Source organism: Silene latifolia, chromosome 2 (genome assembly GCF_048544455.1).
Source record: "Silene latifolia isolate original U9 population chromosome 2, ASM4854445v1, whole genome shotgun sequence".
NCBI lineage: Eukaryota > Viridiplantae > Streptophyta > Magnoliopsida > Caryophyllales > Caryophyllaceae > Silene > Silene latifolia.
This window is the reverse complement of record NC_133527.1, coordinates 171,752,794-171,813,741: the sequence shown is the minus strand read 5'-3', so window position 1 is coordinate 171,813,741 and position 60,948 is coordinate 171,752,794. Positions and strand designations below refer to the sequence as shown.

Sequence of the window (60,948 nt, the reverse complement as noted above, 5' to 3'; positions counted from 1 at the left end):
TGCATAACTGATGTAAATATCACCTTATTTACATCATTTATTAACTAAAAACGATGTTAATAGGTATTTTTTACATCATTTATTAATTCAAACCGATGTTAATAGGCATTTTTTTAATTAAAAAAATATATATATTTTGAGGCGTTTCTTATGGGTAAAACGCCTCAAATGAGAGTTGCCATCAATTAAGAAAAATTACACATCAAAAGCCAATAATTTATAAATAAATACTCCAAACTTATAAATATACACATGTTTTGAACATAAATAATTAGATCTACACTTAAACAATACCTATAGATACAAAATGTCGAAGAAAAAATAGCATAATAGTTTAATACTCCTCGTTAGTTCCTTGTATCCGAGCTCCTTCTAACTAGCAAGATTGCATCCAGTTTTCAACTTGGAAAGGCTCGTAGCTCATCACCAGTATCAATAATGTATCTGTCATGCACAACACATGTATACCTAGTTCAGGACAGGCTACCCATGCCTAAAAAAGCTGAGTAATGTCGAGTTCAGCAGACTCGTGTCCCGAATCTAAGTAAAATAGATAGTATAAGTGTATAAGAGTAGAGTAAGAATGGTACCTGGATGTCCTTGTATTTCATAATCCCTTTAAACCGATCAAGTATGTACAAGTAACCATCATGATCGTAGTACGCTATATCCCCTGTTCAGATATCCTGTCAAAGGGGGAATCTCACGTATAATTAATCACAATTATTATTGGTTAAAGCTCGAATAGTGTAAAATTTTGATAAATTCTCCTAAGACGTGCATAGTTCTACATGAATTCTTATGGCCAATTGAAACATTAGTCAATCACATGTACCATTTTCTTCAAACAATGGAGATGTGATTTTGTACTAGTATAGAAGCCTGTTATACATTCACATGGCCACTTCAAATATACAGAGGTTAAACAATTAAAGAGTACCAAGTCCAAAGCCAGTTAATGAATAAGAAAGTTATCACACAACCTAGCGAATAAAGCTTCTATAAAATACTCCGTATGTGTAACATACTTTGAATAAATATCTAGGAACTCGTCAAATTACTCACTATTGCTCTGTACTCAAATTACTCACCATTGTAACATACTGATAAATATTGACCTTTCGTTTCTTTTCTCAACATCATTCTCGGATTTTCCGATCTCCCTGAAAAAACCTACGGGCTATTAATTTGTCACTTTAACGCCTATAATTAGAAGAAATGTTAAATTCTTAAAACAAATAATCAATGAATTTTTTTATTTTTTAAAAAAAAACTTCAATTACTTTATTCAAGAAAGAGTAATAGACACTAAATAAGTAGCAACACAAAACAAAGTGAATCTAATTCTACCTCAGTGTGTGCTTAAAGACCTTAGATTGATTGGGATATCAGTAAAACCCTATGACAGTTGGATTAATATCATAATCTTTGCAACTTCTGTCATCTCCACATCTACATCCTTACAATGATAAGAACAACAAACGCATAATTGCCAAACTGATGTTTTCACTAGCGAAAACTATCACCCCTTACCTTGTCCTGTATCCAATTGAACAACTATGACATCAAACCAAGAGAGCAAATCAAAGATACAAGATGAGCAACATAGCAACTGTACAGGTAAATACAACTATTTTAAGGGGTAACATCAATATAAACTATTCCATAATTTGTCGCCTTAAACACTGACATAGCTTCACAAAAGATATAATGTCATGTAAAATGCTCACTAGACTTCTACTTAACTAAATAAACCCCTGAAGTAAAGGTGTATAACTTACAGATAAATTGACCATGCAGAGCACTGCAGGAAATAAGACTATCAGATAATATTCCAGATAGGTGAGATAATTCGGATAACAAAGTGGAAAAAAAAAAGTGATTGTGATACTATCACCATTTATCATCTTATTCAGTCTGGCTCAGAATGATTCAAGCATGATTTTACGAAACTGCCACATTCAGTTCAGCACGAGTTTACATGGTTACCTTGTAGTCTTTCCGTCTCAATTTGTAGTTCAACGCGAGTTTCCGTCTCAAAACTCAATTACCCCAAGTGCCACAGAAACTATTAATTAAAAGTATCATTGATGATTTAAATTCAACTGATACTATCAAACACAAACTTCTAATGTCGCAATGCTTATTGATGCCAAAATGTGTAACTTGATGTTGTAACAGATTGATGGAGCAACTTCATACAATGCTTGAGTAGCAATGCATTGGTACTAGCATAACTGCGTAATGAGATTCAATGCTTCCACATCAAGCCTCAGTAATTTGACACGTCAAGCAAGATATGCATATATTGCTAAAGGATAGCTACAACTACAAAGCTACGTATCTTGGCCATTTGTACACTTGATATGATCCTCGTATTGTTTGTAGTGTGTAACAATTCACTAAAAAAAGCAAAATGAAAAAACGGGATAACTGCACCACACCAAGTTTGGATAGTAATAAGTAACAAACTCAAAGAGCATAAGCTGCAAAAACTTACTTGTCAAGGCTCTGAAGGTTAACACTTAATACTATGAATCTGTCTTCATCAATAATTATAATTATTAATAAATATCATTGCAACCCAGTGAAATTCATCAATACAGTCACTAAATAGATTAATCCAAACACATGTGTTATGTGTATCATTTGAACATTTGAGTTCACCACAATCTATGGCTAAAGCTAACGAATAACTAAGTGGACTGTATGTTTAGAAAAACAAGGCGAGTGACTTCACCTGACAGTTTCACACCCAATAAATAAAACATGAGTTTATCGACCATCGGAGCGCCGTCGTCATCCACACTCAAAGCACCATATAAGGAGTCGGCCATCGTCATCCACACTCAGAACCATCACAACAAGCCTGACCTCAACACCATCACCCTATAAAGAACTCCATCGCAACACTTAAGCGACCACCGGAGCGCCGTCGTCGAGAACCATATAGAGATCTGAATGCCAGATCTCCATTCACTCGTTTCCTCTTTAAATTCGACATTTGAGTTATAGATCTACAAAAGTCGAACTTAAATTAGAAAAACCTAACTCCATCAGGGAACTAATCGGGAAGTTCAAGGCCAGAAAAATCCGAAAAGGTACGGTTCTTCGCCAGAAATAGGAAGAATGGAAAGGGGCTACGGTTTTGTGACGCCATCTGTGTGGTTGGCAAAGGGAAGTGATAGGTGGTGCTGGTGGTGCCGTCGATGAGTCGGCTATGTTTCAAGGGAAAAAAAAAAGGCAAATTTAATTATGGATTATGAGAAAGTAAAGGGTCGTGTGAAGAGGAGGAGCTAGGGCAGTTTGTTTATTAAGCTTTTTCGGTTAAGGAGAATATTTTTACATCGGTTATTTAAACTCGATGTTAATAATACTCATTTACATCGTTTATATTAAAACTGATGGTACACATATTTTTGTACATCATTTTTAAAAACAACCGATGTAAGGGAAAAAAACTGGTACACATTTTACATCGGTTTTTGTAAGAATCGATGTTATTTATAAACATTTACATCGTTTTAATTAAAACCGATGTCTTTGTGGCGATGTCAATAGGACTTTTTCTACTAGTGTTCGTTAATATCGTCCTTTCACATAATTATTTTAGGTGGCTCATATGTGGTTGAAGATGAAGAGTAATTTTGGGTTTTAGAAGCTTTCTCAAGTTTATTGCTTGTCTCTTTGCTAGCTTAAGGTAACTATTCCGAGTTACTCGACGAATTAATGTCACATTAGTAGTTAATGTTGTGCTTGTTGTTTGTTAAGTGTTTAGGTGATTGATAATGTTTTACTTTCGTTTTTCACATGATAGAAATTGGAAATAGCATGAGAATAATATTGCAATAAAATTAGTGATTTGGGCCAAAGTAGGCCAAGACTCTGAGCTGGGCCAGATTGACCGAACGAGTTTGGTCAAACTAGGTTTAAACCGGTCAGCCTCGATTTGACCGATGACCCGTCGCGGGACTCGGGTCGAGGGTTTGTCTTTGAGGTGAGATTGGATGTTTTACGTTGATGCCTTAATATTTGTGACTATCATTTCACATGTTGGTTGTTGGATGAATTGGCTGCCTTATACTTCAGTCTTGTTGCCTCTTTGCCATTTTAGCTTGTTCTCATGAATTATGAGATTAACGGTTAATGGAATTTGGATTATTATTGATATTGGAGATATTGTTGGATTGTCACCAATTGGGTATCCTACTTGTCTTGTGTGGTGTGGGCTAAAGTATTCAAGCTGGGACTAGCTGGGACTAGGTCCTAGGTGAGTATTTCGGCCTTCATCATAGATAGGCCATTATAGTCTTTGACGAGTGTATGTTCACTGCTCAATAGCCTTTGTGTTCCTGACTTGGTGGGTTTATATCCAAGTTGGGGCATGACCTCGTTACTTATTTTGAGAGTAAGTGGTCAGCTTAAGTACTAGCCAACCCTTTGGTGGACTCCTTAGGGTACTCATGTGGTTTTATCATGAGTCTTGGGTGCGGTGGTGTGTATCCGCATGTCTAGGTCTCAAGGCAGATTTAGGACTAGGGTTGTGTTGTGTCTTGGCCATGTTTTTATAGAACCTCTGAGCCAGGATACCGGTTCGATTACCTTCCCTACCTCGTGGTATAGACTCGAGTTACAAAGTGACTATTGACCGTGCTAAGAACTTATGCCTGTCTTTGATATATTGTCCTTTCTTGTTTGACGATTCTATGAATGATAGGTCCATTTTATATACATTTTAACCCCCTATTTTACCTCTATTTTACATGTCATTTGCACTAATGTTAGTGTTTGTGAGCTAATTCCGTGTTCTAGTTGTGCTTGTTTGTTTTCCATTGTGTTTTGTAGGAAATTAAGCTTTTAGTAGCTTTTTCCCGTCAAAGTAGCAAGTACAAGAGTTCACGAGGCTAATGAGAGCAAGTCTTGATCATGCAAAGGAGTTTCGGGAAGCATAGGGGCATTTTGGGAAGAAATTGGAAAACCCGAGCAAGAGGAAACCAATCTTAGTTGGTGGATATGTAAAGAAATGAAATCCAAATGAAAGCCCATGATAAGAGTTTGCATTGGATGCCAAAGGATGCTTAAGATACCTTAGACGGACGCATTAAGACATAAGCATCGGATTCCGCATCAACATTAAGTGCAAAGTTAAGACGGAATTAAGAGAAATTTGAGAAATACCACGACCCCGATCGGGGTTGGGTGGCCCCGATCGGGGTTAGCCCCCTGTAGCTTATTTCCGTTACTCCCTTCACTCCTATAAATAGAAGCTTTGGTCGACACTTCTTGGACACCTCTTACACATATTTTTCTATCTAAATTCTCTATAAATCTTAGTAGTTAGTCTAGGTTAGCTTAGTTTAGTTTAGTTTGTTTACATTTCCTTTTAGCAATTACATTACAATTACATTTCAAGTTTAATTCCAAGTTACATTTCAAGTTTGTTCTAGTTTCATTGTTCTTCTATTTCCATTTCCATTTCCATTCAAGGTAATTCTTATTCTATTTTCATTATGTTATTTATCATTTCATGTAGTATTAGTTTAGTTTATACTTCCAACATGTTTGAGTAGTTATATTTGTCTAAGGAGTAAGGGAAACCATGCATGATTAAGTAATATGTAAATGTGAAAATAAGGATAAGTTAATATTGTATAATTGTTTCTATCACATGTTTGCACCATATGTTTAATCTATGTTTAAAGGCCTTATTCATTGATTAAGTTTGTTCATTCGTTCTAAAAGTCGAGAGGCATGGAACCGAATTAGACTAAGCATGTGTAGTAGGACGACCTAGTCATGGACGAGAGTTTCTCTAGGACCCGGTCTATGGTTGACACTAATATCGTAAGGTGGGTGTCTTTAAGCCTAAACATTTATCGTAAAATCAACTTCCTAACTTAACATGAGCATTTACATAATTGGCATGTGTGACCCGACCTCCCTAGACAATTTATTTTTATTGTTGTTTTCATTTTATTTGCATAATCAACCAATCAATCAATCAACCGTTAATCTACCAAGGTAAAATTCAATCCTTAACAACTAAATAATAACTCCCGTCTCCTTTGGGTTCGACCCCTAAGTACTACATTCATTTGTTGTCTAGGGTATAAATATTATCTTTGCATAGGTGTGCGATAGCCTATCAAATTTTGGCGCCGTTGCCGGGGAGGCGGTTTTGTTTGCTAATTAGTTGTTGAATTTTATCTTTTTATTTTGTCTCGAGGAACACTTGTTCCTTGAGATTCATCTCACCGTTTTCTTGTAGTTTTAGTGCCTATTCTTGTAGGTGATAAAGCTATTGGCCTTTCATAATGAGTTACGAATTCATCCCACAACTCCAAGATGAGCCTTTTCCTGACTATCTTGACCGATTCTACTACTTTTGCGATAGTCTCATCTCCTTTGGACATGTCCTTGATGGGGATTACTTGGGTCATTTCGTGCTTGGCGGCATGGATTCCGAGACCCGTGGATTGGCTCTAAAATTGAGTAATGGGAATCTCTACAACATGATTGGGCCGGAACTTTGGAATTTCTTAAATTTCATGGCTTCCGAATGTCGGGAATTAGCACTCCAATTCCATTATTGGCGCATTGAAGAAGAGGTTAAAGTGTTACAGGCTCGTTTGGGAAGAAATTCTCAAGAGAAGCCGAGACGACGTGAGCCTATCTTCTCTCATTTTGCTTTTCTACCTCCCCATTGTGAGTCTTTTGCTACTAACGATTTTGACCTATTGGATGATGATGATGATGATGGTCCGATTTTATCTTTTAAAATCCCTTCTAATGTCATTCAAATAGAAAATGTTGAGACTCATGTTGATGACATTAACCCCATAGTAGATGAGTCACCTTCTATAAATGAATTTGTCGAGATTCTTTGTAATTCTAATGAGGTTTCTCCCGAGTCTTTTGACCCTATTGACGATTTATTTGTAGAAGATATTGTTGATCCATTTGAGGAAGATAGAGGTATAAGCACTTTCGACTTAGAAATTAAGTGGGATAAACCACCCATTTTTGATGATCCTCTCCTCTTTCATTCTACTTACCACCCAATTGAGACTCTTTATGATTATAATTTGTGCTCTAACGATTTATTTTGTGGTCTTAAGAATGATACTCCATTTTTTGCTGACGAGTGGAGTGATATGGTGGTATTATTTGAAGTCTCTCATGTGCCAATTGATAAGATATCTTATTTCTTACCTTTGATCATTCATGCTAATATCTTATCAATTGCGTATATATGCTTCCATGTTGCTCATGCGCAGGTATATGATAGACTTCTAAGGGCTTTGACGAGCTTTTTAAGAAACAAAAGTCCTTTCTTCCCAAGCCCCTTCTCAAGCTAGCTTGGGGGAGGCTTCTAAAATTTAGTATGCATTTATTTTCTTTATTTTCCGCATGTGTCATTTCCATTTCCTCTTGTTGGCTTTACTTGTCTTTCTTTGTGGTTTTTTGCGGTTAACCCCATTTTCACATTGAGGACAATGTGATGTTCTAGCTTGGGGGAGGGAGTTAGTGTGTCTAGTTATTTTATTGCTTTCAAATAAATTGAAAAATCAACAATTTTCGAAATTTGTGTTGGTTTGCATTTAGTTAGTGTAGATTTAGTGAGAATTTTTTGAAAAATTTGTGTTGTTTTTGCTCTAATTCTTTGCTTGTCCTACTTATGCCCTCTTGTTTGTCCCATTTTTAGCTTGATAGCTTTTGATTCACTATGTTTGACGGGATTTAGTATGCATGGGGATGTCTTGACATAGTAGGTGGAAGATGGATTTTGGACCAAGTAAGCTTGATCTTGACTTTTGGCAAGCCACAAAATGGTAAGGTAGAGCTTCCTTAGGCCGGTGCATCCATACCCGGTCTCACTTAGGTGAGTGGTAGGTCTCCTTATGGTGTGTGTTACATTAAAACGCACAAGTATGGTCTTTAACTCATCTCTTTAAGCATTACTTTCATTTTGCTATGCATTTTTGAAGCCCTTCACTTTGATAAATTAGCCCATTTTCTAGCCCTTTCACATGTTCTTTTTCCCTAGCTACATATAAATTGCCTACCCTTGTTAAAGCTAGTAGCTATGTCTTTTGGTGATGGGATGTTCTTTAAAATTTATGTCATTGTGATTTTGTTTGCCGGATGTCATTGTTTTCCGGTTGTGCTATGAAAGAAAGGATGAGAAAAAAAAGAAAGAAAAAATGAAAAAAAAGGGTTGAGAAAAAAAAAATGAAAAGAGAAAAAAAAGAAAAGAAAAAATTTGTTTGATGAAGTTGATGTTAATAATAAGTGGTAGAAGAAGAAGAAGTTCAGATTTCTCATATGGTTAATTATATATTTTGGAGAAATTCTTAAGGTTTGTAATGTAAGAAGTCATTTGTCTTCTAACTGGGTTATTTTGGGTTGGAATGAGAATTTTCACATGGTTTTGTTGCTAGCTTAACATTAGCTCCACATATCCATAATCATTTGTCCCCCTTATGTCCCATATCACAATAAAGCCTTCTTCTAACCCTTTGGCTTCATTATTTGCTTGCATTTGATTGTTTTGCTTATGATTTGATTGTTTACCATATTAGATTGCGGGCACATACTCATGAGTCGAGGATAGTTGAGTGATTATTCACAAAATGTCCTTTACACAAAATTGAGTTATGAGTGGATCGTGAGAGTCCGAAAGTCAAAAGATCATGCAAGAGCCGAAAAGTTTACTTGAAGTCTTCTACGCTACGCCGCCATGTAAATCTCATCCATGATTTTGCATATCCTTATGCCCATGTTGTTTCGGGATTTGAATCAATTGCTTGTTAGCTACTTGGGATTTGCAATGTTGGGATGATCTTGCTTGAGGACAAGCAAGGGTTTAGCTTGGGGGACTTTGATAGGTCCATTTTATATACATTTTAACCCCCTATTTTACCTCTATTTTACATGTCATTTGCACTAATGTTAGTGTTTGTGAGCTAATTCCGTGTTCTAGTTGTGCTTGTTTGTTTTCCATTGTGTTTTGTAGGAAATTAAGCTTTTAGTAGCTTTTTTCCCGTCAAAGTAGCAAGTACAAGAGTTCACGAGGCTAATGAGAGCAAGTCTTGATCATGCAAAGGAGTTTCGGGAAGCATAGGGGCATTTTGGGAAGAAATTGGAAAACCCGAGCAAGAGGAAACCAATCTTAGTTGGTGGATATGTAAAGAAATGAAATCCAAATGAAAGCCCATGATAAGAGTTTGCATTGGATGCCAAAGGATGCTTAAGATACCTTAGACGGACGCATTAAGACATAAGCATCGGATTCCGCATCAACATTAAGTGCAAAGTTAAGACGGAATTAAGAGAAATTTGAGAAATACCACGACCCCGATCGGGGTTGGGTGGCCCCGATCGGGGTTAGCCCCCTGTAGCTTATTTCCGTTACTCCCTTCACTCCTATAAATAGAAGCTTTGGTCGACACTTCTTGGACACCTCTTACACATATTTTTCCATCTAAATTCTCTATAAATCTTAGTAGTTAGTCTAGGTTAGCTTAGTTTAGTTTAGTTTGTTTACATTTCCTTTTAGCAATTACATTACAATTACATTTCAAGTTTAATTCCAAGTTACATTTCAAGTTTGTTCTAGTTTCATTGTTCTTCTATTTCCATTTCCATTTCCATTCAAGGTAATTCTTATTCTATTTTCATTATGTTATTTATCATTTCATGTAGTATTAGTTTAGTTTATACTTCCAACATGTTTGAGTAGTTATATTTGTCTAAGGAGTAAGGGAAACCATGCATGATTAAGTAATATGTAAATGTGAAAATAAGGATAAGTTAATATTGTATAATTGTTTCTATCACATGTTTGCACCATATGTTTAATCTATGTTTAAAGGCCTTATTCATTGATTAAGTTTGTTCATTCGTTCTAAAAGTCGAGAGGCATGGAACCGAATTAGACTAAGCATGTGTAGTAGGACGACCTAGTCATGGACGAGAGTTTCTCTAGGACCCGGTCTATGGTTGACACTAATATCGTAAGGTGGGTGTCTTTAAGCCTAAACATTTATCGTAAAATCAACTTCCTAACTTAACATGAGCATTTACATAATTGGCATGTGTGACCCGACCTCCCTAGACAATTTATTTTTATTGTTGTTTTCATTTTATTTGCATAATCAACCAATCAATCAATCAACCGTTAATCTACCAAGGTAAAATTCAATCCTTAACAACTAAATAATAACTCCCGTCTCCTTTGGGTTCGTCCCCTAAGTACTACATTCATTTGTTGTCTAGGGTATAAATATTATCTTTGCATAGGTGTGCGATAGCCTATCAATGAATCATAGAAGGTGAGATGCAAGCCGGCTATGGTTGATAGAGTTTGGATTCCCGTGTGTTATTTGACTCACATGATAGTGTAGGTTAAGTCGGTCTAGTATTCACATGCTAGGACTATGTGTTGTTATATTGTTGTTCACATGATAAGCACGATTGTCTAGCATCTATATGCTAAGGCATTGTGTGATTTGTATTCATATTCTTATGTTTACATGTTATATTAATTATGACATTTCGTGGCTGGGAGAACTCGGAGTTACTCCCCACTGACTGTGGCTTTCGTATTTGTATAAAATGCGATTGACAGGTAGGTGATGCATATATGGGGTACATGGACGAGCTAGCGAGCAAAGTAACCTTGGGACCTAGATTGGTTTTATTTTATTGTGACCCTTATACACTTTTTATGTCACATACATTTTAGGGACATATGTCTCTCTCTTTACATTTGGTTGTATAATTTTCTATTCGCGACTTTAGCGATGGTTATGTTGTGAAACTTCTAGTTAGACCTTGTATGTTTGACACCTTCCAATTTGGATATCTTTATAACAGGTTCAGGTTTTAAAAATTACAGGTTTTTACCCAAATGAACCTATTACAAACATATCCATGCAGTTTTATTCTAGAATTACATGTTTATTTTTCCGCATTAAATGAGGGTGTCACGGTTGGTATCAGAGCATATTTGCTCCCGACGCACGTTTGTGCACCCCAATATAAATAACTTGACCTTAAAATAATAAACTTGAGAGATGGGTAAGATGGGTAGACTTAGGACCTTATGTTGTAGTCTCTTTGTGTTTGCTCTTTGTTAGGTACTAACCTGTTTGTTGATTGTCATTTAATAATTGTTGCGTTCTTGGATCAATGACCGTGAGCTTATCTATAGCTAATGGAGTTATTACCCTTATTATAAAAAAAATTTGAACTAAAGGTTTCGAAAATATTTTAATGTTTTTCACTGGTTTTAACGTCAATTAGTGTTAAAACTTGTTATTGGAGACGTCTGATAATTAGTTTTATCATTTGTTGGTGTAAAAATGTATTTTTATGTCTTTGAATTGGAATATTGATGTTCTTGAGTGATCGCCAAGAGTATCTCCGTTCCATTGAAAGGACACTTATATTTTACGAAGATCAAGATTTAGTGCCTATTCTTTGAGGATTGAAGATTTGTTCAACCTTTGAAGAATGCTTCTACTTCCTTGAAGATGTTTCTCGTTCTTTTTGTATCTCGCCTTATTCTTAATCTCTTGGTGCTTATCCTCCTTCTAAACTCCCTTCTGTTTTACTTTAAAAGCTACGCTTGTACTCCTAACTTGTCTTTTGTTCCTTGCTTATCCTCCCTTAACGCCATTTGATAGTACTCTTTCTTGTGAGGAATGTTGACCTGGGTTGGAAAATTCGACTTTTGAGGAGATTGTTTGTGTCTGACCCTTAACCCTGGCTTTGAGAAGTCGTGATGTTAGAAAGACTTAGGTAAGGTGATGAGACATACTTAGTGATTCTTATACCTAGTTCCTTGACAAAGTAAGTATAATCGATTGGTGGATTCTTTGTGTTAGGAATGAGTTGCCTATGTGATTAAAGTTATAGAACTTGGCTTTGTTGTTTATGTTTGGGATTTGAAAGCTTAGTAGGTTGAGCGTCGTCACCTTAGGAGTAAACATGAGATAAGTTTAGAATATGAATTTGGAAGAAAACCCATTTTTAGATGTTAACAATCCCGTATAGTTTGGGAATGTGATTTGGTGTTAGTTGTTCCTTGAGAACTTTATTGAGAAGTCTTTATCAATTAATTCTTTGGTTTTTAAAACATTGAGGTTGTGTTGAGTTCTTGAGATACAGAGATACTTTTATACTTGAGTGGTAGATTTGCTTTAGGGAAATCCTAATATGTGATAAGATAGGTGGAAGAAGTATCTAACCGATTTATCACCCCTTAAGCGAGCGTTTATTTTACCTTGACCCTTGTTTGGGATTTGGTCGTTTTGTCATGAAGGTACAATACCCTAATAGGCGTGACCTTGTTAGAGAGAACCTTAAGTTTTAGGAAGCGTATGGTTTAAGCCTTAAAATCCTCTTTCATACCTTTAATCGTTTTCCTCCCTTTCGTTCATATCTTGGTTGGATTTGATTCTTAAGTATAAGTTTACTCGTTATTTCCTTGTCTTGAATACCTCCCTAATTCTAATATCTCTTACTGGTTGTTAACTAGTTATCTTTATGATTCGACTCTTTTAGTATCACATCTTGACATGTTCATATATCCCTTTTTAAATTTCCTATCATTTCCTGACCTGGTTATTACCCTTTGTTTCCTTAGTGGAGTGATGACATTGTTGTTTAAGATTTGAGTATCTGGCGTTTCCTTGTTGTCTAATTTTCCTTTCTCCTTGATCATAAGCGTTACCGTTCATACCTCATTTCCTCGCTTCATCTTGCTCCTCCTTTAAGTTTGACACTCGTATCTTGTGAAACTCTATCTTTGACATCCTTGTAATTTTGACTTCAATTTCTACCCTATGAAATTCATTATAGCTCTCTTGTTGCTTAAGTTTGAGCTCTCTTAACATACTTTGTTTCTATGCTATCTAAGTTACTTTCCTTTTTGTACAACTTCTAAACTTTCAAGCTACCAGTTTCGATTCATTCTTAAAAGTTTATGTCACTTCTGCAAACCTAACCTATTTTTAAAGATTTGAAAATGAAAATTTGATTTAATTCCATATTTGTTCCTTGAGTATAGACTTCTTTATCATGATTTTAATCGCTAAACCCGAGATTTCTTTAAATTTTATCCAATTTCTGTTAACTTTGATCTATTTATGACTTCTTTGTCAAAGTTTAATGTTACATTTTCGTGGATTTGACCCCATTTTGGTTTAAAAGTGAAACCTTTATTTCTATTTTGGCTTTTTGCAAAAGAAAATTTGAGTAGATTACCTTTCTTTTATTTTGATTTTAACGTTGATCGGATGTTAGAACTAGTTATTGGAAACGTTTGATAACTTGTTCTACGCTTGTCGGCGAATAGTTTTTGTTTTAAATTTGTCTCTGACTTGGAAAGTTAGCGTTCTTGTGTGCACGACAAGAGCAATTTCGTTCCATGAATGAGACTTATACTTTTGAAAACTCTTCATTAATGTTTTTTGAAAGTATTTTGATTTTTGATTTATACAAATGATTTGCCTTTGACCTTATCTTGGATTTGGAATGTGATGTTCTTGAATGCGCAACGAGAACACTTCCGTTCCTCGATGAGAGTCCGTTACAATGGAAAATTTTAGTTGAAGTTCTTGAAAGAATTTTGATTCTTACGATAAGTGACCTTTTAAATGTTTTGGTTACCGATTCCAATTTCAGTTTTATTTTTATAACCTTTCATTTATACTTTCAAGTTTCGAGGACGAAACTTTTTAAAAGATGGGGTGATTGTAACACCCCGTATTTTATTAAGTTGGATAAAATTCTTTTAATTACTATTTTGAATTTAATTACATCATTTAACGATTTATATATTTATGCTTAGCTAATTAATTAATTTCATCATAATTCGATCGTTAATTTTAATAATCATTAATAAGTTTATTTAAAGTCGATTCGAGTTTATTGAAATTAGTTCGAGTTTATTTATTTAATAATTTCCGTTTCTTTACGAGTCCTTATGAAAGTTGTTTTAAGTGAACCCGAGATGGATTTTGGGAACAAAACCGTCCAATTAGCTATTTTGAGCTTATTTCACTAAATTAGCAATTTTTATTAATATCCGTTAGTTTTGTAAAAATCGCTAATAATTCCGATTCAAGCTGATATTGTATTATTTACGTTAACTAGCTGAGTTTATTTTATTTTCACTAATTAAATTTATTTATTATTGATTCCGTTTTATTACTGAAACTTTTACTTAAACCGGTTAAATTTAACTCGAAACGGTTTTAATAACTATCGAAGTTTCTTAGCGATGAAGAAAGATACGTATAATAAATAGCAGGCTAGCAGGCTGCTGTCTCATTTCACGAACGTACTCTTTTCTTCTTCTTCGTTTCTTTTTCTTCTTTTGGGCGAGTCTTCTTCCCTTTTCAAAATTTGATCTGTTAATCGACGTCGGTGCTTCGTTCCTTATCCGTTTTCAATTATTTTTGTTCCATAGCGCTCCTCTCGTCGTTCTCGTCATTCCGATGTAAGTAACATTCATTTTCGTCATGTATTTTTACAAACCCAATTTATACTTTTAGGTTTATTTATTATAAGACGGTTGTAAGTGCTGAGATAGACGGGCTGGTAGAAGATTTGTTAGTCATAAATGATTAGTTCAATCGGAAAAAGGTAACAATGATAGGTTACTCAATATTACTTGTAAAATATGTTTATTTCGAATCTTTGGTTAGTCTGTTTTTTATAATTAAGACGGTGTATAATTATATATAGGGATCCTTATGGATGTTAATTAGTCAGTTGTATAGTTGAGACGGTGTATACTGATATGTGGAGATGATTGAGACGGTGTATACTGACCTCTAGGGATCATTTGGGATGCTAGCTAGTAAGTGGTATATTTAAGACGGTGTATGCTGACATGTATGGATTGTTTTGGACTAATTTGGACTCTGTGTTGGGGCGATTTTTGTAGTCTTTAGGGTCTGTTTTTGAGTTGCTTTATACTTGTGGATTTCCGCTCTAAAACCGTTTTAAATGCTGACTTAGTTGGCTCAGCTAGGACTGTTTTTAGACGCGAGAATGGAGTCTTAAGGGGACGATTGGTACTCTGTTTTGGGCAGGGACGAGAGCTGTCATCGTGGGTTTTCACTTTGCATTTGAGGACTGGAGTTGGGGTCGAACTTAGGCATCTTTTGGGTTCTGTTTTGGACTGATTTTTGGGTCAGGTTATGAAGTAGGGTGAAGGGTGACAATGGGTAGTCGGGTGGTGGTCGTGTCGGACTCCTAGTGGCCTGGCAGTGGCCTAGCTGTGGCCTGGCCGTGGCCTAGCTAAGTCACGAGTTTGAGGCCATGTGTAGTTGGTGGTTAGGCCGAGTTTGAGGTTGTCATAATAACTTTTGAGCCGTGTCCATAAATTGTTTTGACGCTAGTTTGGTTTATTTAAAATATAATTAAATTAATTTCCGTCTCATATTTTATATAAAGATAATTCGTTAATATCGTCCTTTCACATAATTATTTTAGGTGGCTCATATGTGGTTGAAGATGAAGAGTAATTTTGGGTTTTAGAAGCTTTCTCAAGTTTATTGCTTGTCTCTTTGCTAGCTTAAGGTAACTATTCCGAGTTACTCGACGAATTAATGTCACATTAGTAGTTAATGTTGTGCTTGTTGTTTGTTAAGTGTTTAGGTGATTGATAATGTTTTACTTTCGTTTTTCACATGATAGAAATTGGAAATAGCATGAGAATAATATTGCAATAAAATTTGTGATTTGGGCCAAAGTAGGCCAAGACTACGAGTGGGCAGTTATTGACCGAACGAGTTTGGTCAAACTAGGTTTAAACCGGTCAGCCTCGATTTGACCGATGACCCGTCGCGGGACTCGGGTCGAGGGTTTGTCTTTGAGGTGAGATTGGATGTTTTACGTTGATGCCTTAATATTTGTGACTATCATTTCACATGTTGGTTGTTGGATGAATTGGCTGCCTTATACTTCAGTCTTGTTGCCTCTTTGCCATTTTAGCTTGTTCTCATGAATTATGAGATTAACGGTTAGCTGGAATTTGGATTATTATTGATATTGGAGATATTGTTGGATTGTCAGCTGAATTGGGTATCCTACTTGTCTTGTGTGGTGTAGGCTAAAGTATTCAAGGGGACTAGGCCGGACTAGGTCCTAGGTGAGTATTTCGGCCTTCATCATAGATAGGCCATTATAGTCTTTGACGAGTGTATGTTCACTGCTCAATAGCCTTTGTGTTCCTGACTTGGTGGGTTTATATCCAAGTTGGGGCATGACCTCGTTACTTATTTTGAGAGTAAGTGGTCAGCTTAAGTACTAGCCAACCCTTTGGTGGACTCCTTAGGGTACTCATGTGGTTTTATCATGAGTCTTGGGTGCGGTGGTGTGTATCCGCATGTCCAGGTCTGCGCAGATTTAGGACTAGGGTTGTGTTGTGTCTTGGCCATGTTTTTATAGAACCTCTGAGCCAGGATACCGGTTCGATTACCTTCCCTACCTCGTGGTATAGACTCGAGTTACAAAGTGACTATTGACCGTGCTAAGAACTTATGCCTGTCTTTGATATATTGTCCTTTCTTGTTTGATGATTCTATGAATCATAGAAGGTGAGATGCAGGGTATCAGGGAGTCAGGGTGGCAGCATCAGCAAGCAGCGCAGGATGTGGGCTTTGATCCGCACGGAGGAAGCATGTGAGAGCCCAATCTCTTGCCGAATCCAAAGAAGGAAAGTCCTACCCGGTGTCAAATTAGGAATAACTTGGAGGGAAAGCAAGAAACCTAGCTCATCGAGCTCCCCTATATAAGGAGCCTCAATGCAAAGAAGAAGGATCATCAGAAAATACGAGAGCTACACCCTAACATTCATAAGCAAACATACGAACTGTATTTCCTCCCGAATTATAGCGAAAATATTGGTGGGATCCCGTCTCCCCCCGCGGTTGTTTCCCAAATTGGGTTTTCCGCGTCACCAAAATCGCTTGTGTTCTTTATTTACGTTGCACATACAGGTTAACATACAACAATCAAACGAATCATAATTCAGACCTAACGTTAATACTACTTTAACCCTAAATTGGTAGAAATTTACCAAAACAGTTTGGCGCCCACCGTGGGGCATAGTGGTCGTCTTCGTTAGCCAGTCTACTTAGCAATCAAAACATGTCCGGACACAAGGAAACCAACCCAGGCAGCACCAGCGGTGCCCCAGCGCAACACAGGTACCGCCCCCTCAGCAGCGACGCAGATACCATCTCCCTCGGCAGCAGCGGCAGCACGTACAACTTCGGCCCAGACCACCACTGCTGCTCAGATACCAGCAGTCAAGCAGCGTCAAAGTTCCCAGGCAGCAGCAAGCCCATCTTCGGGGAGGGTCCAGACTAGGGATCCAGGAGTCGTTCAGGGACGGCAGGGAGTCACACAGTCTGAAAGAGGAGCACAATCTAGGCCATAGGTTCAGGCTCCTCCGAGTCCCACCAGCATCATGATAAGCGGATTGGACACATTGGCAAGGACAATCCGGACAATGCAAAACGAGAATAGAAGCATGAGAACCCAGATGGAAGAGGACAATAATCTCCTTCGAGCACAGATCAACGAGTTGAGGAGCCATGCTGCCAGTTCGGCCCCTTGGATGCAAGAAGACAGATCCGGAGGGCCACCAGGAGGAAGTGGAGATCGGAGGCAGACACGAGTATTGCCGCGCGAAGTGGCGCTCAGGCTAGATATGGATGCAACACCGCAGCCAAGAGAAGGCCTAGTCCCAACTGGACTGGGGGCATTGACACCAGATGAGGAGCCAGCGCGCCAAGAGCTTGCACTCGCTTCGGATGCAGAGGGACGCTAGAGGAACAGGGCTGCAACTGCGGTCCCAATGATCAGGACTACAGTTACAAATCAAGTGGAATATACCTGGGAAAGCACCCCAGCGGCAAATAGCAATGCGCAATGCACCCACCGCGGTCCAGAACAAAAAACTTGGACGAGGAACAGGACATCAGTCACAGGAGCATCTGCGACTCACCGGGAAAGAGACATACCTAGAACAGCAGTACCAGGAGCTACGGAGCCTCCTCCGGAGGGTCCCAGGAATGCCTCTGCCTATGGAGATGGCTGCACCAGAAAGCTATGCTGACTCACCGTTTACTGACGATATAGCTACGGTGGCCTTACCAAAAGGATTTAGCGTCCCAACGATGACCCTCTTCGATGGAACCACAGACCCCTGCGATCACATTAGTCAATTCAATCAAAAAATGATGGTTACCACTGTCACGGGAAGCTCAAAAGAGGCATGTATGTGTAAAGAATTTGGTTCGACCCTAACCGGAGCAGCATTACAATGGTTCGTCGACTTACCTAATGGGACCATATCTTCATTCGCCGATTTGGTCAATGCGTTCAATCAACAGTTCTCCAGCAGCCGGAGAGCAGCCAAGTGATCTATACAGGATCGTTCAGGAGATAGATGAATCAATCAAAGATTACGTCACCAGGTTCAATGCAGAAAAAGTCTCCATACGAGGCTGTGATATGTCCACTGCCATCAACGCCTTCAGGCAGGGCCTGGACAAGGAATCAAACCTCTACAAAGAATTAACGATGTATCCTTGTGAGAGATTCGAAGAAGTCCAGCATAGAGCTACAACGGCATTAAGGTTAGAAGAAGACATACAGGCTCGAAAGGGAATAACAAGCTTCGACAAGTCAAGCAGGAAATACGCAACAGAAAAGAAAGACGAACGAGTTAAGCCGTACAGCAGACCCAATATCAGCAGAATAGCAGAAAAAACTCAGCAAATTGACGACTCTCCGCATCCTCCTAAGCTATCTAAATACGGATTCAACACGGGAATGGAAGGATTGTTGAAAGCACTCAGAAGCCTGGGTGATCAGGTGAGGTGGCCAAAGCCCCCCACTCAGGATCGACCAAACGACGACAGAGACAGCAACAAGAGGTGTGAATGGCACCAGGACATAGGTCACAGGACAGAATATTGCTACAGGTTGCGGAGGGAGATGAAGTTCCAAGTACGCAAGGGAAACTTGGACCACCTGTTATCACGTGGGGGCAAGCAGGATAGGAGAGAAGCAGCAAATCAGGTGCTTCCTTCTGCTCCACCAATATGCACGAAAATTATTAACGTGATAATAGGCGGATCTGAGCTATCAGGTTTGACATATTCCGCTGCCAAAAGGAAAGCCACCGGAAGTAAGGGGGATCATCCAGAAACTTCATACAGAGTAAGCCAGAGCAATTTACCCCCAGTAACTTTCGACGAGACTGACATGGAAAGCGGTGCAGAGCAACACGACGATGCCCTAACTATAACATTATCCATTGGCAATTGCACCGTACGAAAAGCATTAGTGGATACAGGGAGTTCTGTGAACCTTATCATGCTCGAAACCCTCAAAACCATGGGTTTCGATAAAGAAAACCTGGTAAAGAAATCTGTGCCCCTGGTGGGGTTCAGTGGTGAGACTGCACATTTAGTGGGTGAGATAACCATCCCAACATATATTGAAGGAGTTAATAAACTAGTGAGATACCTAATCATCGAGGGTCCAACCACCTACAACGTGATACTAGGAAGACCGTGGCTGCATCCGATGAAGGCGGCGCCTTCAACATATCATCAGTGTCTCAAGTTCCCAACACCATGGGGCACGGTTACAGTAAAAGAAGACCGAGAGGAATCCAGAAACTGCTACGCCCAAGACCTCAAGGCTACAACCAAGCTCCCCTTATAGCAATTACAGGACCGGGGCACCTCGACAGAATACAAGGAACCTCCCTCAGAGGAACTAGACCAGATACACCTGGACGAGGAACACCCGGATAGGACAATGTTGATTGGAGCAACTTGCAATGAAGAGCTGCGCAACCAGCTGATTCGATTTCTCAAAAGCAACATGGATTGCTTCACTTGGTCCCACAATGATATGGTGGGTATAGACCCATCCGTTATTTCGCATAAATTAAGCGTGAACCCAAGCTGCACTCCGGTACAACAGAAGAGAAGAAAATTTGCGGCAGAACGAAATGAGGTCATTAACAAAGAAGTAGATAGTCTCCTGGCAGCAGATAAAATTAGGGAAGTTAGCTACCCTAAATGGCTTTCTAATGTGGTAGTTGTGCCCAAGAAGAACGGCAAATGGAGGGTGTGCGTGGACTTCAAGGATTTAAACAAAGCTTGTCCCAAGGACCCCTTTCCACTACCACATATCGATGCAATGGTGGACGCTACTGCGGGACACGAGGTACTCACTTTCCTCGATGCCTGGAGCAGTTAAAACCAGATCAAGATGCATCCACAAGATCAGGAGAAAACAGCATTCATGTCGGAAAGAGGCATATATTGTTACAAGGTCATGCCCTTTGGCGTAAAGAACGCAGGGTCCACTTATCAACGGTTGGTAAATAAAATGTTCAAGCAGCAAATAGGAAAGACCATGGAAGTATACATAGACGACATGGTGGTGAAGTCCAAAAAAGCAGAAATGCACATGGAACACTTGGCAGACACCTTCCAGACGTTGAGAGAGTTTAAAATGAAACTCAATCCATCCAAGTGCTCGTTTGGGGTATCTTTAGGAAAATTCTTAGGGTATATGGTGACCCAGAGGGGAATTGAAGCAAGCAAAGAACAGATAAGAGCAATACTCCAGCTGGAATCACCCCAGAAGCCAAAGGACGTGCAAAGGCTGGCAGGGAAAGTGGCGGCCCTCAACAGGTTCATATCAAGGGCCTCGGATAGGTGCAAGCTGTTCTATGATATATTGAGGAAAAGTCAGAAATTCGAATGGACTGAGGAACATGAAAAAGCATTCGCGGAACTCAAAAGCTACCTAAGCACGCCACCAGTACTCGCAAAACCAGAGCATGGGGAGCCACTATTCTTGTACCTGTTAGTCACGGAAGCAGCTGTAAGCGCGGTCTTGGTCAAAGAACAGGAAGGAGTGTAGCATCCCGTATATTACATTAGCAAGTCTCTGCTTCCTGCAGAGACCAGGTACACTTCCTTTGAGAAACTAGCATTGTCTTTGGTTACTGCTTCTTATAAACTGCGGCCGTACTTTGAATCTCACACCATCCATGTAATAACCAACTACCCGCTAAAGACTATTATGAGGAAGCCTGAACTCTCGGGCAGAATGACTAAATGGTCGGTACATCTTAGTGGGTATGACTTGCAATTCGAACCCAGAACGGCGATAAAATCCCAGGCCCTAGCATATTTCGTCTCTGACTTCTGCCCCGCTATCCGTGGGGAGGCAGAAGAAGGAATGCTGACAATGATGGGGAGTCAGGATGGTGAGATATGGACCTTATACATTGATGGAGCCTCAAATGCAAGAGGGGCTGGTGTGGGTTTGGTCCTGCGATCTCCTAAAGGAGATATGATAGTACAAGCTATTAGGTGTGAATTCAAGGCAACCAACAACGAGGCCGAGTACGAAGCCCTTATACTTGGGATGCAGATGGCATCAGGGCTCAAGGTACAGAACCTGAGGGTGTATAGTGACTCCTTACTTGTGGTAAATCATGTGAACAACGAGTATGTGGCACGAGATTAAAAAATGATAGCCTACTTGAAGATAGCCACAGAACAAAAATCAAAGTTTAGAACATTCAAGATCACTCAGGTGCCACGGGATCAGAACGTGGAGGCAGACGCCCTGGCAACGTTGGGGGCAACCTTTCAGCCCACAGAGCTATCAAACATACCTATCACACATGTATTGATCCCAACAATACAGAAGGAGCCAGATCACAATCCGGTGAAACAGGATGTACGCCCGCAGTATACGCAGGGAGCCAGGACGCTGGTTTCCACAGTAGGGCAGCAGGATGCAGATTGGAGGGTCCCATACCTAAATTGGCTAAGGGATGGGACACTCCCTGAAGACAAACAGGAAGCACAGAGTTTCAGGATAAAGGCTTCCAGGTATATCATGATTGATAACATTATCTTCAGAAAATCATTGGCAGGACCATGCCTCGGTGTTGAGCAAAGAGGAAGCGAAAACTTGATCTTTGCAGGATGTACACGACGGAGAGTGCGGGAACCATGCTGGAGGACGAAGTCTGTCAAACAAAATTTTGAGACAAGGGTATTTCTGGCCCACCATGCGCGCAGATGCCGTGAATCATGTCAAAAGATGTGAGTCATGTCAAAAGGCAGCCCCAGCAATCCACCAACCAGCAGAACCAATGCATCCGATTATCTCTCCATGGCCATTCATGATGTGGGGCATGGACATAGTGGGTAAGCTGCCCAGAGCTCCAGAAAACAGAGTGTATATGATAGCTATGACCGACTACTTCTCAAAGTGGATTGAAGCAGAGGCAATGACAGAGGTAAAAGAACAGCAAGTGATCTCTTTCATCAAACGCAACATCATAAGCAGATTTGGGATACCATCCGAAATCATATGTGACAACGGGTCCCGATTCATATCGAGATAACACCGAGGGCTTCGTGTTCTGGTGGAACATAAAATTAAGGAAATCAGCCCCAGATATCCACAAACCAATGGCCAAGCCGAATCCAAAGAACAAGATCATTGTGGAGAACCTCGGAAACTACCGGAAGAGCTAGGGGAAAATGGGGCGATGAACTACCATTGGTACTCCCCGGACGAACAACGCCGAAAATGGCAACGGCCAAACTCCGTTTAGCCTTGTATACGGAGCAGAGGCGATAATACCCTCGGAAGTTCCGTACCCACGCACGCATATCTGGTATCGGACGGGAGCAAAACAAGATCGAAATGGCCAGGAGCCTGGATACAGTTGATGAGCTGCGAGAAAGCGCCTACATACGTATGGCATCGTATAAACAGTCCGTTGCAAGGACATACAATAAGAATGTCAAAATCAGGACCCTTGAGGTAGGGGATCTCGTACTCAGAAGGGTATTCGAAATTACCAAGAACCACAAAGCAGGCAAGTTTGCCTATAAATGGGAAGGGCCATATCAGGTCGAAAGCGTTATCAAGAATGGGGCATACAGGTTGATGACCATGCACGGTCAAATCCTGGAACATCCGTCACTTGAAACGGTACTTTGTCTGACAAAGTGCCAAAACTTTAGTGTACAAAGGACCTTTCAAAAGTCCGTAAAGCAAAAAAAAAAAAAAAAAAAAGGAGGTGGGGGTTAGTATATGCTTTAGGTATTGGTGTGTTTCCAAAACTTTTTCTTTTGTCTTTCTTAGTTTTTCTTTAACCAAATAGAGTCGTTTTTAAACCAAGTAGTTCAGGCTGTGGCTTCCTGGATCCAGGTGTTGCCCTGGAACACCATGAGATAGCACCAGGTAATTTGCACTACTTTGGACTTTATAATGCTTCTACGAAGAAAGGCTTTGGTACTAATGTTGGTTACTTGTCAGATGAGGCACACTTTGAGGGTCCAGCCCCTGCCATGTGAGGCTACGAAGACGCTTATCTTAAGTCAAGCCACATGGGGAGCATACGCCGAGGTAGCGCGCAGGGTACGGCATACTAAGACCACCCATACCTTAACGTTAACTCTGTAATTCCATAGCTATGTCGTAGATCAATGGGTGCACGCACGGATTTTAAACGTCTGGAACCACAAGGAACGCAACATTCCTTGTTAGTCAGAAACATTCAATGAAGGTATGCTCCAGTCATCTAACCCTAGTGATAACATATTTTATGTCATGAGTAAAATATGTTATCAAAAACCGCTCGCCAGGAATAGGGGCTGTGCACCTAGAACCAGGTCAGCCACCTGGGTACACCTACGTGGAATCAAAACTCCAGAAACCAATGGCAAAAACGTAAGTATAACAAAAGTAGGGCCTAAAAACCTAGGCCCAGAGCTACTTTAAGTTAAGGCACCTGCTACCTTTAGCAGGCGCCATCAGAAGTTCAAAACCTGCACACCGGCAGGCACAAAACAAGTCAAAACAAGAAAGAAAATAAAAAAGAGTTTTTTACAAAACTTGCGCCACACAGGGCCAAGTCCCCAGATAATTTGAAATAAAATTTAAGAGAGGTCAATCCTCTCAACAACTGCACACTGACCACTGCTCTGCTCCCCATGCTCTGTTTGCTTCTCTGTTGCAGATGCCTGAACAGCCTCAGGAGTTGCAGTGGCACCATCACCAGTCTCCCATGCCAGGATCTCCTCAACAGTCCTAGAGATGGCTCCAGAGATATCCATGGCTGTACACTCAGGCTCCGGGTTAGCAGCTTCAGCTTCAGCTTCAGGAGGAAACAGGGCGCTCAGGTCCATGCCATTGGGAAATGCACGGGTAAACTCGGCCAGCTCCTCCTCCAGGTTCCAGGACATGTGCCTCCCCTTAGTATAAGCACGGATGCAGTCAATCCGCCCCTCGAAAGCAGTGTAGGCTCCCAAATTTTTGGCTAGCTCAGCCATCTCTTCAGCACGAGCCTCTGCCTTTGTTAGCCCGGAAGTCAGAACGCAATTAGCCTCCTGGGTCCTCGCCAGCTGGTCTTTAGCTGCCTCTTTCTCCTTTAAAGCCGTGTTGAGCTGCTCCCTCAATTTAGCACAGGTGGCTGTGAGCTCTTTATTCTTCCCCACGGAAGCCAGGCACTCAACCTTGGCTCTCTGCAACATCTTACGAAGACAGAGAGATGATTGAAGAGCCTGCGATAAGAAAACTGAGAGTCAGGAAAGCGCAGGGGCAAAGAGAGAAAGGAGACAGTGAGAAAAAAACTCACAAGGAAGCAGTGTTCAGCAGCCAGGTCAGTCATCTTCTGGGGGGCAGTCGAGTCGAATGCCTTAGAGCAAGCTGGAGTCAGGAACCTTTCCAGCGCAAGCCAGTAGTTGGCCTGATCAGCATCCCCAAAGTTAGCAGGAAGGCGCAGCAGCAGCAACTCGTCATCATGAACGGGGGACCCAGGCGCACGAGATATGGGAGTCACTTCGATAGGTTCTGGGGCAGGTCTGGAGTTGGACCTCCTCCTTGAGGAGGCGGGAGAGGTAAAGGAGTCAGCAGTTCTTTTCCTGGCATGGCGCATCAGGATCTCAGAAGCAGAGGGTCTAGCACTTCCTACGGGGGCACTAGAATGCAAGGGATCAGAACGAAGAACCAATGGGTAAGCAGGCTTCTAAAGATTTAGAAAAAAAAGGGTGTTTACCAGAAGACATGGTTTCTTCAGTAGCGGAGTCGGCTAAGCCAGAGAGCATAAGGGGAAACAGTCTACGGTCTTCAGGAATGGAAAAGAGCTTGGCAACAGAAGTGTCCTCGTCCTCAGATTTCTCAGGGTTCTTGAGTTCTGCATCAGATCAAAGAGTAAGGACAGTGAGTGACAAGAGCAACCAAGAAAAGACATGCGAAATATACTTATTCTTAGCAAAAACCCAGTTCTCGAACAAGTAATCGGCGTGAATGGGAAGAGAGTCAAGCTTGACATAGAATAAATCCTCGTACCACCCGTCATCCTTCCCCTTGACAGCCGACTGAAGAAAATTCTTAGTCTTCTCCATGGCCCTAAAAGTGTATTGGCCATGTCCCAACGACCGACACTCAAACCTATGGGCCAGATCTGATAGCCCAATTTCAGCGCCCAGGCTGTTGTTCAGAGCAACGGTAGACAAGAGGATTCTCCATGCATAGGGGCAATTTAGGCCATGGATAGGGAGTTCAGACGAATGAACTCTTGAATCATCAAGGGAAAAGAGAATCTAAGGCGAAGGGCGAAGGGGTAAGTGTATAAGTAGATCCACCCCGCACGGAAGGCGTCTGCTTTCTGACCAGGTTTGGGGATGAGGAGCACCACGTCATCACCCAATCCAAGCAGGGCTTTGATTCTAGGGATGTCCTCTTGGGTTAGGTGGGAGTCGCCGGAATGTGGTCTTTTGAGAACTCCATGTGAAGGGAAGTCATCGTTTTCGAGGTCGATGGTGGTAGAGGAGGATGGTGTTAAACGGGTCTTTGCCATGGTAAACAAGGAGAGAGAAGCAGAAGTACCTGAGAAGATGGATGAAGGCGGCGCTGGAAGTGAAAGGACGTTGACGAAGAGGGATTTTGAGGAGACGGAAATTTGAAGATTTTGAGGAAATGAAATGATGATGAAAGAGAAAAAGGCGGACGGGTGAGAGTAAATAGAAGGTGGTAGTTGGGGTTTTGAGAAATGTGAATTGAAGTGGAGTATGCGAGAAGTCATTCAACGATACATTGCAATTTCCTGCTCAAACAATTAGGGTTACACTTTCGCGGAAAATTGGGGGCAAACTGTTAGGCCCAAAATCTGGATATGGGCTGACTTGGGGCAGCAGGCCTGGAAGCATTGCGGGATGCAGGGTATCAGGGAGTCAGGGTGGCAGCATCAGCAAGCAGCGCAGAATGTGGGCTTTGATCCGCACGGAGGAAGCATGTGAGAGCCCAATCTCTTGCCGAATCCAAAGAAGGAAAGTCCTACCCGGTGTCAAATTAGGAATAACTTGGAGGGAAAGCAAGAAACCTTAGCTCATCGAGCTCCTCTATATAAGGAGTCTCAATGCAAAGAAGAAGGATCATCATAAAATACGAGAGCTACACCCTAACATTCATAAGCAAACATACGAACTGTATTTCTTCCCGAAGTATAGCGAAAATATTGGTGGGATTCCATCTCCCTCCGCGGTTGTTTCCCACATTGGGTTTTCCGCGTCACCAAAATCGCTTGTGTTCTTTATTTACGTTGCACATACAGGTTAACACACAACAATCAAACGAATCATAATTCAGACCTAACGTTAAGACTACTTTAACCCTAAATTGGTAGAAATTTACCAAAACATTTAGTGCTTTCTTTAGTTACTTTAGGTGGTTCGTCTTTCGGAATAGCATAATCAATATCTAACCATCCCAACTGCAGTAGCATTCTCTCTTTCCAGACCTTATAGTTATCACCATTTAATTCGGGAATGTCAAATTTAACATCAGTAGAACTCCCAAGTAAAATTACTGCAAATATAATAAATAACATGCTTATTACAAAAAATTGAGACTTTAAAATTTGTCATGTTTTACCAATGTAAATCATTCTCAAATATGAAATCTAGTGACACAAAACTTGCCCGTGGGCTAAAGTTCTACTCAATTAGATACATAAAAAATGTAACTTTATGACAATACTATCAAACCATATACACCTCTTAACTCCTGTGGGTAGATTAAGAAACAAGATTCAATATATCATTCTAATTAGTCATACAAATACATACAATAAGATTCCAGTGGGTAAGTCTCATTATATTACATACGACTAATCACAAATAATGTCTAGTTTCCACATGTGATTCCAAAATAAAATTTCAATTAATTAGACATGTTGTGGCTATTCCCTAACTAATAAAATTTTGAATCACTTGACATTAGAATCTTTTAGTCTATATACTCAACTCTATGTATATAGAAAAACTCATATAATTGGATAACTTAATTGGTCTAATCCAATACGAAGAGAAACAAAGGTGACCATATTATATGCAATACATATACTCATAGGAATCTACAGTTCAGCAATAGACATACAGTAGAACATATAGTTCGAATAATATATCACTCGCGCATACATAACGACAAAAATTAAACTTTGTTAGTCCATTGTATGACAAGAAACAAAAGTTACTGCCAACTATGACTTATAAGGACATGTCCTAATTAAACATGAGAACTACACCACGACATACTTTACCTCTCAAGTTAATTAATCAATTAATTCTCCTCTAATAAGGAAGATGGTATGAGGTAGTGAACTTCAACTTTGACGCCATTAAAACAAGGCACAAATAGGCATACGATCAACTTCGAAAATCAGATCTAATATATAACTACGGAAATTAATTCAATTCCGCAGCACAAAGACGGTGATAAAAAAAAAATTGAGGTTCAATTTTCAAGCAAGATAGAGGCTATTACTCGCTCTGATACCAACTGTAAATTTTTATAGTCTAAAATAGCATGTTCTAATCTCATAATGAACATGTATAAACTAAATGCGGAAGCGATAAAAGAGATCGATTACTTACCTCCAACCATTGCTTGAAATATTTGATCCGTCTTAATAAATAACCCAATTCCTTATGCCCAAAACTGACTTGGCTTCCAAACTCTCAGCCTCACAATTTAGATGGTGTATTTTCTTAATGAGGTAGACTTGGTGAACCTTAATCAGAATAAATATGTTCCCCTTATATAGACTCTTGCCATCAAAGAGTCAACTGAACAGTTTCCTAAATTGTGAGTGGTAACTTATGGGAGACAATAGTGGAAACAAAATTCTAGGTAAATTCCACCATACAATGGACCAACTTAATTTCCATAAAATAACTTAATTAAATATTAGTATAATACTTATTTGATTTATGGAAATATCTTACACATAAACATCACACGTCCCTATCAGGGGCCTGAGGATCAAGTGTGGGTAACACCGTCTATGAATGGTACACTCTCCCTTTCCTAGGCAACCTAACTTATCTTCAACTAGTCGACCTTAGCGACCTTAAAAACCTACACGGTTCATGTAAGTTTAATTCAATTCTTAAGCATGTATATTCTAATTACTAAATGAATATACGATATATAAATTGCGGAAGCGATAAATAAAGATCGAGAATTAAAACCTCCAGCCATTGCTTTTCGGAATTCCTGAACAGCTTTAAAAATCCGAATGAAGAAATAAACCCGTTTCCGATATAAACCATGCTGCTGTAAAACCCGTCTGCTAAGTGTGCCTTTTCTGATTTCGGTTCCGAACTCTCACACTCACAATATAGATGGTGTATTTCTTAATGGAGAGTGAATTCAGTGACCTTATTAATCAAAAATTATGTTGTATTTATACTGATTTTTCCTTCAAAAATCAGTTGCAAAACATGGAGAGTGGAGTGGTGGTGAACTGAAATAAGGGAGACAAAATAGGACAGTTGTACTTCATAGTTTGACTGTCAGTTTAATGGGCCAAAACTTTAGGATTTTTCATAAACTAAATAATTAACTTATGAAAAATCTAACATTCTCCCACTTGGCCCATTTACGCAAGAGAAACTTCATGTACGAATCATAGCGACGAATTCTCTAGAGCGAGAATTAATCTTCCATGTATTACGATACACTTAGTCTCTCACCACTCACACTTAACTTAATGAATAAACCATATGTTTACTCTAGGTCAAAACATAATGATATTTCTCAATAAAAATAAATAACCAAAGTATGTACGTACATATTCCGAAATGAGAAAGTATCTAACTAAAAGAAAAATTTCAATACAATAAATAAATGTATCACATTATGGAACCAAGTCCCATATTCACTACATGACCCTTGAACCCTTTAGGTGGCATGCCTTTAGTCAAGGGATCAGCAATCATTAATTCAGTGCTAATGTGTTCTATGATCACTTTCTTTTCCTGAACACGCTCTTTTATGGCCAAATACTTAATGTCGATGTGTTTACTTCAACTTCCACTTCTATTATTCTTAGCCTTAAATACCGCAGCTGAATTATCACAATACATTCGAATTGGCCGACTAATAGAGTCAACGACTCTCAGCCCAGATATGAAACCTTTCAGCCATACACCATGTGAGGTAGCCTCAAAACAAGAAATGAACTCGACCTCCATAGTAGAAGTGGCTGTCAATGTCTGCTTAGTACTCCTCCAGGATACAGCTCCGTCAGCTAGCATAAACACATATCCTGATATGGATTTTCGTGAATCAATGCAGCCAGCAAAGTCTGAGTCGGAGTACCCCACCACTTCAAGACTATCAGTCCGTCTATACATAAGCATGTAGTCTTTGGTACCCTGAAGGTACCTCAACACTTTCTTTGCAGCCTTCCAGTGATCAGAACCTGGATTACTCTGATATCTGCCTAATACTCCAACAGCATATGCAATGTCAGGTCTGGTACAGACTTGGGCATACATAATGCTACCAACAGCTGAAGCATATGGAACATTTTTCATTTGTTCCCTTTCTAAATCATTTCTGGGACACTGGTCTAAACTGAATCGGTCACCTTTCACAATAGGTGCTACAGTTGGTGAACAATCTTTCATTCTGAACCTTTCAAGCACTTTGTTGATATAGGCCTCCTGAGACAAGCCTAAAATGCGTCAGGATCTATCTCTATGGATCTTAATGCCAATGATATAAGATGCCTCGCCCATATCTTTCATATCAAAGTTATTTGAAAGAAATTGTTTCACCCCATATAGTAACCCCTTATCATTGGTTGCTAGCAAAATGTCATCCACGTATAACACAAGGAAACAAATCTTACTCCACTGACCTTAAGGTATATGCATTGGTCCATGATATTTTCTTCAAAACCGAATGAAGAAATTACTTCATGGAACTTCTTATACCATTGACGGGAGGCTTGTTTCAAACCGTATATGGATTTATTTAGCTTACAAACCAAATGCTCACTATTTTTAGAGGAGAATCCTTCAGGTTGTTTCATGTAAACCTCTTCCTCTAAATTGCCATTGAGAAATGCCGTTTTCACATCCATTTGATGTAGCTCGAAATCAAAATGAGCTACTAATGCCATGACAACTTGAAGAGAATCTTTCTTTGATACAGGAGAAAATGTCTCCGTGTAGTCGATTCCTTCCTTTTGAGTGAACCCTTTAGCAACGAGCCTTGCTTTATGTCTCTCGATGTTGCCAAGTGAGTCTCTTTTAGTCTTAAAGACCCACTTACATCCAATGGTTTTTACACCATCAGGCAACTCGACGAGATCCCAAACTCGATTAGACGCCATAGAATTCATCTCATCTTTCATAGCATCCATCCATAAGTTTGAATCTGTAGAACTTATGGCTTGTGAAAATGACATAGGATCATTATCAGCTCAAACATTGCAATCCGATTCTTGTAAATATACTTCATAGTCATCAGGAATAGCCGATATCCTTTCTCGAATAGATCTTCTTAATGGAATTTGTTCAACATCACGGTGAACTTCTTCCTCATTATGATCCACCCTATTTTGATCGACATTTTGTGGAATTTCTGTATTTGGTTGTTGAACCTGCGGTTGAACTTTAGGACCGTGAACAATAACCAACCTGTCACTTAAAATAGAGGGTGAAGCTTCATGTTGATCCTTTTCAGGTTCAACTTCTATAGTACTCCCACTAATTAAGTCATTCTCTAGAAATTTCGCATTTCTAGATTACACAATCCTGGTACTATGAGACGGACAATAGAACCTATAGCCTTTGGACTTTTCGGCATATCCAATGAAATGTCTACTAATAGTCCTTGGGTCTAGTTTCTGTTGGAGTGCCCCCGACAATAATGCGATCACAATTGTCGATCATGATGATCACATGTTTAAATCTCATTTTTAAGAATACGTAAGGGATGATTCATTTTATAGTCAACTGATCAACATTAATCGGTAACGATTGGCTTGCTAGATGTTAGGCCTGAGAATTCACAGACTGCCCTGATCAGTACCTCACCCGAACCTGACTACCGGGCTGTCAGGGTGTCAGGCTATCAGGGCACATGAAGAAAGGCGCCAGGCCATGGAGAGGACAACGGTCAAAATATCAGGATGATATTTGACCATATCCGCGTATATTAATGGAAATAAATACGCAGCATTAAGTATAAAGATTATGCAGTAAATACGGTAATTAAGAGGGAGATATTCAGCAATTATTACCAGCAATTATGGAGAATATTCAGCCTTCAATGCTTGATCATACAGCCGTTCAAGATGGGACAGCTATATAAGAGACACTTTGAAGATATTGAAGATACATCATTGATACGCAAGAAGAAATATACACATTACATAGAGAAATACAAGCATTGTTATTATCATATCATTATTCTCCCAAATCATATAGTGAAATCCTCTCCTGGCTTGGTGCCCGTGGTTTTTTCCCATTCAAGGGTTTTTCACGTACAAAATTGTTTGTCTTGTTATTGTTGTTATTTTATTTATAGCTCAATATCGTATCCTGATGACCTGACCAATAGTCTAATTAGAGCTAGTTAACCCTACACAATATCACCCTGACCTGATTTCGCCTTGTGCAAAATCCACACAAAACAATTGGCGCCCACCGTGGGGCATCTAGCTCTTTAATCCTTTTTTCTTATCTTACAAAAACTTGAAAACCCACAAAAATGGCCCAACCCACCGTTGAAGAACAATTGAATGTAGCTCTCCAAAAAATCGCTGAGTTGGAAAGCCTGAAAGAAAAAGTGGCCCAAACTGAAGCAGAGATCCTGCAATTGAAAGAATCTGAGTTAGCCCTGAAGCAAAAACTGGAAAAAACCCAAGGGGCAGGCTCTAGATTCCAACCAGGAACCCCATTTTCATCAATCATCAAAAACATTGATTTTTCCAGTTTTGGGAGCCCAAGTATCCCCAAAGCCATTAACGTAGATGGTGATGATGAGCCAAAAAACAGTGATCAAGAGAAACCTGATGAATTTGCAGCAGCCATCATGATGGCAGTAGTTCAGGAGATCAAGAAACTCAACGAAAAATTCGACAAGATACCAGGAGTACCTGCCAGCATGGAAGAAGTTGCCCCTGACAGCTATGCTGATTCGCCTTTCATAGACGAAATAGAAAAAGTAGACCTACCAAAGAAGTTCACAATTCCATCCATGAGGGTCTATGATGGAACCACGGATTCACAAAATCACGTGGCTCTTTACAAGCAAAAGATGCTGGCTGCGTCTATTCCCAGCGAGTTCAGACAAGTTTGCATGTGCAAAGGATTTGGAATGACCCTGACTGGCCCTGCCTTGAAATGGTACATCAACCTGCCTACTGGCAGCATCCATTCCTTTGCCAACCTGGTCAACAGTTTCAACCAGCAGTTTGCAAGTAGCAGGGAGTTGGAAAAATGATCCAGTGACCTTTACCGAGTTACACAGAAGCCTGATGAAACTCTCAGGACATTCCTTGCAAGATTCAACAAAGAGAAAGTATCTATACCCAGGTGTGACGTTCGAACAGCAGTGGAGGTATTCAGACAGGGATTACTACCATACAGTGACTTATACAGCGAACTCACTAAGTACCCCTGCCACACCTTCGAAGATGTTCAGGCCAAGACTCTTGCTTTCATCAGGCTGGAAGAAGATAAAAGCTACAAACTTGGATCACCCAGTAGATCAAAGGACCATGAAAGAGGCAATATGAAAAGCAACAGGGGGAACAATTACAGACCTACCCCATATTCCAGGCCAGACCAGTCAGAAGTCAACCTGACCTATGAGTATCAAGGTAAGGCTAAAGTTTTCCCACCTATCTCCGAACATAACTTCAGTGTTGACATTGCAGGATTAATCCAGAGACTTGACAACATGGGATCAGCTGTTAGATGGCCCAAGAAGTCGGAAAATCCAAATCCCAGGAGAGACAACTCAAAATGGTGCGAATTTCACATAGATATTGGACACACCACAGATGATTGTTTCACCCTGAGGAAGGAGGTAGCCTACCTGTTAAAATCAGGGTACTTAAAAGACCTGATCAAGACGAAGGGCAGGAACGCAAACCAGGATAAAGAAAACCAGGAGCACAAGCAGGATCGCAGTCTTCCCCCACCACCACCAATCTATGAAGTAAAATTCATATCTCGCGCTTCGGAGATCTGCGGCCTGACAAGTTCAAGAAGAAAAAGATAGCCAGGGGCGCCAAGGATCGTATCACTCTACAAGTGGATCTGTCCCAACAATCACTTTCAATGATTGTGATCGGTGGGCATCCCGATGTTCATCATGATAGCCTGGTCATTTCTATGCGATTGGAACAACCACGTAAGAAGGATCCTGGTAGATGGAGGCGCTCGATGAAACCCGATCATGCTTGACGTACTGAAAGCCATGAAGATAAACGAGGATCAAATTATCAAAAAATCCAGCGTCCTAGTAGGATTCAGTGGCGAAACCAGGAGCACTCTAGGAGAGATCCACCTCCCAACCTATGTGGAAGGAGTCTCATCCTATGAAAAGTTTGGGGTCCTTGACTGCTTGTCATCATACAACGCCATCCTGGGCAGACCCTGGATTCACAATGTCAAGGCCGTACCATCAACCTATCACCAGTGCATCAAGATACCAACAGACTAGGGCATAGACACAATCAAAGGGGATCACAAGACAGCCCAGGAGTGCTACACAGCAGCTTTGAAGCCTTCCAAGGCAGGTAAGTCCCTGGCATAGCAATTACAGTATCCTGTCAGGAGCACTTATGTAGCACCTCCCATAATGGAAACGGATCAGGTAATTCTAGACCCCGAGTACCCCGACGGGTATGTTTTAATAGGATCGACGCACTTTTGAGATAGTGTCGGGCTGAATCGGTAAAATTCTTTAAAAATAAGTCATCTTGGTTTGTTTGGTCACATTTTGATATGACTGGAATTAGCGCTGATATTATTACTCATAAGCTCAATGTTGACCCATATTTTAAGGTCATTACAACAAAAAGGCGCAAATTTGCAAACAAAGAAACACCATAATAAATGAAGAAGTAGAAAAACTCTTGGATATGGGGATGATCAGGGAAGTAATGTACCCTGAGTGGCTGGCTAACGTAGTTGTTGTGCAGAAAAAGAATGGGAAGTGGAGAGTCTGTGTAGACTACACTGACCTGAACAAAGCTTGCCCTAAAGATCCATTCCCCTTGCCTCATATTGATGCCATGGTAGACGCCACATCAGGCCACGAGATGCTAACATTCATGGATGCTTCCAACGGATTCAATCAGATAAAAATGCACCCTGCTGACCAGGAGAGTACTGCATTCATTACAGACCGAGGCATATACTTTGTTACACTGCCATACCTTTTGGCCTGAAGAATGCAGGGGCAACGTACCAGCGCCTGGTTAACATGATGTTTAAAGACCAGTTAGGTGACATCATAGAAGTATACATAGATGACATGGTGGTGAAATCCAAGAATGCAGAAGATCATGTGAAGCACCTAGAAATAGCATTTGATATATTAGAAAAGTATAACATGAAGCTAAACCCTGCAAAGTGCCACTTTGGGGTCTCTGCAGGCACATTTTTTGGATATATGGTCACAAAGAGAGGCATAGAAGCAAGTCCTGAACAGATAAAGGCTATCCTGGAACTACAGTCACCCAAGTCTGTCAAAGATATCCAAAAATTGACAGACCGGGTAGCTGCCCTGAACCGCTTTATATCAAGATCTTCTGAAAGATGCAAAACATTCTATAACCTCCTCAGGAAAAATAAACAATTCCAGTGGACGGATGAGCATGAGGCAGCTTTTCAGGATCTAAAATCCTATTTATCATCTCCACCCTTACTGGCTAAACCAGAAAAGGGAGAACTTTTGTCAGTATACCTATCTCACACGACACAAAGAATCAGCCGATCCTGGTGAAAGAACAGACGGGCGGAACATCCATCTACTATGTAACTAAAAGCTTGCTAGATGCCGAGTTAAGGTATGGACTACTTGAAAAATATGTTTTAGCTTTAATTATGTCATGTACCAAGCTGAGACCTTATTTTGAAAGTCACCCAATTATAGTTAGGACCAACTTACCCATAAAATCATCTGCGTGCGTAAGCCCCAACTTTCGAGCGGGATGGCCAAATGGTCGGACAGATTAGCACATATGACATCTCCTTTGAACCCGGGCGCGATCAAATCGCAGGCCCTAGCGGACTTTGTGGTGATTTTAGCCCTAACTGGAACCGGACACGATAAAAGAGGTCAATCAACTAGAAAATAAAACCCCGGACAGTGGACCCTATTCATAGGTGGGGCATCCAACGCCAGGGGGACAAGGTTAGGACTAGTACTTAAATCACCACAGGGAGATGTAATAGCTCGGTATAAGTCGTGAGTTCAAAGCTACCAATAATGAAGCGAGAATATGAAGCCCGATAGCAGGCTTAAAGGTATGTCTAGACCTCGGTGTTCAAAACCTAAAGGTAAAAACTGATTCACTCTTAATTGCCAATCAAATAAAGGGAATTTATACGGCTAAGGATGCAAAAATGATTTCGTATTTAGAATATGCAAAAAACCTTACCGCTAAATTTGCTTTATTTGATATAGATCAAATATCAAGAGACCGAATACCCAGGTGATGCTCGCCACCCTAGGTTCAAATTTTACCCTCATTTTTTCGATAAAATACCAATTGTGCACTTATTAGAGCCAACCATCAGCAGACCAACAGATCAATCCTCACAATCGAATAATAACTCTTGGACTAAACCCTATTACGACTAGTTTCTCCAAGGAATACTACCTCAGGGTAGGCATGAGGCAAGGGCCTTTAAAATTAGAGCTTCAACTTATGCTATCATCAATAACACCTTGTTCAAGAGATCAGAAGCTGGACCCTACCTGAGATGCTTGGGGCCTGACGAAGCCAAACTAGTACTTCAAGAGATACATGATGGACACTGTGGCAACCATAAAGGAGGAAAGAGCATGGCAAGCAAAGTTCTCAAGACAGGCTACATCGGCCTACACCGAGGGTCGACGCTGAATACTATTCAAAATGCGAAGCCTGCCAAATTCATGCACCAATCATACATCGCCATCCAACTCCTTCATTCAATTTCCGCCCCGGCCATTTATAAAGTGGGGCATGGATATTGGGGAAAATTGCTGTAGCTCCAGGACAAAAAGTCTTCATGTTAGCCATGACTAATTACTTCTCCAAATGGATTGAGGCTGACTCTTACAGGCAAGTAACCGAAAAAGAAGTAATATCCTTGATCAGGACAAACATTATTTGCAGATATGGAGTCCCATCAGAAATAGTATGTGACAACGGAACTCAGTTCGTGGGGAAAAGGACCCAAGCATTCTGCCAAGAATGGAATATCAACCTGGTAACATCGAACCCTGGATACCCAAAAGCTAATGGCCAGCAGCGAGTCAAGCAACAAGGTAGTCATAAGTTGCCTAAAAAAGAAGCTGAAAAGAAGACGAGGCGGATGGGTCAAGAACTTCCATTAGTACTATGGGCGAGACAGACAACTCCAAAGATCGCAACAGGCCAAACACCTTACTCCCTGGTGTATGGTCATGAAGTGTCATTCCCGCGAAGTACGGGTACCAACATCCAGATGCAACCTAAACAACGTTGAAACAAACAAAGACCTAATGCAAGATAACTTAGTCCTGACAGAAGAACTAAGAGACGCTGCCAAAATCAGGATGGCATCATATCAACAAGCAGTTGCCAGGACTTACAATAAGAACGTTAGGGTCAGGGTCTTCAAAGAAGGAGACCTTGTCCTACGCAAAGTATTTCCAAATAAAAAAAATCAGCAGGCAAACTGGCTCCCACATGGGAAGGCCCTTACTTAATTGATTCAATTGTTGGACAAGGAGCATACAGGCTCCAAACACTAGAAGGGGAAATGATCCCAAGATCCTGGAATGTAACTCATTTAAAACTATTCCATATGTAAAGATCAGGCTACAATCAGGTATAAATTCAATCACTACTCAACCCAACATGCTATGTGATGAACTACATGTTTTACATACCTTGTCCGTATTTTATACCTGTTCAAACTAACCCATCTATTTACTTTTTGAATCCTGAACAATTATACATAATAAAAGATTATATGCATAAATATTCAAGATTGAGGGCTACTCTATTATACATTCCTGAAACAAAAAAATTCTGCACTTAACTGTGCCTAACGAGTTGGTAACCACCACCGATACGATAAAAAGTCGGGACCAATCGAGGCATGAAATAATTGCCTCGACTGACCGGGTTTATCGCCACTTATTACAACCTATTGGACGCAGCAAGACAGGTGCAAGGGTGTTTTATCCCGACCATCAGTCTAAATGCCCTCTTGACAGGCCGAATACCAAGCCCTCCAGCTAGGCAGGGGACATAAGCCCTCCTGACACGCCGAATTTCCCACCCCTTCAACCATTATAGCAAAAAACTATACTTGGTTGAAATACTCATGACAAATTGAAATGAAATTAATGTGCAGATCATGCAAACGAAATATTTGACAGGTCCAACAGGATGAAACTCACAAATCAAGCAAAGACAAAAGTGAAATCAGCCAAAAGAAGGCCATCATGCCTATATTAATAAACTTTTACCCTCTGGGGCAAAGGTGCCAAAATATTCATAAAGGCCAGGGAGAGTCCTCCTGACCCAAAACAGGAAAATAAAAATAATGTTTGTCCAGGGACATCCCCCCTGGATGGGTCAAAATACCAACTAAGAATTAAAAAATATTACTGCTTCTCCTTAGAAGCAGCGGCATCAACGACCGCTCCCCACTCTTAGCCTACTCAACCTCAACGTCCTGCGCCCGGGAGTCGACCTCCTGTTCATTCTCCAAATTGTGCAGTCGGGATACTTTGAAGAAAGAAAAGCCATCTCAAATTGCGGGTCCCATTTTTCCCTGGCCTCGACAGGCTCCGACATAGCAGCTGCCCTTCCTTTGATATAGAAATAGAGGGAAGCGTCATCCAGCTTAAACTTCAAGTCATCCCTCTCCTGGGTGAGCTCCTCATTTCTGTCCAGGGCCTCCTGCAATAGCCGCTTGCTCGAAGCTGCCTCAGTCTTAGCATCATCTCTCTCAGCCTGCACCCTTGCCAAGTCAGCAGCTTTAGCAACCAGGTCAGCTCGCGCAAAATCCAGCTCAGACTTTAGCCTATCATAATCTGATCTCATCAGATCAATTCTGGCTACCAATGAAGTAGCCTGATAGGCATTATGGAGACAGGTCACAGCACCCTGGTCAAAAACAAGAAAAGTATGAGTAACTTATACCGACAATAGAAAATTACCAAAATAAAACACACATAGAAATTATTCCAACTTACCTCCCTCACAGCAGCCAGGGCACCAGCTAAGAGGCTGACTGAGTGATCTACTGAAGCGACTGCCTGAGTAGCAGTCTCAATAAGGTCAAGGGTAAGCATGACATCCGATTTAGAAGCCGCATAGTCCCTGATCTTCACCCTAGCAGCCTCCATATTATCCAACCTGACTCCCACCTCCCTGATCGGGGCAGAGACATCAACATCTTCAATTCTCCTTTTTTAGGCTGCTGAACTTGTCTCAGCAGGGGCAGCAGGTGCAGCAGTGACCTTGGCAGCATCGGACTGCTCAGTTAAGTCAATGACAGGTTCAGTATCCCCGCTTCCCTGAGGACCTTCCTCCTTAATCTTAGCCAGCCTGGCTGAGAGGTCAGCCATACCAAACCTGGCAAGGCGAATAGACGACCTGGTGGCTGCAGCACGAAGTGCTATATCTGCAATATAAACCAAGCATTATCAGGAAGCCCAGATAAAAAGAAAAGAAAGATTAAAATGGACTTACTGCCCGAAGTAGTGGCACTGGCAGCCCCTAAAGCCTTAGCCGCCCTGGGAACACCGTCAGCCTTCAAACAGCAAGGAAAGTGACCAACCCCACAACAAAGAGGCCAGGACCTCTCCAAAGGAGGAATAGCAAGGAAACCAGAAACATTGGGAGTAGGATACTCAGTTTCAGTAACCCAGTCATCAACTGCACACATAGGAGGTATGACTTATTATTTTCATTCATTTTTTACTAACAGGTAAAACATGCAGGTCAAAGAAAGAAACCAAAAGACTCACCAGCCACACAGGCCTCATGATTTAAATACGCCAGGTCAGGACCCACAGAATTGGTCCTGATAAACATATAGCCAAAGAGAACCCTTATCATGGCCACTGTTCAAGTTACTCAGAAGAGGAGTAGTAGACGCCCTGACCTTAAAACTTATACGGCCAGGACTGTTTGTTTTAACAGCATAACAGGTCTTCAAATCGTCAAGAGAAAAAGAAATATTGTGTTTTTTATAGAGGTTCTCAATAGAACATACAACCTTCCAAACCATCGGCATTAATTGATAAGAGGGAACACCAATCTCCTTAATAACCTCAACCATAAGAGGAGAAAAAGGAAGCTTACGGCCCGCCTCAAGGCCCAGTCATGGATGCAGAACCAACCAGGACAAGCCCAGTCAGCCCTGATAGGAGAATCCTCAGGGATCCAGACCTCAGCATCAACAGGGATGATCCTCTTATCCTTCAAAATTTTTTCGAACTCAGGCTTCAAACGGTTTGCAGGAGACTGAAATTCGTTTAAAGCCTTTGTGGGCTTGAATTGAAAAGCACCATGAGATATTGAGATCATCTCCAATGGAGGATCACTCAGCTTATTTACTGTGGGAGATGGAGCGGCGAAGAAGCGCGAGCAAAGTTTCGAAGAAACTTCCTCGGGATTCGAGGAGGAGGAGTTGCGAGAACCGCCGCCCGGTAGATTTTTTTTTGCGGCCATTATTTGAAGAATTATGGAAGATTGATTAAAGATTTGGGAAGTTAGGAATTAAGAAACTGAAGAAAAAGAAAGTTAAAGAAAGAAGATGAGAAGAAATTGTGTTGATGAGTTCAACTTAATGAAGCACCCAAGTATTTATAGCAAAGAAGATTAGGGTTTTAGCCGCAAAATCATTAAGGAAGTTGCAGTAAATATCCACGCGTCAAAGAATCGCATAAAAAAGAGCCATTACAGGAAACTGATCAGGAAAAACTTAACCGTTGGGTAATCTTGCCAAAAGTAAAGTTATCTCCTCATTTTTTCGTCCTGGCACTACAAATAAGGAGATAAGGGGCAATTGTTAGGCCTGAGAATTCACAGACCGCCTTGATCAGTACCTCACCCGAACCTGACTACCAGGCTGTTAGGGTGTCAGGCTATCAGGGCACATGAAGAAAGGCGCCAGGCCATGGAGAGGACAACGGTCAAAATATCAGAATGATATTTGACCATATCCGCGTATATTAATGGAAATAAATACGCAGCATTAAGTATAAAGATTATGCAGTAAATACGGTAATTAAGAGGGAGATATTCAGCAATTATTACCAGCAATTATGGAGAATATTCAGCCTTCAATGCTTGATCATACACCCGTTCAAGATGGGAAACCTATATAAGAGACACTTTGAAGATATTGAAGATACATCATTGATAAGCAAGAAGAAATATACACATTACATAGAGAAATACAAGCATTGTTATTATCATATCATTATTCTCCCAAATCATATAGTGAAATCCTCTCTTGGCTTGGTGCCCGTGGTTTTTTCCCATTCAAGAGTTTTCCACGTACAAAATTGTTTGTCTTGTTATTGATGTTATTTTATTTATAGCTCAATATCGTATCCTGACGACCTGACCAATAGTCTAATTAGAGCTAGTTAACCCTACACAATATCACCCTGACCTGATTTCGCCTTGCGCAAAATCCACACAAAACACTAGAGTTTGACGTTACTGTCGTGGGACGGTGTGTTGGGAAATGTGTCCTCAACAATAGTGCGATCACATGATTTAAATATCATTATTAAATCTCATTTTAAGAATACAATTGGGAAGTAATTTTGTTACTGTCAACTGGTCAACATATATCGGTAATGATTGGCTGACTAGAGTTTGACATTACTGTCGTGTGACGGTGGTGATCAGTTGACCCCCTAGGTCATACCTAAAGGGCAACACTCTTAATTGATTATTTAATTGATCGTATAACGTTGCGAGTTAATTAAATTACTTGAAAATTGACGGACGATTTTGGAAGCAAAATTTACGTATCAAATTGAAATGTGATTAAATGAGATACGGTCTGAGTAATTAAATTGTATAATTACTCGGATGAAATAAATTGTTTAATGTAACAATTAAGATGAATGAATTATTATAAATTCAATCAGTTGAAATTTATAAATGGTAAAACATTTTGGCACAAGTAATTATGAAATTACTAAGTCGATTTTTGTATGTGACGTATTTTTATTAATACGTTGATTTTTAATATGTTAAAAATACATAACATATTTATGTCACATATGACATGTGACACATTGACAATTGACAAAAATAATATGGGATCCATATTATGTAAAGTGCCGAAAAATTGGGGAGCATTAAGCTAGTTAATTGTTTTATTTAGTTGATAAAACATAATGATGAAAAAGCAAGTCTAGGCATGCAAGCCTATTGTTCCTTGTGAAGAACAATTTTTCCATGCATTGGCTCCCCAATGGCTCTCCTCTTACACGGTTTTGGGGAAGAAAAACTATCATTGTTTTTCTATAATTTTTACCTAATAATATACTAAGAGTAGTGTATTATTTTCATTCTATTATATCATCCAAAATTAAGTTCTAGAGAGAAGAAAAATCCTCCTCATCTTCTCTCATAAAACCGAAATAATATAAGTGTTTTATAAATTTTTGGTTCAATTTTCTACCTAAATTAATATTATACTAGCTCAAATAATATTAATTAGATTAAGAGAAAGCCTTGGGTATAATTCATAGGGAGAGATCTTACACTTAGATCTTTATTCTTCCATAAGGAAAGCTCAAGAACAAAAGAAAAGGAGATTTCTTTTGTGCCCTTTAAATCCGAAATACCCATTGTAAGAACTTGATTTCTTCTCTTTGTTATTTTGTTTGCATGCATAAAATCCGTAATTAATTTTATGACAGATTATTTAGACATATAAGAGTATGTTAACATGTATATGAATCTACATTTCCTTCAATCGGTATCAAGAGCCACGGTTGTTTGCATGCAAATTGGTTAAAAGTTTTTCCGAGTTATATGAATAACAAATAAAACTTGTAAAATTTGTGTTATTATGATATATCACGAAATTATTACATGCATGTTAATATTTCTGGTCCTAAAGTGTTTTAGGATATTTTGGTTAATTTTTCGGATTTTTATTGTTCATATTTTACAATAATGGCATTTAAATGTGATTTTATGAGTAAAAATGTCATTTTTGGTCTAAAAATAGCTATACTTCGAATTTTCACTTGGTTTTTGGATATGTTGTTACATATATTATTTTGAGATAACCTGCAAATTTTCATAATTTTTGGACTTGTTATGCTCGAAAAATGAATTTTTCATTATTAAATTCGGATTTAAGAGAAAAATAGGTTAATATGAGTTAAATTTCGAATCTGGTCATAGAAAATTAATATGTTGTCACATGCAATTTTACAAGATGTGTGTAAAATAATTGGCTATAAAGAAGTCTTTTAGCATGATTTATGAATTTTTGAAGAAAAATAGCATAAATAGTGACATTATTAGTTGGAAATTAATAAAACATAATCTATGACTTAGGAAAAACGTCTAATGTTGCATTTTATTGTATTTTTTCAGATCTAAAATTGAAAAGTTAATGAAAATAATTTTTCCATGTTTTTATGATTATTTTATTAAATATCGATAAACCGCAACATTGTTTTTCCGGAAAATTTTCGAAATTTTTAACCTAAGATTTTGAACATTATGAGTGTCATGGAATTTTTCCAGAATGTTCATGAATTTAAATTTCAAATTTTGAATTTATTTGAAATTTTTGGATTTATTTGAAGTTTAATAGCTTATTTTTGTAATTTTGGTCCTTTTATGAACAATTTTGTAAATAAAAGTTAATTATGGTCAAATTACTAGTGGAGACTATATTTTGAGTCCTAAGAGGTTAGGGTAATTAACTTATGCATAAATATGAGTTTATGCATTTTTGTGATTATAAAATGTTGAAATCACGCAAATCCGTAAAAACCGAGTAATATACGATATTGGCTATTTAAAAGGCGATTTAGCATAAAAATTGAGCATGTTCATACATATTATAATGCTGCATTTTTCTTTATGATTGTCATAATTTTATTTATGTAATTTTGAATTATGTAATTTTACTTAGTATGGCCTTAGATTTTAATTGATATTTCCCGAAATGTATGGGAATATCGATTCGGTTGTAATTTTTATTGTGATCTCGTATCACCGTTTTGTAATTTAATAGATTTATTTTATTTTAGTTACAAATGTATAAATAGGAAATTATGTAATTTATTATGTAATTTTATTCATTCCGGAGTTCCAAAAGACGGATTTCTTCAAGAATGGCGATACATAAAGACGGTGTTACCTCGAGATGTGTGCCACAACCGAAGTTCAAGGGACCAATGGAGTTGGTTTCCGAATATGTAATAGATTAATAGTTTTTCTATTTTAGGAAAGGCCATACTAGGATTTATTTATTTTATGCTTGCATTTTATTTTATGTCGCATGCATCGCTAAATCGCCATAACTAAAACATGCATCCTTGTTTTATCAAGTTTATCGACCGTGTCAATTCGAATTATCGTAGTTCACCGCTTTAGTTCACTTAAAACGTGATAGATAATAAATTGACATGACCTCTCGCTAAAACAAACAATTGAGACATGGCCTTACCAAATAGTAGAAACCATGAAAACCTATTTCGCGAGGGAGTGCACTCGGCCCTACCGGGTACAAACCTTGTTACGTAGGGGAAGTGGGTGATGAATGTTAATCCACCGAGTTCATGTTAATGAGGGTTTCATCGGCCATACCGTGCCCAAGTTGATGTGGACTTGGATCATGGACACATTTATTCGAAATTTGGATTGAGCTCAACGGAAGTATTCGCGACCGTAGTTGCATGTGTTCCGGGCTATAGATAAATATTAGAGTAATTTTATCGACCAAGAGTTCTAAAAGTAGAATCGATTAAAACGTTAATCCACCGAATTATATTTATAAGGGTTTCATCGGCCATACCGTGCCCAAGTTAATATGAATTTGGATCTTGGAATCATTTATTATAGTTGGGTAGAGGTCACTATATAAATGTTCATATCTTGTTAATTTGCAAGTATGATTTAAAAAGACAAATGTTAATATTTCCTTTCCTCCATACTTGTAGTGAATTACAATGAATCCATCAAATGCTACCGCACCTATTACTATTGAGTCATATCACCATGTTCTTGACGACATATGCTCCAACAATAATTTCGATACAACTAGAGACTTCATTTCGGGATAGGTTCGGATGGAAACCTTAATTTCATCACTTCTTCTAAACCACCCACTACTACTAGACCTCGTGTGAGTCCGTCTCAGGAAGACTACCTCACACAATCTATAGGGTCTTTATCTCTGGAAGATAAAGATGCCAAAGCTAGTGGGAGCTCTAGCAATCAAGTTCTTGCTTCAAAGGGCAAGAGGTTCAAGAAGAAGGGAAAGAAAATCAAGAACTTCAAGCAAGTTAATGATGAGTGCCATTATTCCTATGGCATGGGACATTGGCTAAGGAATTGCCCTATGTATTTGCGAAATATAAGGGAAGGACTCATTACTCCAAAAGGTACAATTCCTAAAGAAATTTATGTTATTGATATAAATTATACTTCCACTACGACATGGGTACTAGATACCGGTTGTGGTTCTCACCTTTGTAATCATTTACAGGGTTTAAGATATGTGGAGAAGCTTAGCAAGGGAGATGTGGATCTTCGACTTGGAAATGGAGCTCGGGTAGCGGCCGAATCCAAAGGAACTTATGTTCTAGCTTTGCCAAACGGTTTTGAGTTGTATTTGCATAATTGTTTTTATGTTCCTACGCTCTCTAAAAACATTATTTCAATCGCCATGCTAGACATGGACGGTTTTTGTTTTGTCATTAAGAACAATCGTTGCTCTATTTCTAGGAATGATTTGGTTATTGGCCAAGCTTCTTCCGTAAATCGCATTTACATTTTAGAGACCTCAAATCCGACAAATGATATTTATAACATTCAATCAAAGAAACTCAAAACAAGTGACCCAAGTGAAGCGTTCATTTGGCATTGTCGATTAGGTCACATAAATGAGAATCGCATCAAAAGATTAATTTCTACTAATGTGATTACACCATTTGATTATCAATCATTTGGTACATGCGAATATTGCCTACTTGGCAAACTGACTCGTAATCCTTTTAGTGGTAAAGGGACTCGAGCTAGTGAGCTATTGGGACTCATACACACCGATGTGTGTGGACCAATGAGTATCACCGCTCGTGGTAATTATGACTACTTTATAACCTTCACCGATGACTTAAGTAGACATGGGCATGTCTATTTAATGAAACATAAGAGTGAAGCATTTGAGAAATTCAAGGAATTTCAAAACAAAGTAGAGAACCAATTGAACAAAAAGGTAAAAGCTCTACGTTCCGATCGTGGTGGTGAATACCTAAGCCTTGAATTTGATTCACACTTGAAAGGTTGTGGTATTATATCATAACTCTCTCCACCCGGAACACCACAACTCAATGGTGTTGCCGAAAGGAGGAATCGAACCCTACTTGATATGGTTCGATCCATGATGAGCCAAACCGAGTTACCGAACTCGTTTTGGGGATTTGCGCTTCAAACCGCAATTAGATCTTTGAACAATAGTCCCACTAAATCCACCGAAAAGACTCCATATGAGATGTGGACGGGAAAGATTCCCAATATATCCTATATGAGGATTTGGGGATGTGATGCTTACGTCAAGACTAAAGCCGACAATAAGCTTGCCCCAAGATCCGAAAAATGCACCTTTGTAGGTTACCCCTCGCATTGTCGAGGATACTACTTCTACAAACCTCAAGAAAACAAAGTGTTTGTGTCTAGTAAGGCTGTCTTCTTAGAAAGTCAATTTATTTCTAAGAGACAGAGTGGGAGAAATTTTGAACTTGATGAAGTTCAAGAGCCACAAACCGAGGTAGAGACGCATGAAGATGTTCCTTCGTCGTCTAACGCGGTAGTACCTCCTCCACTAAGAAGGACGGGCCGAGTAATTCGCCATCCCGATCGATATGTGGGACTTATCGAGGAAGATGGAACACTCGATGTGTTGCTTATGGAAAGTGACGAGCCCGCCACCTACAAGGCCGCAATCTCTAGTCCTAATTCCACCTTATGGCTTGAAGCCATGAAGTCCGAAATGGATTCTATGCTTGAAAACCAAGTTTGGGACTTGGTAGATTTGCCTAAAGGGGCAAGACCCCTCCAATGCAAATGGATATTCAAGGTCAAAAATGGCATAGAAGGACATGACGATGTCTACAAAGCTAGGCTAGTGGCAAAAGGATTTACCCAAGTCCAAGGTCTCCATTATGATGAGACCTTCGCCCCCGTAGCCATGCTAAGATCAATACGGATTTTGTTAGCGATCGCCGCATTTCATGATTATGAGATATGGCAAATGGATGTCAAAACCGCTTTTCTAAATGGGCATTTAGAAGAGGAAGTGTACATGATACAACCCGAAGGTTTTGTTGATTCTAAAAATCCTAACAAAGTGTGCAAGCTTAAGAGATACATTTATGGTCTTAAGCAAGCATCTAGAAGTTGGAATCATCGATTCAATCATGTTATAAAAGAAAATGGTTTCACTCGAAATGTTGAGGAACCATGTTTATACATGAAATTCAATGGGAGCAATGTTGTGTTCCTAATCTTGTATGTCGATGACATACTACTCATTGGAAATGATATTCCAATGTTGTCTTCCATTAAGAAGTGGTTAGGTAACCACTTCCAAATGAAGGATTTAGGAGAGGCACAACGCATATTAGGTATCCGGATCTATAGAGATAGACCCAAGAGGATATTGGCACTAAGTCAAGAGTCTTATGTTGATAAGATTCTTTGACGATTCAGCATGGACAAATCCAAAAGGGGTTTGGTACCTATGGTAACCGGAACGATATTGAGCAGGACTCAATGTCCCTCCGAACCCCATGATGTTGAACGCATGAAGTTGATCCCTTACGCTTCCGCTGTTGGATCAATCATGTATGCCATGATATGCACACGTCTCGATGTCTCGTATGCCTTGAGCATGACGAGTAGATATCAAGGAAATCCAGGTGAGAGTCACCGGATTGGATTCTTCAAGAACATCCTTAAGTACTTGAGAAGAACTAAGGACTCTATCCTTGTGTTTGGAGGAGACACCGAGTTGCGTGTTACAGGATACACGGACTCAAGTTTTCAAACAGATAGAGATGACATGAAATCACAAGTGGTTTTGTTTTCATGCTCAATGGTGGTGCCGTAGAAATGGGAGAAGCTTCAAGGAAGTCAGAATCATGGATTCGACAACGGAGGTCGAGTACATAGCAAAGATCGAAGTCGCCAAGGAAGCTATGTGGATCAAGCAATTCACGGAAGGTCTAAAAGTAGTACCTACCGCCGATGATCCCATCACTCTCTATTGTGATAATAGTGGGACGATCTTCCAAGCTAAGGAGCCAAAGTCTAGTAATAGATCTAGACATGTACTTAGAAAGTATCATGTAATAAGAGATTTCATTGAAAGAAAGGAAATTGCGATTTGTAAGGTTGGGACGGATGACAACATAGCCGATCCGCTCACCAAGCCTTTATCGCAGGCTAAGCATGATGGGCATGTTGCGTCCATGGGACTTAAACGTGTACCAAATTTTTGTTAGATTTTGAAATGAAATAAAAGTGTTGTTTTTGTTCATGTTCATAATCGCATTTGTCTTTTATCCTTAATTTATACCTTGTTACATCCAAACGGGTTGTAGAGACAATTGAACCCCGTTAAAGTGAACATGGATTAACATTGTTTTGCCCATAGTTACTTATATGAGGTGACGTCTCGAAGTGACTAGAGTGTGAGGCGATTGATGGCAAGTTCAAGTGCCATACAACCATGTGAGATGACTAGTCGATCACATAGGCATCATTAGGAACATTTTGTCGGGCCTTATGACCGCTTATAGAGTTCTGCAAATTTATATAGCCTGGTCGTGGCGAGAGCTACTATAGTATTCGAATGAGTCGATTCTTTTGACTAGAGACTATTCGCCTAAGATGGCACAGTTTCAGATTAACTTTGATTTGTGTTACTACGACCTTTGTAAATGGGGTCAAATGGGCATATTTTGGGTTATGATGGCTGTGGCTAGTCGAAGGGAATGAGTGCGATAGGAATTGTCCACCCCTTGTCGTGGTTATAACAATATCTCGGGGCCACTCGAGGAGCGATGAACTGAAATTCGTGGCCACGCTCGGAAGGTATCCCGAGTGGATAAATCCGGTCAATCAGTTATTCTCCAGATCGAGGAAACCACTCTCGATATGATCACTTGCAAGTACGACCGAAAGACACCTTGCATTGAGTGGGAGATAGTAATAGGACAAGAGAATTGGTGACGCACACTTGTCGAGGACAAGTGGGAGATTGTTGGGAAATGTGTCCTCAACAATAGTGCGATCACATGATTTAAATATCATTATTAAATCTCATTTTAAGAATACAATTGGGAAGTAATTTTGTTATCACAACCGGTCAACATAAATCGGTAATGATTGGCTGACTAGAGTTTGACATTACTGTCGTGTGACGGTGGTGATCAGTTGACCCCCTAGGTCATACCTAAAGGGCAACACTCTTAATTGATTATTTAATTGATCGTATAACGTTGCGAGTTAATTAAATTACTTGAAAATTGACGGACGATTTTGGAAGCAAAATTTACGTATCAAATTGAAATGTGATTAAATGAGATACGATGCGAGTAATTAAATTGTATAATTACTCGGATGAAATAAATTGTTTAATGTAACAATTAAGATGAATGAATTATTATAAATTCAATCAGTTGAAATTTATAAATGGTAAAACATTTTGGCACAAGTAATTATGAAATTACTAAGTCGATTTTTGTATGTGACGTATTTTTATTAATACGTTGATTTTTAATATGTTAAAAATACATAACATATTTATGTCACATATGACATGTGACACATTGACAATTGACAAAAATAATATGGGATCCATATTATGTAAAGTGCCGAAAAATTGGGGAGCATTAAGCTAGTTAATTGTTTTATTTAGTTGATAAAACATAATGATGAAAAAGCAAGTCTAGGCATGCAAGCCTATTGTTCCTTGTGAAGAACAATTTTTCCATGCATTGGCTCCCCAATGGCTCTCCTCTTACACGGTTTTGGGGAAGAAAAACTATCATTGTTTTTCTATAATTTTTACCTAATAATATACTAAGAGTAGTGTATTATTTTCATTCTATTATTATCATCCAAAATTAAGTTCTAGAGAGAAGAAAAATCCTCCTCATCTTCTCTCATAAAACCGAAATAATATAAGTGTTTTATAAATTTTTGGTTCAATTTTCTACCTAAATTAATATTATACTAGCTCAAATAATATTAATTAGATTAAGAGAAAGCCTTGGGTATAATTCATAGGGAGAGATCTTACACTTAGATCTTTATTCTTCCATAAGGAAAGCTCAAGAACAAAAGAAAAGGAGATTTCTTTTGTGCCCTTTAAATCCGAAATACCCATTGTAAGAACTTGATTTCTTCTCTTTGTTATTTTGTTTGCATGCATAAAATCCGTAATTAATTTTATGACAAATTATTTAGACATATAAGAGTATGTTAACATGTATATGAATCTACATTTCCTTCAATCGGTATCAAGAGCCACGGTTGTTTGCATGCAAATTGGTTAAAAGTTTTTCCGAGTTATATGAATAACAAATAAAACTTGTAAAATTTGTGTTATTATGATATATCACGAAATTATTACATGCATGTTAATATTTCTGGTCCTAAAGTGTTTTAGGATATTTTGGTTAATTTTTCGGATTTTTATTGTTCATATTTTACAATAATGGCATTTAAATGTGATTTTATGAGTAAAAATGTCATTTTTGGTCTAAAAATAGCTATACTTCGAATTTTCACTTGGTTTTTGGATATGTTGTTACATATATTATTTTGAGATAACCTGCAAATTTTCATAATTTTTGGACTTGTTATGCTCGAAAAATGAATTTTTCATTATTAAATTCGGATTTAAGAGAAAAATAGGTTAATATGAGTTAAATTTCGAATCTGGTCATAGAAAATTAATATGTTGTCACATGCAATTTTACAAGATGTGTGTAAAATAATTGGCTATAAAGAAGTCTTTTAGCATGATTTATGAATTTTTGAAGAAAAATAGCATAAATAGTGACATTATTAGTTGGAAATTAATAAAACATAATCTATGACTTAGGAAAAACGTCTAATGTTGCATTTTATTGTATTTTTTCAGATCTAAAATTGAAAAGTTAATGAAAATAATTTTTCCATGTTTTTATGATTATTTTATTAAATATCGATAAACCGCAACATTGTTTTCCGGAAAATTTTCAAAATTTTTAACCTAAGATTTTGAACATTATGAGTGTCATGGAATTTTTCCAGAATGTTCATGAATTTAAATTTCAAATTTTGAATTTATTTGAAATTTTTGGATTTATTTGAAGTTTAATAGCTTATTTTTGTAATTTTGGTCCTTTTATGAACAATTTTGTAAATAAAAGTTAATTATGGTCAAATTACTAGTGGAGACTATATTTTGAGTCCTAAGAGGTTAGGGTAATTAACTTATGCATAAATATGAGTTTATGCATTTTTGTGATTATAAAATGTTGAAATCACGCAAACCCGTAAAAACCGAGTAATATACGATATTGGCTATTTAAAAGGCGATTTAGCATAAAAATTGAGCATGTTCATACATATTATAATGCTGCATTTTTCTTTATGATTGTCATAATTTTATTTATGTAATTTTGAATTATGTAATTTTACTTAGTATGGCCTTAGATTTTAATTGATATTTCCCGAAATGTATGGGAATATCGATTCGGTTGTAATTTTTATTGTGATCTCGTATCACCGTTTTGTAATTTAAATAGATTTATTTTATTTTAGTTACAAATGTATAAATAGGAAATTATGTAATTTATTATGTAATTTTATTCATTCCGGAGTTCCAAAAGACGGATTTCTTCAAGAATGGCGATACATAAAGACGGTGTTACCTCGAGATGTGTGCCACAACCGAAGTTCAAGGGACCAATGGAGTTGGTTTCCGAATATGTAATAGATTAATAGTTTTTCTATTTTAGGAAAGGCCATACTAGGATTTATTTATTTTATGCTTGCATTTTATTTTATGTCGCATGCATCGCTAAATCGCCATAACTAAAACATGCATCCTTGTTTTATCAAGTTTATCGACCGTGTCAATTCGAATTATCGTAGTTCACCGCTTTAGTTCACTTAAAACGTGATAGATAATAAATTGACATGACCTCTCGCTAAAACAAACAATTGAGACATGGCCTTACCAAATAGTAGAAACCATGAAAACCTATTTCGCGAGGGAGTGCACTCGGCCCTACCGGGTACAAACCTTGTTACGTAGGGGAAGTGGGTGATGAATGTTAATCCACCGAGTTCATGTTAATGAGGGTTTCATCGGCCATACCGTGCCCAAGTTGATGTGGACTTGGATCATGGACACATTTATTCGAAATTTGGATTGAGCTCAACGGAAGTATTCGCGACCGTAGTTGCATGTGTTCCGGGCTATAGATAAATATTAGAGTAATTTTATCGACCAAGAGTTCTAAAAGTAGAATCGATTAAAACGTTAATCCACCGAATTATATTGATAAGGGTTTCATCGGCCATACCGTGCCCAAGTTAATATGAATTTGGATCTTGGAATCATTTATTATAGTTGGGTAGAGGTCACTATATAAATGTTCATATCTTGTTAATTTGCAAGTATGATTTAAAAAGACAAATGTTAATATTTCCTTTCCTCCATACTTGTAGTGAATTACAATGAATCCATCAAATGCTACCGCACCTATTACTATTGAGTCATATCACCATGTTCTTGACGACATATGCTCCAACAATAATTTCGATACAACTAGAGAACTTCATTTCGGGATAGGTTCGGATGGAAACCTTAATTTCATCACTTCTTCTAAACCACCCACTACTACTAGACCTCGTGTGAGTCCGTCTCAGGAAGACTACCTCACACAATCTATAGGGTCTTTATCTCTGGAAGATAAAGATGCCAAAGCTAGTGGGAGCTCTAGCAATCAAGTTCTTGCTTCAAAGGGCAAGAGGTTCAAGAAGAAGGGAAAGAAAATCAAGAACTTCAAGCAAGTTAATGATGAGTGCCATTATTGCTATGGCATGGGACATTGGCTAAGGAATTGCCCTATGTATTTGCGAAATATAAGGGAAGGACTCATTACTCCAAAAGGTACAATTCCTAAAGAAATTTATGTTATTGATATAAATTATACTTCCACTACGACATGGGTACTAGATACCGGTTGTGGTTCTCACCTTTGTAATCATTTACAGGGTTTAAGAGATGTGGAGAAGCTTAGCAAGGGAGATGTGGATCTTCGACTTGGAAATGGAGCTCGGGTAGCGGCCGAATCCAAAGGAACTTATGTTCTAGCTTTGCCAAACGGTTTTGAGTTGTATTTGCATAATTGTTTTTATGTTCCTACGCTCTCTAAAAACATTATTTCAATCGCCATGCTAGACATGGACGGTTTTTGTTTTGTCATTAAGAACAATCGTTGCTCTATTTCTAGGAATGATTTGGTTATTGGCCAAGCTTCTTCCGTAAATGGCATTTACATTTTAGAGACCTCAAATCCGACAAATGATATTTATAACATTCAATCAAAGAAACTCAAAACAAGTGACCCAAGTGAAGCGTTCATTTGGCATTGTCGACTAGGTCACATAAATGAGAATCGCATCAAAAGATTAATTTCTACTAATGTGATTACACCATTTGATTATCAATCATTTGGTACATGCGAATATTGCCTACTTGGCAAACTGACTCGTAATCCTTTTAGTGGTAAAGGGACTCGAGCTAGTGAGCTATTGGGACTCATACACACCGATGTGTGTGGACCAATGAGTATCACCGCTCGTGGTAATTATGACTACTTTATAACCTTCACCGATGACTTAAGTAGACATGGGCATGTCTATTTAATGAAACATAAGAGTGAAGCATTTGAGAAATTCAAGGAATTTCAAAACAAAGTAGAGAACCAATTGAACAAAAAGGTAAAAGCTCTACGTTCCGATCGTGGTGGTGAATACCTAAGCCTTGAATTTGATTCACACTTGAAAGGTTGTGGTATTATATCACAACTCTCTCCACCCGGAACACCACAACTCAATGGTGTTGCCGAAAGGAGGAATCGAACCCTACTTGATATGGTTCGATCCATGATGAGCCAAACCGAGTTACCGAACTCGTTTTGGGGATTTGCGCTTCAAACCGCAATTAGATCTTTGAACAATAGTCCCACTAAATCCACCGAAAAGACTCCATATGAGATGTGGACGGGAAAGATTCCCAATATATCCTATATGAGGATTTGGGGATGTGATGCTTACGTCAAGACTAAAGCCGACAATAAGCTTGCCCCAAGATCCGAAAAATGCACCTTTGTAGGTTACCCCTCGCATTGTCGAGGATACTACTTCTACAAACCTCAAGAAAACAAAGTGTTTGTGTCTAGTGAGGCTGTCTTCTTAGAAAGTCAATTTATTTCTAAGAGACAGAGTGGGAGAAATTTTGAACTTGATGAAGTTCAAGAGCCACAAACCGAGGTAGAGACGCATGAAGATGTTCCTTCGTCGTCTAACGCGGTAGTACCTCCTCCACTAAGAAGGACGGGCCGAGTAATTCGCCATCCCGATCGATATGTGGGACTTATCGAGGAAGATGGAACACTCGATGTGTTGCTTATGGAAAGTGACGAGCCCGCCACCTACAAGGCCGCAATCTCTAGTCCTAATTCCACCTTATGGCTTGAAGCCATGAAGTCCGAAATGGATTCTATGCTTGAAAACCAAGTTTGGGACTTGGTAGATTTGCCTAAAGGGGCAAGACCCCTCTAATGCAAATGGATATTCAAGGTCAAAAATGGCATAGAAGGACATGACGATGTCTACAAAGCTAGGCTAGTGGCAAAAGGATTTACCCAAGTCCAAGGTCTCCATTATGATGAGACCTTCGCCCCCGTAGCCATGCTAAGATCAATACGGATTTTGTTAGCGATCGCCGCATTTCATGATTATGAGATATGGCAAATGGATGTCAAAACCGCTTTTCTAAATGGGCATTTAGAAGAGGAAGTGTACATGATACAACCCGAAGGTTTTGTTGATTCTAAAAATCCTAACAAAGTGTGCAAGCTTAAGAGATACATTTATGGTCTTAAGCAAGCATCTAGAAGTTGGAATCATCGATTCAATCATGTTATAAAAGAAAATGGTTTCACTCGAAATGTTGAGGAACCATGTTTATACATGAAATTCAGTGGGAGCAATGTTGTGTTCCTAATCTTGTATGTCGATGACATACTACTCATTGGAAATGATATTCCAATGTTGTCTTATGTTAAGAAGTGGTTAGGTAACCACTTCCAAATGAAGGATTTAGGAGAGGCACAACGCATATTAGGTATCCGGATCTATAGAGATAGACCCAAGAGGATATTGGCACTAAGTCAAGAGTCTTATGTTGATAAGATTCTTGACGATTCAAAGATGGACAAATCCAAAAGGGGTTTGGTACCTATGGTAACCGGAACGATATTGAGCACGACTCAATGTCCCTCCGAACCCCATGATGTTGAACGCATGAAGTTGATCCCTTACGCTTCCGCCGTTGGATCAATCATGTATGCCATGATATGCACACGTCGTGATGTCTCGTATGCCTTGAGCATGACGAGTAGATATCAAGGAAATCCGGTGAGAGTCACTGGATTCTTTGTCAAGAACATCCTTAAGTACTTGAGAAGAACTAAGGACTCTATCCTTGTGTTTGGAGGAGACACTGAGTTGCGTGTTACGGGATACACGGACTCAAGTTTTCAAACAGATAGAGATGACATGAAATCACAAGTGGTTTTGTTTTCATGCTCAATGGTGGTGCCGTAAGTGGAGAAGCTTCAAGGAAGTCAGAATCATGGATTCGACAACGGAGGTGAGTACATAGCAAAGATCGTGAAGGCCAAGGAAGCTATGTGGATCAAGCAATTCACGGAAGGTCTAAAAGTAGTACCTACCGCCGATGATCCCATCACTCTCTATTGTGATAATAGTGGGACGATCTTCCAAGCTAAGGAGCCAAAGTCTAGTAATAGATCTAGACATGTACTTAGAAAGTATCATGTAATAAGAGATTTCATTGAAAGAAAGGAAATTGCGATTTGTAAGGTTGGGACGGATGACAACATAGCCGATCCGCTCACCAAGCCTTTATCGCAAGCTAAGCATGATGGGCATGTTGCGTCCATGGGACTTAAACGTGTACCAAATTTTTGTTAGATTTTGAAATGAAATAAAAGTGTTGTTTTTGTTCATGTTCATAATCGCATTTGTCTTTTATCCTTAATTTATACCTTGTTACATCCAAACGGGTTGTAGAGACAATTGAACCCCGTTAAAGTGAACATGGATTAACATTGTTTTGCCCATAGTTACTTATATGAGGTGACGTCTCGAAGTGACTAGAGTGTGAGGCGATTGATGACAAGTTCAAGTGCCATACGATCATGTGAGATGACTAGTCGATCACATAGGCGATCATTAGGAACACTTTGTCGGGCCTTATGACCGCTTATAGAGTTCGGCAAATTTATATAGCCTGGTCGTGGCGAGAGCTACTATAGTATTCGAATGAGTCGATTCTTTTGACTAGAGACTATTCGCCTAAGATGGCACAGTTTGATTAACTTTGATTTGTGTTACTACGACCTTCGTAAATGGGGTCAAATGGGCATATTTTGGGTTATGATGGTGTGGCTAGTCGAAGGGAATGAGTGCGATAGGAATTGTCCACCCCCTTGTCGGGTTATAACAATATCTCGGGGCCACTCGAGGAGCAAAGAACTGAAATTCGTGGCCACGCTCGGAAGGTATCCAGAGTGGATAAATCCGGTCAATCAGTTATTCTCCAGATCGAGGAAACCACTCTCGATATGATCACTTGCAAATACGACCTGAAAGACACCTTGCATTGAGTGGGAGATAGTAATAGGACAAGAGAATTGGTGACGCACACTTGTCGAGGACAAGTGGGAGATTGTTGGGAAATGTGTCCTCAACAATAGTGCGATCACATGATTTAAATATCATTATTAAATCTCATTTTAAGAATACAATTGGGAAGTAATTTTGTTACTGTCAACTGGTCAACATAAATCGGTAATGATTGGCTGACTAGAGTTTGACATTACTGTCGTGTGACGGTGGTGATCAGTTGACCCCCTAGGTCATACCTAAAGGGCAACACTCTTAATTGATTATTTAATTGATCGTATAACGTTGCGAGTTAATTAAATTACTTGAAAATTGACGGACGATTTTGGAAGCAAAATTTACGTATCAAATTGAAATGTGATTAAATGAGATACGGTCTGAGTAATTAAATTGTATAATTACTCGGATGAAATAAATTGTTTAATATAACAATTAAGATGAATGAATTATTATAAATTCAATCAGTTGAAATTTATAAATGGTAAAACATTTTGGCACAAGTAATTATGAAATTACTAAGTCGATTTTTGTATGTGACGTATTTTTATTAATACGTTGATTTTTAATATGTTAAAAATACATAACATATTTATGTCACATATGACATGTGACACATTGACAATTGACAAAAATAATATGGGATCCATATTATGTAAAGTGCCGAAAAATTGGGGAGCATTAAGCTAGTTAATTGTTTTATTTAGTTGATAAAACATAATGATGAAAAAGCAAGTCTAGGCATGCAAGCCTATTGTTCCTTGTGAAGAACAATTTTTCCATGCATTGGCTCCCCAATGGCTCTCCTCTTACACGGTTTTGGGGAAGAAAAACTATCATTGTTTTTCTATAATTTTTACCTAATAATATACTAAGAGTAGTGTATTATTTTCATTCTATTATTATCATCCAAAATTAAGTTCTAGAGAGAAGAAAAATCCTCCTCATCTTCTCTCATAAAACCGAAATAATATAAGTGTTTTATAAATTTTTGGTTCAATTTTCTACCTAAATTAATATTATACTAGCTCAAATAATATTAATTAGATTAAGAGAAAGCCTTGGGTATAATTCATAGGGAGAGATCTTACACTTAGATCTTTATTCTTCCATAAGGAAAGCTCAAGAACAAAAGAAAAGGAGATTTCTTTTGTGCCCTTTAAATCCGAAATACCCATTGTAAGAACTTGATTTCTTCTCTTTGTTATTTTGTTTGCATGCATAAAATCCGTAATTAATTTTATGACAAATTATTTAGACATATAAGAGTATGTTAACATGTATATGAATCTACATTTCCTTCACGGTGGTGGTCAGATGATCCCTTAAGGTCACACCTAAAGGATGATGCCCTAATCTGTAAAGTTGATTAATTGTATGACGATACAAGTTGATCAATTCCTTAAAATTGAACAATTCAATTGTGAGAGAGAACATTATTTCTTATTGTAATGAGATTAAATAAGATTTATTTTAGTAATAAAAATGTTTTATTACTAAAATTGTTTATTGTTTGAGAAACAATAAAGATGAGAATGAATGGTTAATTATAATTACAAGATGTTGTGAATTATAATTAAATGACCCATTTTTTTTATGTGATCAAGTATCATTAGTCAATTTGTTATATGTAATTTAATTAATTTATTAAATGATATTTATGTGATAAATATGCATTAAATTAATTAATAACATGTATTATACTACATGTGACATATTGTGTGACAAATGACAAATTGACAAAATAAAATGGTAGTCCATTTTATGGAAAGTGGACCGAAATGGAGGGAGTTATAATGCATTATGGTTGATTTATTTTATGTGATAAAATAGAGCTAATCATACCTATAGCATGATAGCCTTACACACCTATTTCTTGTGTAGACCAAAAAGCAAAAAAAAATATGCCATCCCTTGGCATTGGTTCCCTCCCACCGGTTTTCCATGCACAAAAGGGGAGAATTTTGTTCTCTCTTTTAAGTTGTATTCATTCTCTATATGCATAATCAATTCATTCATGCATACCTCTCTCTTACACTCTTTCATCTTTTTCCAAAAATTAGAGAAATCTTGATCCAAATTGTTCAATCAAATTACTAATATTATTAGTGTAATATATGAGTATTAGTAATCAATTTTAAGGTAAACTACTAAACAAATATCTAGCACATATTATTTAGTAGAGATAAGGGATAATCTTGGGTGCAATCAAGAGGAGTGGCTTCTATACTTGAAGCCTTTGGAGGATCATCCTATTACTCATTATAGCTCAAGAACAAGTGAAGGTAGGAGACCTTACTTGTGCCCATAAACCGAAATATTCAATGTAAGGAACCAGTTTTCCTCTCCACTTATTTATATGTCTTGCATGCATAAGATCCTTAAGTTTTTATGACTAAAACTTTAAACTAAAATATGTGATATTCAAAATATGATTTACAACAAGTGGTATCAGAGCCAGGTTGTTGCATGCAAAATCGGGTTAGTTTTTCCGAGTTAATTTAATTAACATATAAAACTTGTTATTTAGGATTTATGAAAATAAATTATGAAATAATTTTGCATGTTAATATTTTCTGGTCCTAAGTGATTTTTAGGATATTTTGGTTTATTTATGGATTTTATTGTTCATTTTATATATTATTGGCATTAAAATGTGATTTTTATGATAAAAATGTCATTTTTGGACGAAAAATAGCTAAACTTCGAATTTTTCAGTGTTTTTTGGATATGTTTTCACATATATTATCTACTGATGGCCTGTAAATTTTCATAATAAAATGAGTTGTTTAACACGAAATATGAATTTTTAAAGTCAAAATCGTATTTAAATGGGTAAATAGGTTAATATGAGTAATATTTCGAATCTGGTCATGGAAATTTTGTATGTTATCACATACCATTTTAAAAGATGTATGTAAAATATTTGGCTATAATGAAGTCTTTATGCATGATTTATGAATTTTTGATGAAAAATCACATAAATAGTGACTATAATTAGTAATAATGCTAAAACATACTTCATGACTAAGGAAAAACGTCACATGTTGCATTTTATCATATATTTCAGGTCTAAAAGTGAAAAGTTGATGAAAATAATTTTTCTCATATTTTTATGGTCATATTTGTTAAAACCGATAAACCGCAACATTGTTTTCCTTGATAAATTTTCGATATTTTTAACCTAAGTTTTGAACATTATGAGTGTCATGGTATTTTTACAGAATTTTCATGAGTTTAAATTTCAAATTTCGAAATTATTTGAAATTTTTTATAATTTAATTTGAAGTTTATAGCATAATTTTGTATTTTGGGTCCATTTATGAACAATATTAATATATCAAGTTTAATTATTGTCAAAATATTAGTGGAGACTAATTTTGAGTCCTAAGATAGTTAGGGTAATTAACTTGTACATAAATATGATTTTATGTAATTATTGTGATTTTAATAAGTTAAATCACGCAAATCCATGAAAACCGATAAATATACGATATTGGCTCTTTAGAGGCGATTTAGCATAAAATCTAGCATGTTCATACATATTATAATTCTGCATTTTATTTATGATTGTCATATTTTAATTTTATGTAATTTTTGAATTATGTAATTTTACTTAGTATGACCTTAGTTTTAATTGGTATTACCCGAAATGTATGGGAATATCGATTCGGTTGTAATTATTGTGATCTCGTATCACCGTTTTGTAATTTAATAGATTTATTTTATTTTAATTACAAATGTATAATAGGAAATCATGTAATTCATTTTGTAATTTAATTATTCCGGAGCTCCTTGAAGACGGTGCCATTCGAGCAGGCGGTCCATCAAAGAAAGTGTTGCCTTGAAATGCGTGCCAAGACCGAAGTTCAAGGGACCAAAGGAGTTGGTTTCTGAATTTGTAATAGTTTATTAGATTTACTATTTTAGGAAGGCCATACTAGGATTTTAGTTTTATACTTTGCATTTTATTTATATGTTGCATGCATCGCTAAATCGCCATAACTAAACATGCATTTTAAATCGAGTTTATCGACCGTGTCAATTACAACGCTTTAGTTCACTTAAAA

At 38.5% G+C, this 60,948-nt stretch overlaps 2 protein-coding genes across 2 annotated transcripts; both read left to right on the top strand.

Annotated features, from left to right (window-relative positions):
* Window positions 1–17,948: 17,948 nt before the first annotated feature.
* LOC141641630 (uncharacterized) lies at window positions 17,949–19,761 on the top strand. The gene is made up of 2 exons (XM_074450284.1): window positions 17,949–18,352; window positions 18,420–19,761. The coding sequence occupies exons 1-2, from the start codon at window positions 17,949–17,951 to the stop codon at window positions 19,759–19,761; spliced, it is 1,746 nt and encodes a 581-aa protein (XP_074306385.1).
* Window positions 19,762–21,591: 1,830 nt separating this feature from the next.
* LOC141641628 (uncharacterized) lies at window positions 21,592–23,441 on the top strand. Its single transcript, XM_074450283.1, has 3 exons — window positions 21,592–22,057; window positions 22,152–22,372; window positions 23,370–23,441. The coding sequence occupies exons 1-3, from the start codon at window positions 21,592–21,594 to the stop codon at window positions 23,439–23,441; spliced, it is 759 nt and encodes a 252-aa protein (XP_074306384.1).
* Window positions 23,442–60,948: the final 37,507 nt, after the last annotated feature.

Coding starts and splice junctions, on each gene's coding strand:
- LOC141641628 (XM_074450283.1), top strand. CDS start 21,592: ATGATAGCCTACTTGAAGATAGCCACAGAACAAAAATCAAAGTTTAGA. Junction 22,058..22,151: donor AAACTTGATCTTTGCAGGAT/GTACACGACGGA, acceptor CCATGCGCGCAG/ATGCCGTGAATCATGTCAAA. Junction 22,373..23,369: donor AAGCAGAGGCAATGACAGAG/GTAAAAGAACAG, acceptor GCTTCTACGAAG/AAAGGCTTTGGTACTAATGT.
- LOC141641630 (XM_074450284.1), top strand. CDS start 17,949: ATGCGCAATGCACCCACCGCGGTCCAGAACAAAAAACTTGGACGAGGA. Junction 18,353..18,419: donor ACCGGAGCAGCATTACAATG/GTTCGTCGACTT, acceptor TTCAATCAACAG/TTCTCCAGCAGCCGGAGAGC.